General features: G+C 38.0%; 4 protein-coding genes across 4 annotated transcripts; all 4 read left to right on the top strand.

Annotated features, from left to right (window-relative positions):
• The first annotated feature begins 1,080 nt into the window (after nucleotides 1-1,080).
• LOC129681966 (olfactory receptor 5B2-like) lies at nucleotides 1,081-2,025 on the top strand. Its single transcript, XM_055614186.1, has one exon. The coding sequence runs from the start codon at nucleotides 1,081-1,083 to the stop codon at nucleotides 2,023-2,025; it is 945 nt and encodes a 314-aa protein (XP_055470161.1).
• A 23,430-nt stretch (nucleotides 2,026-25,455) lies between these two features.
• LOC129681665 (olfactory receptor 10W1) lies at nucleotides 25,456-26,403 on the top strand. Its single transcript, XM_055613709.1, has one exon. It carries the CDS (start codon nucleotides 25,456-25,458, stop codon nucleotides 26,401-26,403), a length of 948 nt encoding a protein of 315 aa, XP_055469684.1.
• Nucleotides 26,404-46,195: 19,792 nt separating this feature from the next.
• On the top strand, nucleotides 46,196-47,143 carry LOC129681917 (olfactory receptor 10Q1-like). Its single transcript, XM_055614149.1, has one exon. It carries the CDS (start codon nucleotides 46,196-46,198, stop codon nucleotides 47,141-47,143), a length of 948 nt encoding a protein of 315 aa, XP_055470124.1.
• Nucleotides 47,144-65,917: 18,774 nt separating this feature from the next.
• On the top strand, nucleotides 65,918-66,875 carry LOC129681964 (olfactory receptor 10Q1-like). The gene is given in 2 exon segments (XM_055614185.1): nucleotides 65,918-66,189; nucleotides 66,191-66,875. Coding segments are annotated over 2 exon segments (957 nt in total).
• Nucleotides 66,876-72,089: the final 5,214 nt, after the last annotated feature.

Here is a 72,089-nt window from a genome sequence, read left to right as displayed (position 1 = left end):
GACAGAACAAAAGTAACTGTTCACTTTACCCTGTTCTCTCTCAAATAGAAATAAAACAGGTATGTGTGATGCTAATAGAATACTATGGATATAACCTAGAACTTCTGCTCGGATGTGGCCCGTGGTAGCTCAGTAACCAAGTAGTTTTCCAAAGTAAGGGGAACAAGGACTATTTCTAACAGGATCTCAAGGGCAGGCTCTTTGACCTCCCCACTGCCCCGGGGAGGAGCAGTCCTGCTAGGCCCCAGAGGAGGACTTTGCAGCCACCCGCGGAAGATACCTGATAAAACAGGGTCAAATGAAGGGGGAGGAGGTCCTCCCCTATCAGTGGAATTGGAAAGGGGCAGGGAGGAGACCAGGGTGGGAGTGTGGGGTGGGGGAGGGAATGAGGGAGCTGGATACAGCTGGGACACAGATTTAACAAAATGTAACTAATAAGAAAAACAAAATAAAAAGTTAAGTACTTAAAGTGGGTTAACAGTCTAAATCCATGGCAAGGTACAAATGTAATAATACTTCGTATCCAGCTTTAATAGGAAGCAGCTTTATTTCAAAATATTCACGAATAAAAATACTTATGTGACTATAAAAAAAGAATATACCTTCTAGTTACAATTAATATGTGTATCTTTGGTACAATGGACCAGAGATGAGAAATACAGTAGATAAGTTCTGTTACTAACATATAGCAAAGTTGATTGTATATTCCTATTGCTTTTGCTACCGAGTAACTTTTGATGCACATTTGTGTTTGTAAAATATTATAAATAACAAATCAGTCTTTTGTGGCTTGTGAAATAAATATTATCATATACAAGAAAACAGAAAACAATACTCTAGATTTATAATAGGGAATCCTATTGGCAGCAAAGAAATGGCCATCTCGACTTGCACTATTCCCAGAAAAATTATTTTATTCAGCCGGTTTCTACCCAGCTTATGCACTTTGACACTGTATGATGATAAAAGTTGAGTTAGATAACTTGATCATACCTAAAATCTCACAGTGAGTTCTATACAGAATAATTTTTATTGCCTCATTTTCCCCTAGAATTCCATCATAATTCCCACAAAACACAGATGAATAATATTTCAGAGGTGACTGAATTTATTCTTGTGGGGTTAACAGATGCCCCAGAGCTGCAAGTCCCTTTATTTATCATCTTCACTCTTATTTATTTGACCACATTGTTTGGGAACCTTGGGATGATTGTGTTGATTCTCTTGGACTCTCGACTCCACACTCCCATGTATTTTTTCCTCAGTAACCTCGCCCTGGTCGACTGTGTTTATGCCTCAGCTGTCACTCCAAAGGTAATAGAAGGGTTTCTCACAGAACACAAGATCATATCCTTCAATGCATGTGCTGCCCAAATGTTCTTCTTAATAGCGTTTGCAATTATTGAAGGTTTTCTCTTGGCCTCAATGGCCTTTGACCGTCATGCAGCAGTGTGCAAACCCTTGCATTACTCCACCACCATGACAGCTACAATGTGTGCCCTACTTACTGCTGGTTCTTACACCACTGGACTCTTGCAATCTTCTATACATGTTGCCTTCACTTTTCACCTCTCCTTCTGCCATTCCAATGTAGTGAATCACTTTTTTTGTGACATTCCTCCATTACTGTCCCTTTCTTGTTCTGATATCTACACAAATGAAATTGTACTGCTCTTTTTGGCAGCATTCAATATTGCTTTAACTGTATTAGTTATCTTGAGTTCTTACATACTTATCTTTATTGCAATCTTGAGGATGCATTCTGCCGAGGGACAGAAGAAGGCCATTTCCACCTGCACATCCCACCTAACCACTGTTTCCATCTTCTATGGCACAATCATCTTCATGTACTTACAACCCAGCTCCAGTCACTCCATGGACACTGACAAGGTAGCATCTGTGTTCTACACCATGATCATTCCCATGTTGAACCCTCTTGTTTACAGCCTGAGGAACAAAGAGGTCAAGAATGCATTCAAGAAGGTTGCTGGAAAAGTATTGTTTTCACTGGGATTAGTCAAATAACTGTAACATGTTTGAAAATGATGTACAACTATAAGGTATAGTGCCTTTAAATATTTTAGATATAATTGTTTCTTGACTTTAATTCCTCTGAGTAGATATTTCATAGGTAAAGCCTCTTCTGTTCATTTCTTTTGGATTCTGACGAGCTACAGATAATTTGGGTATTTTTTTTTCACAGAAATAATATATCTTAATTTTTAAAATGAAAATTGTATTCCTAGATACTATAGTACCCCACATTGTACCACATACTGCTTGTCTTTGTGTAACTATTCTTAATGAAAACTATGTTTCCTTGAGAAGGAGGAAGCTTATAAGACTCAGGAAATAAATAAAAATTAAAATTAAAAGTTCAGATGTCTCACAAAATTTAAAAGATTCAGGATGTCAAGGAAATTTACTAGGCTTCAGATCTCATAAGGTTACAAAATTCACAAAGGTGGGTTTAAGAACTGTAAGAGCAAAAGTAATGCTAGAGAAAAGAGACTAAATTCAAGCTCTTTTGAGTTATTTGTTAATCTCTAGGAGTTGAGATTTTTCTCATGAGTGGTCACCGTTGATGAATGGGCTTTCTGAGGATGAATTTTCTTAGAGACACACATGTTCCTGTAGGCAGTTACCTTATTATACTTATGTAAGTCACAGCCACTGCTAAACTCATTGATTCAGCAAGACAGACTTGGTTGGAATTGGTTCTTCGGTCTGTTATGGGGACAGGCCCTGTCTATGTTGAATAAACATTTGTTCACATCTTAGGACAGTCACGCAACAGATACATTGACGGCAAAATATTAGCTGATAGATTGATAGACAGACAGACAGATGCATACATAGATATGTAGGTCCATAGATACATAGATACCAGAGTTACATTCTCAAATAATTTTGAATTTTTTATTAGTTGCTTTAGTGTTCCATTCAATGTGCTCTGATCATATTCACTTGATCTCTTTCAACTTCCCCCTACCCTAAACATCCAATTTTGTGTAATTTTTTCTTTTTACTTCAAGACCAAATTTGTGCTTTCTAAATAATCACAAATATACAGCTTCCAGTGGAGTGTGGCCAACTTACAAGTGACTGCAGTTTTATGGAGAACTGTATCTCTCTTCCACCATCAATTGCAAATCGCTACTTGTGGGATTGTGCACCCAACTCTCCTCTAAGTTTTCCAGCTGGTTTATTGAGTTTTTCAATTCCATCTTCATTTCAGCTCCCATTATCTTCAATAGTTTGATCTCTTAATGAAGTCAATTTTCAAATCTGAAGTCATCTTTGTCATCTTATTCAAGTATATGTTTATGATTTCTTGGACAACACTGAGGAATTTATTGTAATCCTTGTTTAGTTCATTGAGCTATTTCTTCATGTTCTATTTAAAAACCTTGGGTTTTTTTTTCACAAAGTTTATGATTTTTAAAAACAAAATGATGGAAAAATGGAATCGAATAGAAAACCCAGAAGGAAAAAAAAAAAAAACCCACACCTACAGGTAATTGATTCTTGACAAAGAAACCAAAACAACACAATGGGAAAAAAAAAGATAGCATCTTCAACAAATGGTGAGGTCTAACTGGATGTCTACATATAGAAAATGCAAATAGATCTATACTTATCACCCTGCACAAAACTAAAGTCCAAGTGGATCAAAGACTCCAATATGAAACCAGACACGCTAAGAAGAAAAAGTGGGGAAGTGCCTTGGACTCATTGGCACAAGAGACAACTTCCTGAACAGAACACCAACAGCACAGGCTTTAAGATCAAAAATCCATAAGTGGGACTTTATGAAACCGAAAAACTCTGTAAAGCAAAGTACACTGTCGTCAGAACAAAACAGCCTACAGATTGGGGGGAGATCTTCACCGACCCTAATCTGACAGAGGGCTAATATCCAGAATATATAAAGAATTTAAGAAGTTAAACACCAACAAACTAAGTAATCTAGTTAAAAGTGGAGTAGAGATTGATTTCCAAAGTGGTTATATAAATTTACATTCACATCAGCAATGGAAGAGGATTTCCCTTTTCCACATCCTCTCCAGCGTGTGTTGTCACTTGTGTTTTTTATTTTAGCCATTCTGTTGGGTATAAGGTTAAATCTCAGGGTCCTTTTGATTTTCATTTTATTGATAGCTAAGGACGTTCAGCATTTCTTTAAGTGTTTCTCTGCCAATTGATATTTCTCTATTGAGAATTCTCTGTTTAGCTCTGTACCTCATTTTTTAATTGGATTACTTGGTTTGTTGCTTTTTAACTTCTTCAGTTCGTTTTTTGTTTGAAATTAATAAAGTATAAATTTAATAAACTAAATGAAAAATGTTTTCAAAATCTTCAAAGCTCCCATCTTAAAGAAAATAAAAATGTTATAATCACACTTTGTTTATTGTAGATAAAAACATCTTCAAGATGGATTAAATGCTTAAATAAAACAAATACATTGAACATCTTGCTAGAAGTAAGATGGTTAGATTAGACCTTCTTAACCAAAATTGGGCTGAAGTAACTTTATTAATAAAAACATAAACATCTATAAAGTTAATATACAAACAGCATATTTTGAAAACATTAGCAACAGTAGATAAATATAATATCTTGAAAAGCCTTTATAACTCAATCTAAAAATGGGTAAAAGATTAAGGGGTCAATTATTTCAAAATTCACTCTTGAAAAAAGTTTATTAGATTTTGAAGGGACAGATGCTTTTACTGGACAAATGAAAAATATTTTAAAATGTAAATCAGCTTATACTTTGTATGTTTAAATGATGTTCTTTGTAGAATAGGTATTTGGAAAATAAGTATAAAAAGTACAATCACATGTCCTAAGCTTTCTATATTTCTAGTTTACACATGTAATTTATCTGCAAACAGAAAAAAAAAAAAAAAAAAACAGACCAAGGTCAAGGACAGACTTTCCAAGACTGTTTAACTCCTTGCTGTGTTTCAGCACAAGCAGAGATGAGCCCAGGGCAGGAAGGGGAGAAAATCTAATCCTTCCAGGCTAGCCCTGCTTACACTGATGACTAGGGATATCTATAGCTGTGATGATACTCCTTATGAGTCACTGGCTGAGTTACAGAACAAAACAGAAAAGGAAATTATTGCACCTTCGCTGTTAATCTTCCCTTCTGAGATATAAGCTTTTTGAGGCAGGAGGTATTTTTATTTACTGATTTTTTTCCTGCTCTAGTCAAATATTTGGTGATAGAGAATAAAGATTTAATTATCTCAAGTTCATATAACTACCCAACTACACTACTAACAAATAGTGGAGACAAGAATCAAATCTAGGCTCATCTAAATGCAGAGTGCTAAGGAGGACCCTGGGTAAGATGATCAATCCTCAAACAGGACAGACCTCTGAAGAGGGAGAAAACAGGGAAGAGGACAGGAGCCTACCACAGAGGGCCTCTGAAAGGCTCTACCCAGCAGGTATCAAAGCAGATGCTGAGACTCATAGCCAAACTTTGAGCAGAGTGCATGGAATTTAATGAAAGAAGGGGGAGATAGAAAGACCTGGAAGGGACAGAGCTCTAAAAGGAGGCCAACAGAGCCAAACAAACAAACAAACAAACAAACAAAGGCAACAAAAACCAGGGGATCCTATCCCCAGGCCCTTACCCCTCAGATAAGGGAAGCCCCCATACGGACCCAACTCTAACCAACACATCAATTCACATCAGGAATTAGCGCATGTTCTTCCCCTGTGGCCTGGCAATGCAGCCCTGTTATGGGGAAGTGTTTGTAAAGTGAGCAACAGAGTCCTTGTCAGAGACAGCCCCCTTTCCACTTTCTAGGGAACCCACATATTGCCAAGTTACCCATCATTTACATATGCGCAAAGGGCCTAAGTCAAGTCCATACTTGTTCCTTGATGCTTCTTCATAAGACCTCCTGGGTCCAGGTTAGTTGGCTGTGTTGGTCATCTTGTAGAGCTCCTGTCAACACTAGGGCCTTCTTTCCCCATTCTTCCATAAGATTCCCTGTTCTTGGTCTAAGGTCTGGCTTTGAGTCTCAGCATCTGTTTCGATCCACCTTTAAGAGTAGTTTGACACTGAAATGATAAATTCAGTGCTAGTCAGTAGCCAGAAAGAAATGCGATAGTATGTCGATAATAATGGCACTAGTAGGTTTAGTTTGAATTCTAGCATTTCTTATAGTTTTCAATAGCATTCTATTATTATTATTATTTGCAACTTATTCACTTTGTATCCCAATTATAGCCCCCCTCCCTCATCTCCTTCCGGTCTTACACTCTCTCCCTCTTTCTCCCTTATCCACATTCCCTAGTCCCCTGATAGGGGAAGCCCTTTTCCCCTACTATCTGACCCTAGCATATCAGGTCTCATCAAGACTGATGGATTCTCTTTCTCTGTGGACTGGCAAGGTTGCCCAACCAAGGAGAAGTGATCAAGAAACAGGCAACTGAGCTCATATCAGAGACTGCCTCTTTTCCTCTTACTAGAGAATGCACATGAAGACTGGGCTGTCTATGGGTTGCATCTGAGCAGGGAATCTAGGTCCCCTCTCTGTATGGTCTTTGTTTGATGCATCAGTCTCTGCAGTCTCCCTTGGACATGCTTTTTTTTTTGGCTTTGTTGGTCTCCTTATTTGGCTCCTGTCCCCTCCAGGTCCTTTTATATCCCCCTTCTTCCATAAGACTCCCCGTGTTATATCCGAAAGATGCTCAACTATACAAGGACATTTTGCTCAACCATGCTCATAGCAGCTGTATGTATAATAGGCAGAATCTGGAAACAACTTAGATGTCCCTCAACCAAAGAGTGGATACAGAAATTATGGTATATTTACACAATGGAATACTACTCAGCAATTAAAAACAAGGAAATCATGAAATTTGCAGGCAAATGGTGGGAACTAGGAAAGATCATCCTGAGTGAGTTATCTCAGAAGCAGAGAGGTGCATATGGTATATACTTACTTACAAGTGGATATTACCCATATTATTTAGGATAAACATACTAAAATCTACTGACCTAAAGAAGTTAAATGACAAGGAAGACACTAGGGAAGATGCTTAATTCTCCTTCAGAAGGGAAAACAAGATAGACACCAGAAACCATAGAAGAAAGGATCCTACCACAGTGGTCTTCTGAAAGACTCCAACTTGCAGTGGATCGAAGCAGAAGCAGATCCTCACATTCGAAAGGCTTTCTTATTTATGGCCATATTTGAATAGAAATAAGCTAATAAGGGAGAGGATGAATTCAACCTTAGATATTGATTAAGATAAGGAATGAATTTGAAAAGAGTGTAGTTCAAAGAAACTAGTATTTCCATATGAAATTGAGAATTATTCTTTCAATATCTATAAAGAATTGTTTTGGTAGTTTGATGAGAATTGCATTGAATCTATAGATTGCTTTTGGTATGATGGCCAGTTTTACTATATTAATCTTATTGATCCATGAGCATGGGAGATCTTTCTATCTTCTGATATCTTCTTCATTTTTTTCTTCAGAGACTTAAAGTTTTTTGTTTGTTTGTTTTTCATAGAAGTCTTTCACTTGCTTGTTTATAGTTACACCAAGGTACTTTATGTTATTTGTGACTATTGTGAAGGGAGTTGTTTCCATAATTTCTTTCTCAGCCCTTTTGTCTTTTGTATACAGGATGACTACTGATTTATTTTTTTTTTCAAGTTAAATTTTTATCCAGCCACTTTGCTGAAGGTGTTTATCAGCTGAAGGAGTTCTCTGGTCGAATTTTTAGGTTGCTCATGTATACTATCATGTCATCTGCGAATAGTGACACTTTGACCTCTTCCTTTCCGATTTGTATCCCTTTGACCTCCTTTAGTTGTCTTATTGCTCTAGCTAGGACTTCAAGGACTATGTTGAAGAGATACAGAGAGAGTGGGCAGCCTTGCCTTGTTCCTGATTTCAGTGGAATTGATTTTGAGTTTAGTTTGATGTTGGCTATAGGCTTGCTGTATAGTCCCTTTACTATGTTTAGGTATGTGCCTTGTATCCCTGATATCCCTAAGACTTTAAATATGAACTGGTGTTGGATTTTGTCAAATTTTCGGCATCTAAGGAAATGATCATTTTTTTTTCTTTCAGTCTATACAGTGGATTACATTGATGATTTCCATATATTGAACCACCCATGCATGCCTAGGATGAAGCCTACTTAGCCATGGTGGATGATATCTTCAATGTGTTCGTTTTTTTAAATTTTTTATTAAACTTTTATTAATTACACTTTATTCATTTTGTATCCCCCCATAAGCCCCACCCTCTTCCCCTCCCGGTCCCATCCTCTCCCTCTTTCTGCATGCATGCCCCTCCCCGAGTCCACTGATAGGGGAGGTCCTCCTCTCCTTCTTTCTGATCTTAGTCTATCAGTTCTCATCAGAAGTGGCTGCATTGTCAGGGTTCTAGGTTATCTCCACGGATAGTCCTTGGTTGGAGTATGAGTCTCTGGGAAGTTCCCTGTGTTCAAATTATCTTGTTCTGTTGCTCTCCTTGTGGAGTTCCTGTCCTCTCCAGCCCTTACTATTTCCCACTTGTTACATAAAATTCCATTCACTCTGCCCATCAGGTGGCCATCAGGCTCAGCATCTGCTTTGACAGTCTGCACTGCAGAGGCTTTCAGAGGCCCTCTGTGGCAGGTTTCAAGGTTGTTTCCTGTTTTCTTCTGGCTTTCAGAGGCCCTCTGTAGCAGGTTCTTAGGTTGTTTCCTGTTTTATTTTTCTTCTGATGTCCATCCTCTTTGCCTTTCAGGATGGGGATTGAACATTTTAGTTAGGGTCCTCTCTTTTGCTTAGTTTGTTTAGATGTACAGATTTTAGTGGGTTTATTCTATGTTGTATGTTTATATGAGTGAGTATATACCATGTGTGTCTTTTTGCTTCTGGGACAACTCACTCAGGATGATCCTTTCCAGGTCCCACCATTTACCTGCAAATTTCATTATTTCCTTATTTTTCATTGCTGAATAATACTCCATTGTATAGATGTACCACAGTTTCTGCATCCATTCTTCGGTTGAGGGGCATCTGGGCTATTTCCAGCTTCTGGCTATTACAAATAAAGCTGCTACAAACATGGTTGAGCAAATGTCCTTTTTGTGTACTTGAGCCTCTTTTGGGTATATGCCTAGGAGTGGTATGGCTGGATCTTGAGGAAGCGCTATTCCTAGTTGTCTGAAAAAGCGCCAGATTGATTTCCAGAGTGGTTGTACCAGTTTACATTCCCACCAGCAGTGAAGAAGGGTTCCCCTTTCTCCACAACCTCTCCAGCATATGTTGTCCCTTGAGTTTTTCATCTTGGCCATTCTGATGGGTGTAAGGTGAAATCTCAGGGTTGTTTTGATTTGCATTTCCCTAATGGCTAATGAGGGTGAACATTTCTTTAAGTGCTTCTCTGCCATTCGATATTCCTCTACAGAGAATTCTCTCTTTAGCTCTGTTTCCCATTTTTTAAGTGGATTACTTGGTTTATTGCTTTTCAGCTTGTTTAGTTCTTTATATATATTGGATATGAGTCCTCTGTCAAATAAAGGGTTGGTGATGATTCTTTCCCAAATTGTGGGCAGTCGCTTTGTTTTGATGACAGTGTCCTTTGCTTTGCAGAAGCTTTTCAGTTTCATGAGGTCCCACTTATTGATTGTTGCTCTTAGAGCCTGTGCTGTTGGTGTTCTGTTCAGGAAGTTTTCTCCTGTACCAATGAGTTCTAGGGTATTCCCCACTTTTTTTTCTAGCCGATTTAATGTGTCTGGTTTTATGTTGAGGTCTTTGATCCACTTGGACTTCAGTTTTGTGCAGGGTGATAAGTATGGATCTATTTTCATTTTTCTACATGTGGACATCCAGTTGGACCAGCACCATTTTTTGATGTGTTCTTTTTTTAACTTTTAAAATTTTGTATTATTATCATTTATTACACTTCATTCAATTTGTATCCCTGCTGTGGCCCCCTCCCTGTCTCCTTCCAAGAGGAGCCTCCTTCCTCCTCTCCCCCTCATCCACTTATAGGGGAGGTCCCCCTCTCCTTCTATTTGACCCTAGCCTATCATGTCTCATCAGGACTGGTAGTATTGTTTTTCTCTGTGGCCTTGCAAGGCTACACCCCACAAAGGAATGTCTCAGAGACCCTGTCACTGAGTTCATGCCAGAGAAAGTCCTTTCTCCCCATACTAAGGACCCTACTTGGAGACTGAGTCTATGGGCTACATCTGAACCAGGTTTTAGGTCCTCTCCATGAATTGTCATTGATGGGTGTATCATTCTCTTCATGTCCCCTAGCATTCAGTTTTTTGCCTCTGCTGGTATCATGGATTCAGTTTGTAAGTATTTTATTGAGTATTTTGCATCAATGTTCATAAGAGAGATTGGTATGAAATTCTTTTTTTTTTTTTTTTTTTTTTTTTGGTTGGATGTTTGTGTGGTTTAGATGTCGAGGTGACTGTGGCCTCATAGAATGAGTATGGTAATAGTCCTTTTTCTATTTTGTGAAATAGTTTGACCAGTATTAGAATTTGCTATTCTTTGAAGGTCTCCGTCGAATTTGGCACTGAAAACAGGTGGCCCTAAGCTGTTTGTTTGTTTGTTTGTTTGTTTTGTTTGTTCGTTTGTTTGTTTGTTTGTTTGTTTGTTTTGGATGGGAGACTTTTGATGATAGCTTCTATTTCCTTAGAGGATGTGTGAAGTGGAAATTTCTGGTTTACTTGAAGACTCGATTTTGTCATATGATGCAAGCTGGCAAATGATGTTTTTCTGTGAGCGCTCATGTGTGAGGCATGTGACTTTGACCAGCTGAGAACATCCTTGGTTGTATTCTGAGGAAAGAAAATATATAGAGGCCTATACACATCAGTTTTTGGATCAACATTGCTAAACTGATATTCGTGCTTTGCCTTTTGACTTTGCTGAGAGAAGTGCTCTGGAGAACTTCTCAGGGCAATCCAATGAGTCATGTGGCTTTTGCTGACTTAGTGTCACTGCTTGGTGTTGGCCTTTGGCCTGGACTGCAGGTATCCTGACAATTGAGTTTGGTAATCCCCTAAAGGCCCATTAACCCTAATCAGCAGGAAGTCGATAAAAGAATTCTATAGCCATTTTCCCTATTAATCTTCTACCTAAGGTGGGGGATTAGAAGGGAGATAAAGGTGTTTAAGAATCCTAAATAAAGTAGGTTTGGTAAACAAACTTACTATACAGATATAGGACTATTTAATTTATTTACCTGCTCTTGATTCAATTTTGGTAAATGGAATCTAGCAAGAAAATTATCCATTTCATTTAAATATTCGAATTTTGTGGTACATTGGCTATAGAAGTAGGACCTAGTGACTCTTTGGATTTCCTCAATGTCTGTTGTTATGTCTACCTTTTCATTTCTGGTTTTGTTGATTTGAATAGTGTCTCTCTGTCTTTTAGTTAGATTGGCTAAGGGTTTATCTATCTTGTTGACTTTCTCAAAGAACCAGCTCTTTGTTTCATTGATTCTTTGAATTGTCTTCTTTGTTTCTAACTTATGGATCTTAGCTCCAAGTTTGATTGTTTCCAGCAGTCTACTCCTCTTCAGGGTGTCTTCTTCTTCTTGAGTACTTTCAAGTGTGCCTTTAAATTGCTTACATGAGATTCTTGAATTTCTTGATGAAGACACTTAGTGTTATGAACTTTCCTCTTAGCATTGCTCTCATTGTGTCACATAAGTTTGAATAAGTTGTGTCTTAATTTTTAGTGAATTCTAGGAAGTCTTTAATTTCTCTATTTCTTCCCTGATTCAGGTGTCATTGAGTAGAGAGTTGTCCAGTTTCCATGCATGTGTAGGCTTCTTGCTATTTTAGTTATTGCTGAGGTCTGCTTTTAGACCATGGTGGTCTGATATGATATAAGGGATTATTTCTTTTTTTTATTTTACTTTTGTATTTTAATTTTGCTTTATTATTATTATTATTATTATTAATTACAATTTATTCACTTTTTTTCCCGGTTGTATCTCCTCCCTTATCTCCTTCCATTTCCAGCCTTCCTCCCTCTTCTCCTGCTATGTCTCTCCCCTAGTCCACTGATTTACTTTGTATTTTTATATTTTTACATCATGGATCACCTTTAACACTATCAAGATTACTTTTATGAAAAAGTAGAAGAGTTCCAATCTTCTTGTATCTGTTGAGGCTTGTGCTCGACTATATTGTCAATTTTGAAGAAAGTTCTATGAGGTGCTATGAAGAAGGTAGACTTTTTGTGTTTGGGTGAAAAGTTCTATAGACATCTGTAAGGTCTATTTGATTTAAGACCTCTGTAAGTGTCATTTCTCTATTTACCTTCTGTCTCAATGATCTGTCATCCTTGGTGAGATTGGGGTGTTGAAGCCTCCCACTACCAATGTGTTGGGATTCATGTGTGATTTAAGCTTTAAAAAAGGTTTCTTTTATAACTGCAGAAGAACTTGTATTTGGATCATGGATGTTCAGGATTATGCTGTCCTCCTGGAGAATTTTTTCTTTGAAGATAATGAAGTGATCCTCCCCATCTCTTTTGATTGATTCATGTTGAAAGTCTGTTTTATTAGATATTAGAATGACTACTCCAGCTTGCTTCTAGGGTCCATTTGATTGGAAAACCTATCTCTTCAACTCCTACCTTGTTCTCAAAGGATCTGAAATGGACTTCCCCATTTTTAATGCATGAAAGTCTGTTTACGTAATTAAAACTGTCCTTTGGATGGTTTACTGTGATTCACTGTCTCAGAGGCTCCTGCATCATTCCTTGATCTGGGCTTCAGGCTCTTGCTGCTCTGAGGTCTCCTGAGTCTCTCTGGGAATCCAGCCAAAGTCAAAAAAATCAATATTCCTATGGAGATGATCTTAGGCAAATTTCATCTCTGTGGCTTTCTGTGAGATATCTCCTATGCCCTGTGATCTTTCTTTTAAACATCCTCTGCTTCTGCAATATTTATGGGATTTCTTTTTCAATCATGTTGGGTTTTCTTAACAACCATGTTGAGAGCCATATGTGAAAGGAACTTTTATGCTCCTGCTTCAGCTGTTGTCTTGGAGGATTTTGGACTTATGAACTGATCAACAAGAATGAAATGATGCCTGGTACTAGAAACCTAGTGAAGTCATCACCCTTAGAAGAGAATCTAAACTGCAGTGTTGCTAAAACATAATAATCCCTAACCTTGTTCTGAATATGCATACTTAGACCCACAGATAAATGCAGTCCATAATCTTCATTGGGGGAACTTCTTTTTGCAACAAATGGAGATCATTATAGAAAAACAACAACCAATTAAAATACAAAAATGTGGAGCCCAGTTCAAATGGATGTATCTACAATACAACTCGCACCTGTAAGGTCTAGAGATTAATGCAGATGGATGGGTGGAAAAATTGTAGGAGCTAGAGGATCAAGGGGTTTGTTGTGAGATTGTGTCTCCTAGGAATATCAAGAGATAGACACAGAAATCCTTAAAATATGACTGCCTAAATATGAGATGAACAAGGACAATGATGCACATGCCAAAGTAGGTGGGAAAAAGCTCTAGGGACCTCAAACCTGCAAAAGAAATTTCAAACAATTAAGGAATGGTGAGAGCTGAGAAATAATAGTCTTCTCCAAGAAAGAGCATACTCATTGATTAATAAAAAATTCTCAGCCCTGAAAACACATACACACATAAGTAATATCATACAGACTAAGCAGTTTGTACATACGTATTTATGAACACACATACAGACACACATAATTATATATATATATATATATATATATATACATACACACAGACATCATATACATGTGCATAATTGTAACAACATTTAATATGAAATATGAAAAAGCCAGAATGGCTATTTTGGAGTGTTTGAAGGGAAGAAAAGTAGATGGAATATGATGTGATCATATTTAATATAATGAAATAAAGAAAAATAAAAAAATGTGATATGAACAGAGGTTTGAATGTGATATAAGTATCAACAAAAATCTTGGCTATGAGAAAAGGTGTTTGAAGCACAAATGAAGTTCTGAAAGGAGCGCTCAGATTTATGAAGTGAAGGACTGTTAAGCTGTGTATAAGTCACTAAGATGAAAATGTAGTGGGAAGATGAGTTGTCACTGCCTGTTCTAGGACTGGGTTGTAGAAAGGGAGACTAAGGAAATAAGTAAGGGAGACCCCCATAGGTATTCCTGCCACTGAGGAGTCAGAGTAACATCCTGGTTTAATTGTGCTACCATGGACAGATTTTTGTTTTTTATTAAAGGGATGGTACACAATCAACTTAAAGTCTTTAAAATGTCACGGCTTTAATCTTTCTTTGACTTCAAAGAACCAGCAATAGTTGGTAAGATGCTAATTAGATACGGGAGTGAGCAAGAGCAGTCAGTTCCATGGCTTTGGATTTAACCCAGACAAGAGATGACGAGGATGGAACTAATGGAGGAGCTGTGACTATCGAGGAAGAAGGCAGGGTCCTAAAATGGCCAGCTGCATGATAGGAATATGACCACACACCAGCTATAAGGGTTCTGGTTGTCTGACATCAGGGATCACACAGCTAACTCTCAATGCAAATGGGTTTACATGTACACTGGTTCTTTACATCTTCCCCTGTTTTGCCCCCTCAATATGCAAAGGTGACTATCACAGAAGTCCTTTGACAGCACAGGAAATGATCTGTTGTCTTTGCAGTCTCCTGTCTAGTATCTGAGTACTTTCATATGATCTGTGATCGTATGATCATTGATCTCACTCTCAATGCGTGTGCATCCAGTGCGCTCCCAACATGCTTCTCCCAAGCTGTCAGGTACCACTGCCTTCATGGCCAAGGGAAGAGTTACCTTGGTGACAGAGATTCTCAGTATATCATTTACAGAACCGTCAGATCAGATACTCCCTCTGTTCCTAGTCATCTATCCCTTCACTGTTCTCTTAAACTTGCGCATAATTGTTCTGATTCACATGGGTTGCAGGCTTCTCTCTTTCATGGGCTTCTACTCCTCTGTCACTGTTCCTCAAACAATGGCCATTTGTTGGAGCATGGGGGAGCTTTTCACATATACCCAGTGTTGCTCAGTTTTTTCTCTTTATTTCCTTTAGCTTCATCAATTGCTACTTCTTGGCCCTCATGGTCTCTGACCAGTATGTGGCCATGTTCTTATCTAGCCTTTATGACAGCATTATTACACAGAAAGCCTTTCTAGGGTTTGTGGCTTAGGGTCATATTACTGTTCTTCATGCTTTGACGTGAATAATCTCGACATTCATCCTCTCATTTTGTGTAAACAATGAGATTGACTTCATTTCTGTGACAGCCCCTCCTCTGTAAAATTGTCATGTGAGGAAAGCTACCCCCAGAAATTGGTAATTATTGTATCTATCATTTTCAACATCCCTTCTTGTATGGTTGTAATTGTGCTTTTCTAAATGATCACCATCATGGCTAGTCTGAGGATCCCTTAAGCAGGAGGCTGGGCCAAGATCTTCACAACCATCTCACTGAAATGTGGCTCTTCTTCATTACCCCATATTTTTGTAACTTAGAGATATCTGTGAACAGGCCTCAGAAAAGAGTTAGGTGGTATTTGTGTTCTACACAACTGTAATCCTATGTTGAATCCCTTATCTACAGGTAAGGAAATTCTTCAATAAAGTCAAGCTTTCCTAACATCTTCTCACCTTGGGATATATTCTTTAATGCCAGCATTTTAGAACTTTGATATTCGTAATATGCTCATTATTTAAATTCATATATCATGATACTGGTTTGCAAAAGAGTAAGAATGTTTAGCTTCATGGAGAGGCAAGAAGAATTGTAAAGGTTGGCTGGAGATACGTTTGAGTGTGGACTATAGCTCTAAGATACAATTTATTCAATTTGTATCCCAGCTGTGGAACTCTCCCTCAACTCCTCCCAATCCCACTAGCCCTCCCTCTTCACCCTTTATGCCCCTCCCCTAGTCCACTGATATGGGATATCCTCCTCCTCTTCTAGCCTATCAGGTCTTATCAGGACTGATTGCATTGTCTTCCTCTGTGGCATGGCAAGGCTGTACCCCCCATGGGGAGGTGATCAGAGAGCTTGTCACTGAGTTCATGCCAGAGAAAGCCCATGTTCCCCTTATTAGAGACCCCACTTGGATACCAAGCCTATGGACTATATCTGAGCCAGGGTTTTAGGTCATCTCCATGCATTGTCCTTTGATTGGAGTATCAGTCTCTGCAGGGCCCCAGAGATCAGTTTGTTGTTGTTGTTGTTGTTGTTGTTGTTGTTGTTGTGTTTTTTTTTTTCTCTGTTGGTCTCCTTTTGGAGTCTTGTCCCCTCCAGGTCTGAGACAGCATCAGATTTAATTTCAAAAGTGGTTGTATAAGTTTACATTCCCACCAGCAACTGAGAAGGATTCTCCTTTCTCCACATCCTCTATAGCATATGTTGTCATTTGAGTTTTTTATTTTAGCCATTCTGATGGATATAAGGTGAAAGGGTAGTTTTGATTTGCATTTTCCTAATGACTAAGGATGTTGAACATTTCTCTAAGTGTTTCTCTGCCATTCAATATTCCTCTATTGAAAATTCTTTGTTTAGCTCTGTACATTTTCAATTGGATTACTTGATTTGTTGGGGTTTAACTTCTTAAGTTCTTTATATATTCTTGATATTAGCCTTCTGTCAGATATAGGGTTTGGTGAAGGTCCTTTCCCAATCTGTAGGTTATTTCATGAGTCCTCATTTATGGATTGTTGATTTTAGAGCCTGTGCTGTTGGTGTTCTGTTCAGGAAGTTGTCTGTTGTACCAATGAGGTCAAGGCTCTTTCCCAATTTTTCTTGTAATAGATTTAGTGTGCCTGGTTTTATGTTGAGGTCTTTGATCCACTAAGACTTTAGTTTTGTGCAGGGTGATAAATATGGATCTATTTGCATTTTTTTTCTACATGTAGGCATTCAATTAGACAAGCACCATTTTGTGAATATGCTATGTTTTTTCTATTTTATTGTTATGGCTTCTTTGTCAAAAATCAAGTATCTGTAGGTGTGTGGGTTTATTTCTGGGTCTTCTATTTGATTCCATTTATCCACTATTCTGTTTCTATGCCAGTACCATGCAGTTTTTATTACTGTTGTTCTATAGTACAGTTGGAGACTCGGGATGGAGATACCTCCAGAAGATCTGTTATTATACAGGATTGTTTCAGCAATTCTGCATTTTTTTTTTGTTTTTCCATATGAAATTGAGAATTGTTCCTTTAAATTCTGTGAAGAATTATGTTGGTATTTTGATGGGAATTGCATTGAATCTGTAGGTTGCTTTTGGTAGGATGGCCATTTTCACTATGTTAACCCTACAGATCCATGAGCATGGAAGATCTTTCCATCTTCTTCAATTTCTTTCTTCAAAAACTTGAAGGTTTGTTTTTTTTCTGTTCATACAGGTCTTTTACATGTTTGGTTAGAGTCACACCAAGGTACTTTATGTTATGTGTGGCTATTGTAAAGGGTGTTGTTTCTCTAATTTTTTTCTCAGCCCTTTTGTATTTTGTATACAGGAGGACTACTGAATTTTTTTTTGAGTTAATTTTGTATTCAGCCACTTTGCTGAAGGCATTTATCAGCTGAAGGAGTTCTCTGGTAGAATTTTTGGAGTCACTCAAGTATACTATCAGATCTTCTGTGAATAGTGATACTTTGACTTCTTCCTTTCCAATGTTTATTTCCTTTATCTCCTTTAGTTGTCTTATTGCTCTAGCAAAAGTATATTTTTTAATTAATTTATATTTTATTAATTACAGCTTATTCACTTTGTATCTCAGCGTTAGCTCCCTCCCTTGTCCCCTCCCACCCTCCTTCTAGCTTCCCCTTCCATGCTCCTCCCCCAGTCCACTGATAGTGGAGGTCCTCCTCCCCTTCCATCTGACCTTAGTCTATCAGGTCGCATGAGGATTGGCTGAATTGTCTGAAAGGTCATTCTGAGTGATATATCACAGAAGCAGAAAGACACACATGGTATATACTCTCCTATAAGTGGATATTAAACATATAATATAAGATAATCATACTAAAATCTATATACCTGAAGAAGCAAATCAAGAAGAGGGACCCTGGGTAAGAATATCAATCCTCATTCAGAAAGGTAAAGGGGATGGACATTGGAGAGGGAGAAAACAGGGAACAGGACAGGAGCTTACCACAGGGGGCCTCTAAAAGACTCTACCCTGTAGAGTATCAAAGTAGATTATAAGATTCATAGTCTAACTTTGGGCAGAGTACAGGAAATTTGATGAAAGAAGAAGGAGATAGAAAGAACTGGAGTGGACTGGAGATCCACAAGAAGAGCAACAGAACAAAACAATATGGGCACAGGGGTCTTTTCTGAGTCTGATACTCCAACCAAGGACCATGCATGGAGATAACCTAGAACCCATGCATAGATGTATCTCATGGCAGCTCAGTGTCCAAGTGGGTGTTGTAATAATAGGAACAGAAACTGTCTTTGACAAGAACTCAGTGGCTGGCTCTTTCATCGCCTTCCTCTGAGGGAGAAACAGACTTACCAGGCCACAGAGGACAATATTATTTTTTTTAAGAAAGCAAATTTAAGAAATCTATATCAATACAGTTTATTACTCTGCTCTTCAAAATCATGTTTCAAATTGAGCCTCAAAATTGTGACTTAAACTATATATTTGAATAAGAGTCTCATACTTCCTGTCTTAAAACTTTTTTATATAAGTGAGTGTGATGATGGACACATATTTCCTCCTGATTCTGCCTCCCAAGTGCTGGTATTACAACTTGTACCACCATCCCTGGCTTTGGCTCTTTTAGTACAAGGCATCAAGTTCAGGCTTATGTGCACTCTATGTAACTGCTGTTACCCAGTTGATCTGTATCTGGAACCCTAGATGATATTTTTAAAGACATATTATTTACTTATTCATACTTCTCTTGTATGTGCATGTGTGTGTAGGTGCACTCACCTGCATATTTGCAGAGGCCAGAATAGAACACAGCATCAGCTAAATTCCTCTATTATGCTCTGCTTATTTTTGTAAGGAAGAATCTTGCCCTGGACTTGGTGCTTCAGTTTTCAGCGTAAGGTTGGAGGCCATTAAACCCCAGTGAGTAATCTAGTGTGCTGAACTCAAAGCTAGGGTTACAGGATTTTGTAAGACACCCAGAATGTTATGTGAATATTGAGTTGCTAACTCTAATCCTTATGATTGCATAGATTTCCAAACCTGGCAATTATTTTTAGTGCTGAACTTAATTGTACAACCACTTTGGAAATCAATCTGGTGCTTCCTCAGAAAATTGGAAATAGTGCTACCTCAAGATCCAGCTATACCGCTCCTAGGCTTATATCCAAAATTTGCTCAACTCTAGAACAAGGACATTTGCTCAACCATGTTTGCAACAGCTCTATTAATAATAGCCAGAATCTGGATACAACCCAGATATCCCTCAACAGAGGAAAGGATACAAAAATCATGGTACATTTACATAATGGAATACTACTCCACAATTAAAAAACAAGGAATTAATGAAATTTTCAGACAAATGGTGGGAACTAGAAAAGATATCTTGAGAGAGGTAACCCAGAAGCAGAAAGACACACAAGGTATATACTCACTCATAAGTGGATACTAGCTATATAATAGAAGCAGAAAGACATACAAGGTATACACTCACACATAAGTGGATACTAGCTATATAATATCGGATAGACATACTAAAATCTATACTCCTAAAAAAACTAAACAACAAGGAATACCCTAGGGAAAATGCTCAATCCTCATTCAAAAGGACAAATGTGATAGACATTAGAAGCAGGAGAAGACAGGGAACAGGACAGAAGCTTACCACAGACAGCCTCTGAAAGACTCTATTGATGAGGCATTGAAGCAGAGGCTGAGACTCATAGCCAAACTTTGGATAGAATGCAGGTAATCTTATGCATTTTTATGAATAGTTTATTTTGAGGATTCTTCCCACTTCCCTTGTTATCCCCACCTCTTTTCACTACCATGAGCTTTTATATTTCCATATGAGTCTTAGAGTTGATTTTCTTCTATAGTCATTGAAGATTTGTGAGATTGCATTGAATCGATAGACTTCCTTTGACAACATGCACAAGAAATAAATCTCTGTTCTTTCAAGTGTCTATGATTTCATATAATTTAATGTCAAAAACTAAATCTAGCATAACTTAACTTAAACTTTGGGCTCCTGGGAGATGTAAGAAAAATGAGAGCCATGATAGATAATTTCAGAGCCTGCTGTTGATGTATGTGAGACATATTATCTTATCTGTGTTTCCTAATTTTAGATAGCTTTTTACATATGTAAACAAATAAACATACATGTCAAACACTTAATCTCATGTACTTGATTTTTTAGGTTTAGGAAATACATTTCCCTAAATAAAAATCATACCCCTAGACCAAGGAAAAATAAACATGCTAGTGAGGACAGGGGAAAGCCCAAACAGTCTCAATCCTATACCTCAAAGAACTACAGGCAACTAAGGAATGTTGAGACTGAGGGAAATCATATTCCCCAAGGAAGAGCACACAACTTGGTTATCCAATACCAAATGATCATCCCCAAAACATTCACACAAGTAGCATTAAAACTGAGAAGGTCCTGTGGTACATCTATACAATGGAGTTTACTCAGCAATGAAAAATAAGGAAATCATGAAATTTGCAGGTAAATGGTGGGACCTGGAAAGGATCATCCTGAGTGAGTTGTCCCAGAAGCAAAAAGACATGCATGGTATATACTCACTCATATAAACATACAATATAAATTAACCCACTAAAATCTGTACATCTAAACAAACTAAGCAAAAGAGAGGACCCTAACTAAAATGTTCAATCCCCACCCTGAAAGGCAAAGAGGATGGACATCAGAAGAAAAAGAAAATAGGAAACAACCTCGGAACCTGCTACAGAGGGCCTCTGAAAGCCAGAAGAAAACAGGAAACAACCTTGAAACCTGCCACAGAGGGCCTCTGAAAGCTTCTGCAGTATAGACTGTCAAAGCAGATGCTGAGCCTGATGGCCAACTGATGGGCAGAGTGAATGGAATTTTATGTAAGAAGTGGGAAATAGTAAGAGCTGGAGGGGACAGGAACTCCACAAGGAGAGCAACAGAACAAGATAATTTGAACACAGGGAACTTCCCAGAGACTCATACTCCAACCAAGGACTATTCGTGGAGATGACCTGGAACCCCTGCACAGGTGTAGCCCATGGCAGTTCAGTGTCCAAGTGGTTTACATAGTAATGGGAAGAGGGACTGCCTCTGACATAATCTGATTGGCCTGCTCGTTGATCACTTCCCCCTGAGGGGGGAGCAGCCTTACCAGGCCACAGTAGAGGACAATGCAGCCACTTTTGATGAGAACTGATAGACTAAGATCAGAAAGAAGAGGAGAACCTCCCCTATCAGTGGACTTGGGGAGTGACATGCTTGCAGAAAGGGGAGGGAGGGTGGGATCGGGAGGGGAGGAGGGAGGGGCTTATGGGGGGATACAAAATGAATAAAGTGTAATTAATAAAAAATTTAAAAAAAATGTAACTAATAAGAAATATATATAATCAATTATTTAAAAAAAAAGATTCCCAGACTCACTCTAATGCAAAAAAAAAAACAAAAAACTGAGAAGGTCATGCATTTGAAAGCGAGCAAGGGGGAGTATATGGGAGAACTTGGAAAAATGAAAGGAAAGGGGAAAATATTAATTATGTTATAATCTCAAAAATAAAAATTCATTTTAAAAATGGAATATATATCCCACCATGTGCTGAGGAAGAAACCAATGGTTTTCTTGGATAGATCATGGCATTGGGTATAAAGTAACTGCTTTGTGAATTATAAGATACGGTTTACATTTCTCAACTCCACAAATTCAATTGTTCTACCATCAGAAGTTGTGTTTCCTTTTTAAACATACATAAGTTATCAGCTTCATTATAGATTTGTTTCTCACACACACTGTGATGTGTCTTCCAGCTTTGTGATTTGTTCTAGTTATATGTCTTCGATTTCTTTGAAAATACACTTTCATTTATTTAAAATTTATACTAAGCTTTCATACCAGCATAGTCTGTTTCATGTCATTTTTTATTTTTCCAGGTTTTCATTGGTAACTCTTATTTTACTATTTCCTATGGGAATACTTAATTTCTGATAGTATGTCATTTTTGGAACAAATCTTCATGCAATTAATGAAAACTGTGCCCTTTGCAATGCTGGTACCCATTTGACAGTTCATTATAAATTCTCATATATACTTCCGTGCCTATTTAAATAGGTTAATCAGTAATAATAATTCTCAGAATTATTTAGCAATAAGGGGATAGATTGGCAGTCACTGAGCTACCTTCTTCTGGGAAATGGAACCTGTTAATCAAGACTCTGGGTGGCAAAGCAATTTGCTTCTTCTGTGGCTTTTGCTTGGGATGGTCTACCAAGGTTCAATCCCAGAGGACCCTTATATTCCCAAGATCACTGTCTTCACAAGATGTTCGCAAGTGTAATCGGCCAACATATTCTAAGTCCTGTCTTTTGCAGGTGCACCAGAGGAGACAGAACTATTATATCCCTTTTCTCTTCACATTGAAGGTAAGAGAAGTCTTTTTTTTTTCTATCCCTTGATTCGCAAACTACCGATACTGTTAGAAAATTGATGGCCTTATAAATAGACTAGAACATTTCAGAAATACTTTAGCTCAGAACTCGATGTTCCTCTGAACTCACTTCAAAGTTCAGTTACTTTGACTAAAATATTAATAACCAATCTTTAATAAATGTTAATGTATGAAATATTTAAATTTTATAAGTTTACTGTTTAATAGAAGCTTTGTCCTCATGTGGAGCTCATCTAAGCCTCTTCTGTGAAGTGGATAGTGATTGTTAATTTCTGTATCTAAAGCAGATATAGAAAAATTAGAGAAGGGAATGCATCATCTACCTGCATAGGTTTCATGCATCAAGCCAAGCATTTACACTATTAGGTCACTATTAGTTTTACATCTTTAAACACACAGGAAAGGAAATTTATGTGAGATGACCTTTTTTATAAGGGATTATACTCTTATTAGGAGATTAGGAGTCTAACTGAGGTTTTCTGAATATCAAATCCATAACCCCGTCTTATGTAACACAACTAGACATGAGCAGTACTGTTCTAACTTAGAATATTTGGGTCTTAATAATGTGCAGGGTAATCATTCTCACATCATTCTTGCTTAGTGATTATGTGCTTTTTAAAGATGTGAAATGGAGAGGAACAAGCTTAAATTGTGACACACATCCAAACCATGGTGTTAAAAGAACAAAGAATAAGCGAGAAAGAATATTTAGGGCTAACGGGATCATTATTCAGTGTCTCAAGTGCTTTTGTGGAGAAAATGTGCCACTGTTTAGGCACATTTAGATGAGAGTTTCAGTAAATCACAAAATGAAATTTCAGAGAATCTTATCTTCTAATGCTGATGCAAGAATTAGAAATTTCATGGATTAATTGTACATTGATGATGTCCTGATGTCCAGTATCATTCTTAAAAATTAAATGTTTCATAACTACACTAATCTGATCATTAGTTTGCTGGATTAAAATAAAATTATCATGATCAGACAAGTAGTAGAATAGTCCTTAGATGTCTGGACACCCACACACCATGTTCTTAAGTAATTAACTGTTTTCCAAAGTACAGTTATTTTTCATAAGGCTTCTGAAAAAGTATTTTGTTATGAAATAATCTTAAAAGTTAAAATAAGTCAACATTTTAAAGAATGTTTATCTATTTCATGTGCAATTCAATTATTGTATATAATATCATTTATCATTTAGCACTGTGTTAATGAAAGCCAAGTATTTGGTTTTCCTTAAACTTACAGGTGATCATATGGTCATGTTTTAGTAAGTTTTTCTTAATATGGATTCTGATAGACATTTTACATCATGATACCATTTAAATTCATAATAATACTTTGAATAAAGTGTAATTATCATCCCCATTTTCCAAGTAAAAAAAACATGAGATTAGAGAAGTTCCATATTCCCCAGGATCATAGAGTGCCTGGTAGAATTATGGTAGTTATTTTCACAGTCAACATTAGTTTCATATCACACAGTACCCTTCTTTTCTGGTACAGTAGTGGCAAAGTGTTAATTACCACGAGAAATAATTTAAAGTATTTTTGAAATTCAAGGAAGAGAAAATGAGTGAACCAGAGACTATTTCTTAGCTATGAAAATAACAGAGGTCCATCTATGCTAAGATGCATGTGATATTGACATGGTTTTCTGTTAACAATATTTGGGGTCAGGAGGAGTCATTGGAAACAGATTTTAGTTAAAATGAATATATTGACTAAAGGTTAATATTTAAATTTGGTGGTTTAAAAGCCCTGCTAGGCCACAGAGGAGGACTTTGCAGCCAGTCCTGAAAATCCCTGATAAAACAGGGTCAGATGGAAGGGGAGGAGGTCCTTCCCAATCAGTGGACTTGGAAATGGGCAGGAAGGAGATGAGGAAGGGAGGTTTTGGGAGGGAATGAGGGAGAGAGATACAGCTGGGATACAGAGCTAATAAAATGTAACTAATAAAAAAATAATAAAAAAAGAAGGCTACAGAGCACCTTTCTGGAGCTTCTTAAATGTTGGTTTACTAAAAAAAATAAAATAAAATAAAAGTGTAAAGTGCATTTTTTTATGAGTTGTGCCTGTTCGTTGATATTTTGGAGTGATTTTATACTGTTTTGTTTTTTTCTTTTTTTTGGCTTTTCCTTTTGAGGAAAGTACCTTTTCCCTTTAGATTTGACATTTTATCTGCAAAAATAAAGGAAAATATAGGAAAAAGTTTTGGATTGTTCTGCTGCAGTCCTGTGAAAAGTCACAAAAAGTTTTTGGGGTGTCTTTCGTCGTTTTGTTCATGTCTTTAATATGTTAAAATAAAACCTAGGGTAAAATACAAATTTGTCGGAGTCATATCTCATTAACTTGATGCTATCTATCTATCTATCTATCTATCTATCTATCTATCTATCTATCCATCCATCCATCTATATTCAGGAGGGATAAATGAATGGAATTCTTTCTACCAGTTCTGAACAGTTCTTGACTCAAGACTTCCTTGAAGCTTGCTAGTGAGGCCGTCACTGAGGAACCTGATGTTGCTGCACGCCTGCTAAAAACACCTATTGCTGACCCACTTCCTGTGATGCTTTTGGTTAAAAGTCTTTCATTACTAAACTGTAAGCAGAAATTAACATGCAGGTTTATAGGTGAACACATTTCATAAAAATAAAAAGGATCCAGGTCTTTGTTCCTTTTGCATGTAAATCTAGATTTGATTGGTGAAGTAAAATAATTGCCTATAAGGTAACTATATCACCTGTCTAATGCATATTTTTTTTCCCACTGTAAAGAGAACACTGTGGATCCAATGACCTGGGAGAATCACTCTGTATTGATGGAGTTTGTATTTCTTGCCTATCCCAACGACCTAGAGCTACGTTTGCTCTGCTTTCTTGGTGTCAGCCTGGCTTATGCTTTGATCATCTCTGGGAACATCCTCATTGTAGTCTCCATCCAGACAGAAACCCGCCTACACACACCCATGTACTATTTTCTGGGTAGCCTATCAGGAATAGAACTGTGCTACACTGCAGTGGTGGTACCCCACATCCTGGCCAACACCCTACAGTCAGAGAAGAGCATCACTCTGCTAAGCTGCGCCACTCAAATGGTCTTCTTCATTGGACTTGGTAGTGCTGATTGCTTCCTCTTAGCGTCCATGGCCTATGACAGATATGTCGCCATCTGTCATCCCTTGCAGTACCCTCTTATCATGACTGTAACTCTTTGTGTTCGCTTGGTTGTGGCTTCTGTGATCATTGGCTTGTTCCTGTCTTTACAGCTTGTGGTTTTCATATTCTGTCTGCCATTCTGCCAGGACAGGGGAATAGAGCACTTCTTTTGTGATGTGCCACCAGTAATGCGTCTTGTGTGTGCCACAAGCCATATCCATGAGCTCTCTGTGCTTGTAGCAGCCACGTTAGCCATTGCTGTGCCTTTCTTTTTCATTGCTTTTACCTATGCCTTGATAGTGGCTGCTGTGTTCAAGCTCCGCTCAGCAGCTGGTCGTCACAGGGCTTTCAACACCTGCTCCTCCCACCTCACTGTGGTGTTGCTACAATATGGCTGCTGTGCCTTCATGTATCTACGTCCCAACTCCAGCTACCATCCCAAGCAAGATCAGTTCATCTCCCTAGTGTACACACTGGGAACCCCATTCCTCAACCCCCTCATCTACACTCTGAGGAACAATGAGATGAAAGGTGCTATAGGAAAAGTTCTTACTAGAAATTATCTCACCCAGAAAATTATATGATAGGAAAAATCCAATATAATAAGCACACCCCTGTCCTCCTAAAAAGTATTGCCTCTGCTGATGTAGAAATGATGTGCACAGTAACAATAAACATAAGGTAACTGAATGTTTACCTATGTGTGCTGACAATCTTTACAAAGTGCTATTTTTAGAGTGGGTGATTAGTCTTGTTAGAAAGATATAAGCAAATACATGAGCAGAAAGTAAGGGTGAGTGGCAAATATATGGCTTTGGAAAGGTAAATATTGGGGAAAAATAGTTTATTCCATAAGTTTCAAATAAAAAATATGAAATAACAAGATTGTCTGCAACTCTTGAGAACTAGGGAATGTAAAACACTTAAGCATCTTAACTGTAGGTGGCCATTCTCATTAAGACCCCTAAAAATTAAGAAGAGGTACAGTGTTAACATAAGCCAAGGTGAACAGGATTCAGGATAGAATCTATTTAAGGAATGGTATCTTTGATTGGAATAAGAAACTTTTAACCAATAAGATCACACAAAGAGGAGTTGACACTTGCTTATCACCTGTGCAGGACATGTGACTTTACAGTGTTCCCTCAACCTCCTTCTTAATTATGAACTGGCATAATTTCCCACTTCCTAACAAAAACAGAAGGTGGAGGTAAAAGATTGTTGGAAAATTACATTGTGAAGAAGCTAGAATTAAAGTAATTCTTTACGGAAAAAAAAGGAAGCGTGGATGGCAGTGCTACAATTCTTGCATCTTTTGCTCAGCCGTGTACTGTGGGACCCAGCTAGATGCAAGAGTACCTGGTATCTGTGTGATTCTATCATGAGGTCAGTCTACTGAGATAAAAGCTTTGTAGCGAGGGACATTGAGGGCTAGTAACACAGAGAATGACTCAGGGACTGGTGCTAATTACAAGGTCCTATATTTTGAGCACAGTTTGCAGTTTGTAGCATTGAGACTGTTTCATGATGCAATAGCTGATCAACTGGATGTTCCACATGTATTTAGAAAGAATATCATAGTATTTTATGTAAAAGTAAAAGTACATTTTCTTCAACAAATGGTTCTGGTCCAGCTGGATGTCTACATGTAGAAAAATGCAAATAGATCCATATTTATCACCCTGCATAAAACTAAATTCCAAGTGGATCAAAGACCTCAATATAAAACCAGACACAGTAAACCTGTTAGAAGAAAAAGTGAGAAAGAACCTTAAACTCATTGACGTAGCAGACAACTTCCTGAACAGAACACCAACAGCACAAGCTTTAAGATCAACGCTCAATAAATGTGACCTCATGAAACTGAAAAGCTTCTGTAAAGCAAAAGACACTGTCGTCAGAACAAAACGACTGCCTACAGATTGGGAAAGGATCTTCATCAAACCTGTATCTGACCAAGTGCTAATATCAAGAACATATAAAGAACTCAAGAAGTTAAACAGCAACAAATCAAGTAATCCAATTAAAAAAAAATGGGGTACTGAGCTAAACAGAATTCTTAATAGAGGAATAGCGAATGGCAGAGAAACAAAGAAATGCTCAACATTCTTAGTCATCAGGGAAATGCAAGTCAAAATGACTCTGAAATTTCACCTTACACCCATCAGAATGGCTAAGATCAGAAACTCAAATGACAACACATTCTGGAGAGGCTGTGGAGAAAGGGGAACCCTCCTCTACTGCTGGTGGGAATGTAAACTTGTACATCCACTTTGAAAATCAATCTGGCACTTTCTCAGAAAATTAGTAATAGTGCCTCCTCAAGATCCAGCTATACCACTGCTAGGCATATATCCAAAATATGCTTAAGCACACATTTTCTAATAACATGTATTTAAAATGATTTTTGAATGAAGGAACGTAAGCTTATATTTGTCTTAAAATGCTAGCTATTAGTAGTGTTATCATTATGTGCCCACAGTGTTTAAGAAGTATAAATAATGCATATAGCATAAAATATACATGTCCATAAACATATAGTTGGAGTCTTTAAAAATACTTTCTTTTATAATAATGGAATATTTAAGTAGAAAGATTTACTATGGCCAATATTTTCACATAACTAAGATTACTAAACAAGTACTAGAGAGTGTGATTTCTTAATAAAGGGCTGTAGTTTCCTGCCAGGTCTAAGAGGCTGGCAAAGTCTCCAGTTAAATCCAATATTGTACACATGAAGATTCCAGAGTGACTCCTCTTTCTTTATCTTCTATGTCTACTGTCTATAAAATTTAGATGGGGGAACTGGTGTTCATTACAAGGTCCTGCATTTGGAGCACAGTTTGCAGTTTGTAGCACTAAGACTGTTTCATGACACAATAGCTGATCAACTGAAATGTTCCACACGTATTTAGAAAGAACATTCATCCAGTAGATCACAAAAAATGTCTATAATTTTAAGTTAGCTAATAGTATATAGTTTGGAGTTTGAATATATTTGGTTTTGGATGATGGCAGGGTCTCACTATGTAACTCTCATTGGCTTTAAGCTTTCGATCTTTCTGCTTCAGCCTCCCAAAAACTGGAGCTATAAACACAAGCTACCACTCTTAATAGTACAGACCATAATGGAAACTACATAAAGCTGGAATAATTTAGTCTAGAGAAAGCCTTCCTTGTGACAGGAATAGATTGTAAGGAATGGGTTTTTACAAATAGTGTTCAGTTGCAAAAGAAAATAGACCTTCCAAAGAATTATCCTTGATTTCTGAAATAAACATGACGTAATAAAAAGAAAAAAATTCTTCTGCTTTGTTTTAATTCTTTTTAATTTAATTTAATTTTTTAAAGTTTAAATATTTTTTTCTTGTTGCAGAAGGAAGGGGAGTACATCCCATACTAAGTGATTTTTAGCAGCATCTAAAGGATGTAGGACTCGATGACTAATTGTGAAGGGATATTATGTGCAATGAGCAGAGGTTGTTTAAACCTCAATGAAAATATGAAATAACCCATATAAAAATATGGATTGAGTGAGCTTATGTAAACTAGATATGCAATTCATTAATTATAGTTGTATTTATTTATTGGAGGTAAAAATTGAAATGGATGCAAGAATAAATTTTAAAAAATTGACAGAACTTTAAATTGTTCTTCACAAAATGTCCCTTCTAAGGTATTTGTGTATTAATGTCTGTATACTCACAACACTGGCACCCTGAATTACATCCAATATAGATTTAAGCTATAAACAAGGAATAGCAAAATAAGAGATGGTACACAGTAAAAATAATATCGCAGAAAATAGAAACTGAATCTTTTTCCCACATATTTCCTTTTTGAGCAGAGGGAGATAGATCTGTGCAGAAAGAAACTAGAAATTCTTGAGCCTTCACTGAAACTAAGCAAAGAAAAAAATCCTGGTTGAATTAAGCAGTGCATGGGACACAGAGGTAAACAACACAGATTTCACAGAATATATGGCAAAGCAACTCTGACTGACAAATACACTAACAGAGTAAGGAAAGAGTAGAGATGTGGAATCGCTGTAGTTTCATCGTGGCCACCTTGTTTATAATTGGTAGAATACATAAGTTAAAGGACCCGACTGATCTCCCTGAGGTGTACCTGCAAAGGCTCTTTTTAATTTTAAAATTTATTTATTATTACAATTTATTCATTTTGAATCCTGGATCTAGCCCCCTTCCTCATCTCCTCCTAGGCCCACCATCTCTCCCTCTTAAATCCTGAGGTGACTATGGGCAATATCTGAGCAGAGGGTCTAGGTCCTCTCCATACATGATCCTTGGTTGGAGTATTGGTCTCGGCTAGTCAACCTGGGCCCAGATTTTTTTGGCTCTAATGGTCTTCTTGTGAAACTCCTGTCCCCTCCAGGTCTTTCTATCTCCCCCTTATTCCATAAGATTTCCTGTATTCTGCCCAATGTTTATACGTGAGACACTATCCAAATCAACTAAATCAGAAATGAAAGTGGGACATAATGACAGACCCTGGGGGAATACAAAGAATCATTTAGGTCTTACTTCAAAAGCCTGTACGCCATTAGATATTCCTCTATTGAGAATGCTCTATTTAGTTTTATTTAGTACACCATTTTTAATTCGATTATTTGGTTTGTTGGTGTTTAATTTCTTGAGTTCTTTATATATTCTGGATATTAGCCCCTCTCAGATGTAAGGTTGATGAAGGTCTTTTCCCAGTCCATAGGCTGTCATTTTGTTCTGTTGACTGTGTTTTTTGCTTTACAGAAGTTTTTCAGTTTCATTTGTTGATTGCTTAGAGCCTGAGATCTTAGTGTTTTGTTCAGGAAGTTGTCCCCTGTGTCAATGAGTTCAAGGTTTTTCCCCACTTTTTCTTCTAGCAGATTTAGTGTATCTAGTTTTATGTTGAGGTCTTTGATCCACTTGGACTTTACTTTTTTACAGGGTGATAGGTATGGGTTTATTTGTTTATTTGCATTTTTCTACATGTAGACATTCTATTAGACCAGTACCATTTGTTGAAGATGCTATCTTTTTTCCATTGTTTGGTTTTGGCTTCTTTGTCAATAATCAGGTGTCCTTGCATGGGTTTATTACTGGATTTTTGATTCAATTCCATTCATCCTCCAGTCTGTTTCTTTGACAGTACGTTGCCATTTTTATTACTGTTGCTCTATAGTACATCTTGAGCTCAGAGATGAAGATACATACAGAAATTCTTTTATTGTACAGTATGGTTTTGGTTATTCTGGGATTTGTTTTCCATATGAAGTTGAGAATTGTGCTTTCAAGGTCTATAAAAAATTGTGTTGGTATTTTGATGAGAATTGCACTGAATCTGTAGATTGCATTTGTTATGATGGTAATTTTTACTATGTTAATCCTGCCAAATATGAGCATGGGAGATCTTTCCATCTTCTAGTACCTTCTATAATTTCTTTCTTCAGAAACTTAAAGTCATTTTTTTTTTGTACAAGTTTATCACTTGCTTGGTTAGAGTTACACAAAGGAACTTCATGTTATTAGAGGCTATTGTGAAGGATGTTGTTTCTCTAAAATCTTTCTCAGTCCTTTTGTTTTTTGTGTACAGGATGACTACTGATATTTTTGAGTTAATTTTGTGTTTATCCTCTTTGCTAAAGGTTTTTTTTTCAACTGTAGGAGTTCTCTGTTAGAATTTTGGAGGTCACTCATGTATACTATCATGTCATTTGTGAATACTGATATTTGAACTTCTTCCTTTCCAATTTGTATCCTCTTTATCTCCTTAGTTGTCTTAGTACTTAAGCTAAGACTTTCAAATTGCTCAACATCCTTAATTATCAGGGAAATACAAATCAAAACAACTCTTAGATTGCACCTCACACCCATCAGAATGGCTGAGATCAAAAACTAAAATGAAAACATATACCAGACAGAATGTGGAGAAAGGGGAACCTCCTCCATTGCTGGTGGGAGTGTAAACTTGTACAGCCACTTTGAAAATCAATCTGATGCTTTCTCAGTCAATTAGGAATAGTACTACCACATGATCCAGCAATACCACTCCTGGGCATATATCCAAAAGATGCCCCACCATAAAACAAGAAAGTTTTCTCAGTTATGTTCATAGCAGCTTTATTCATAAAAGCCAGAATCTGGAAACAACCTAGATGTCCCTCAACTGAAAAATTGATACAGGAATTATGGTACACTTACACAATGGAATACTCCTCAGCAAATAAAAATAAAGAAATCATGAAATTTACAGGCAAATAGATGGAACTAGAAAAGATCATTCTGAGTGAGGTAGCTCAAAAGCAGAAACACATGCATGGTATATACTCACTTATAATTTGATATTAGGCATATAATATAGGATAAAGATACAGAAAGATATAAACCTAAAGAAGCTAAACAATAAGAAGGAGCCTAGGGAAGTACCTTCATTCTCATTCATAAGGGAAAACAGGATAGACACCAGAAGTGGTAGAAGAGAGGGAACAGGATGGGAGCCTACTACAGATGTCCTCTTTAAAAGACTCCACCTTGCAAAGGATCAAAACAGATGCAGAGACTCACAACAAAACTTTGGACAGAGCACAGGAAGTCTTTTGGAAGAAGAGGTGTATAGAAGGACCTGGAAGGGACAGGAACCCCACGAGAAGACCAACAAAACAAACAAACAAACAAACAAACAAACAAACAAAAATTGGCCCAGTGGGTACTGCAGAGACTGATTCATCAACCAAAAACCATGCACAGAAAGGACCTATACCCTCTGCTTAGCTGTAGCCCAAAGACATCTCATTCTCCATGTGGGTCTTCTAGTAAGGGGAAAAGAGAGAGTCTCTGACATGAATTTAGTTGTGGCTACCTAGCCAGCCTTAAGAGGAAGAGGATCCAGGCAATACTGATGGAACCTGATAAGCGAGGGCCAGACAGTAAGGAAGGAGGACTTCCCCTATCAGTGGACTAGGAGAGAGGGATTGGGAAGGAAGAGGGAGGGAGGGAAAGTGGAACAGAGAGGAGAAAGGGCAACGGTTACAACTGGGATACAAAGTGAGTAAATTGCAAATATAATAATAATAATAATAATAATAATAATAATAATAATAATAACAATAATACAAGGGACACGGGCTTAATATTTTGTATGTGTTGTGTTTGAAACCTTTGGAATACCTAAGATAATTGATGGCCATAAAAATCATTTGTACACTACTACTATTTAAGTATACCCCTTCACATAATATAAATAATATAATAGTATAATATTGGGTTTTTCTACCAAATAACTAGATCTTGACTGTTCTTGCCACCTAACAGCTAGGGCAGAGTAACTGTGTGAGGTGGATATTAATTTGTCTTGTAGGAATACAATTTTGCAACTTATATTCATCCTAAATATTTATGATGTGTACTTTAAATGTGCCAACTAAAATTTCTTTTTAATAATCAAATGTTTCCGGCTATTAAGCTCAGAAAAATTTTTCCTTTCAATTTGCTGTGTAATGTGCTTCATTACATATTTGAACTCAGCTTGACTACTTCTAGAGAATTCAAGATACTGAGAGATTACCAGGGAACCTATGTAACTAAAATGAAAATAAGTCTGAGCACAGTTTCCGTGTACAATTGTGCAGGCTCTGAGCACCAGTGTGGATGCTGGGTTGAACATCACCAGGGATATAAAAAGTAAAAGAGGGACTGCCTCTGACATAATCTGATTGGTCTGTTCTTTGATCTCCTCCCCCTGAGGAGGGAGCAGCCTTACCAGGCCACAGAAGAGGACAATGCAGCCACTCCTGATGAGACCTGATAGACTAAGAGCAGAAGGAAGGAGAGGAGGACCTCCCCTATCAGTAGACGTGGGGAGGAGCATGCCTAAGAAGAAGGAGGAGGAAGGGTGGGACTAGGAGGGGAGGAGGGGGGCTTATGGGGGATACAAAGTGAATAAAGTGTAATTAATAAAAAATAAAAATAGAAAAAAAGAAAAAAATTCATATTCAATTCACTTAAGCTTCAAATATACAACTTAAGTTGGTCTGATGAATGCTACAGTACTGTAACAACTCAGGAAGATATTGGTACACAAATCTAGTTTACTATCTGTGTTTGTGAATAAAATTGTATTAAAACACAGCTATGTCCGTTCGTTCCTATATTGCTGTGATTGTTTTCACATTACAACTGAATTGAGTAGCTTTGTTAGTGAGTGGTAGACCTCACAGCACAGAATTATTCCTGTTTGACCTTATGAAGAACAATCAGAACAAATCCTTTTCTGGACTATTCAGATCCATATGAAATTTCTTTTCAGGCAGGATCTCATTGGCTTGAATCTCTTCAAGGGCAAAGCTCAAATGTTTTCCTTGTTCTGGAGATGGGAGTTGCTGATTAATAATATTAAAAATAAGAACTTAGAAGTTCGGTGGTGTGTAATGCTTTGGGAATGACTCCAGAGCATGGGAAGCCAGGGTCATTATAGATTGGCCACCATAAATTTGGAGATGGTTTTTTAAAATGATGTGCCCTAAATATGTCTCTGTAAAGTTAAGAATAATGACTTTTCATTTTAGGAGGAGAGAGAAACTGAATGTTTCTCTGAATAAAAACATATTGGGGTTTGGTTATTGACCAATATCTTTGAGTTATCACTTCAGTTACCATTGACTCCCCTATCACCTTCTGCTGCCATCAAATTTGGAGGGAACAGTTCTGAAATAAAAGTCTTAGACTTTCTGAACCATTTTGCCAATTAGTTTTCAACACACTGTCTAAATGTTATCTAGGTAGACATCAGAGGCAAAGAGTCCTCATCGTTCTCTGACTTGGATAAAATTGCTTCTCTCCTCAATTTTATTTTCAGGATTCAGTTGTTTCAGGAGAAATTGGATTTCAGTTGAAGGTAGATGACATTATATCTTTGATGAAACTTGGTCTGCAAGGCTAAGATAGTATAACAACTGAGTTTCTTATCATAAACTGAGACCAAATAAATTAGCAATAGCTTTCAGTCTTTTAACTTCACAAATGCATAGTCTTAAAGTGACACGACAATAATAATATTTCTGTCAGGCCATAGTGATGATGTGGTTTTCATTGCTTTATGTCAGTGTGTACATATGGGATGTATGTACGTGTATGTATGCAAGTACATGTGTCTGTCAAAAAAAAAAGTATAATGTCCTTTTTTTGGCATGGATTTCAGAGACCTGATCATTTGGCATATGTTTGAAATACTGGCATTAGTTTGACCAAGGAGTTTTTGCCTTGCTGTTGCTCTGTCTTAAACCACTTTACATTCACCTATCATCTGGATAGCAAATCTCTCACCTCAAAGTGTATTCCCTCTTAGGCCTTTCTGAGCATCTTTCCTAAAGTTGTCCCTTCTACCTATGTATGCTACTGTCACCTCACTCTGGTTCCCTTCCTCCTGGGTATCTTGCCCTGGAGTACTTCTTGTATTTGAGTTTCACTCGTCCTGAAATATTATTAATCATGTCTATTCTTCCTTTTTGTTTCTTATATGTTTTCTTCCTTCACTGGAATCTCTATGCATAATCTATGCATAATCTCTATTTTCATTGGTATATTGAAAATCTTGGTAGCCAAACCTGCCCATAGTATAATAAAAATATTTGTGACATAATGAAAAGAGATCTGAATTATGGATCATGGATATAAAGCATGTTAGCTACACATACATAAAATTGGTAACATCAATAATAAACTATATGAATTTAAGCATGAGAGATGGGGTGAATTCAAAAGAAAAAAATGAATAATCAAAGAACAGGTTAAGAGCTGGGGTATAGCCTATCAGTTCTAAAAATTGCTTTGAAGACTAGATAATTCTTTCTGTACAGATGACTTAGGGGAGTAATACTTTCCTTGCTGTGATAGGATGAGGAATTGTGTTCAAATCCCTAGAACTTATGTGAGAAGCTGGGCCTTCTTGTGTTTGTGTGCGCATGTGTGTGTGTGTGTGTGTGTGTGTGTGTGTGTATGCCGTGTTTGTTTCTTTCTTCAGAATTAACTTTTTAAACTTTTCTTTTTATATTTTTCTTCACAATTTTTTTTCACAATTCTTCACTATTATATATCCTGATTGAAGCCGCCTCCCACAGTTCCCTCCATTTCCACCCTCCCTCCCTCTTTCCCCCTATCCACTTCCATCTAGGGGCAAGTGATCAACAAGCAGTAAGCCAAGTTCATGATAGAAGCAGCTCCTGCTCCCCTTACTTGAGAACCCACATGGAGACTGAGCTGCCAGTCGGCTACATCTGAGCAGGGGTAATAGGTCCTCTCCATGCATGGTCCTCCGTTGGTGCATCAGTCTCTGCAGGACCCCTTGGGCTCAGATCCTTTAACATCTTTGGTACCCTTGTGGGGCTCCTGTCCACTTCATGTCCCTCTGTACCTACCCTTCCCTTCTTCCATAGGACTCCCTGCACTCTGCCCAAAGTCTGGCTGTAAGTCTCAGCATCTGCTTCCATCCCCTGTTGGTTGGATCTGAACTCTGATTGGCTGGTTTAACTCAGCTATTCTGGCTGAACTCCAAGCTGACTGATTCAATTTGGTTTCTCTCAGCTTCTGACTGAATTGTTCTGTTTGGCCTCGTATTAACTTTGGCAATATGTTCTAATCTTCTGGCTTCTTATCCTCTGGCTTGTTCTGTTTTCATCTGTCTAGCTTGTTCTGTCTTCATCCTGTCTTTGTAAAACTGTTGCAGTAAAACTGCCTCCTTTGTCCCTCCCTCTGTGCTGCTGTGTCTTAAGTAGCTTCTTTTTCCTCTCTGTTCTCATGAGAATTGGGCATATCCTATTATTTCAAGCTTTTCTCTGGTTTATCCCTTTGCCTCTCAATTAGACATTACATTGAAACATGGGTGCTTTATTCTACAAACTAACTTTACCTTCATTGTTTGGGATTAAAGGTGTGTACTAAGGGCGTGTCTGCATTCCAGCCAGATCACACAGACCTAGAGGGTCTTTGGATGTGATCAGAGCAGCCGTGTTGCTGGATTAAAATTCCTCTACAAGTTTGTTTTGTAGTGTCTTTCCATTTTTACAGTATGATGTTTGAATTTGTATATCATTTGGAATGGGGTTGTGTGTTTATTTTTACTTAGTTTGCATTTTTGTCAAGTTATGGTCTTGAAGGTCCATTTGGAACTGACTGTTATTTTCTAACAGGGTTGCCCTTGTCCAGTGTTTATTTATCTGCTGTTTACTTTTCAAGCTGATGATAAAAAAACATTGTCTCAATTTTAAATTTCACTTGTGCCCATTAGTGATGTCTTCAGTAGACGAGAAGAAAAGGAAGATACGCCTAACCGTGTGAGTTCCCCAAAGGCACTGTCCTCCCTGTGGGCGCGCTCCGCAGCACTATAGCAGGGGTTCTCTCAGTGACGTGGCCGCAGTCCCACTGCCCACTCTGCTGTCCTCTTTCGGAGCTGGGCATTTCTATAATATACGTATAGTTTCAGGTTCTTCTTAAGAGAATGCAGTGGAATAGAACATCCCCTATCTTTCTCTGATCTCCATGGAGTCGTTGGGATGGAGAGAGAAATCAAAGCAATAAAAAACAACAGAAGAAAACTTGATTAAGAAATTAAAAGATTTAAAAAGTAGAATAAGGAAAAATTATACCAAAGAGCCAGCTTTTTATCACTTTCCCCTGGGGGACTGCCTTGCCAGGCCACAGGGGAAGAGGACAGCTCATTCCTGATGCAACGTGATGATCTGGGGTGGATGGGAAAGGGAGAGGAGGATGGAGAAGAGAAGGAGGATGGGACTGGAAGGGGAGGAGGGATGGGGCTACAACAAGGATGTAAAGTGAATAAAAAAAATTCAAAAAATACTTTTAACAGTAAAAAAAAATAAATGAATGATGCTGAATTATGTATACATATATGCATATATGTGTATTTAATCTTTATATCAATAGGATATTTTATTAAATAATATATGTTTAGTGGCAAATAAAAGTACTTCACATACTCTGCTTTTGAAAAAAAAATCACAATTCATTACACTTTAACTAACATACTTAAAGAGTCAACAGAGCCCAATGTCTTCCATCACAGATGAGAACACTCTCTTATGAACTTCCCATGTGGCCTGAAGATGATAATCACCAGATGTTAGAGCCACAAATTGTACCATGGATCTCCATATGGCTGGTGCAGTGTTGGCTAAGGGTATTACACTTGCTTCAGTGTCTGAAGCTGGAATGAGTATCCGCCTTTAGAACTCTCTTGAGATATCCTAACTGGAATGCAACACCATCAATTCCATGTTGGGTGTCAGATAGGAATTACTGATACCTGCCTGGAATCCCCAGGGATCAATTGTTATAGTGACCACACAGAGAAGTTAGCTTACGGGGTCCCTATAGGGATTTGCTTCCCCTTGAGGGACTCATTAATTTTATATAGATTCTATAAAGGACATTCAGATATCTAACTAGATCAGCCAAGAATGGGCTCAGTAATTGAATCAGAATCTATTGTATGTTATTGAGGAGGACATAAGTCTTTCTAGTCAGGACTTAAATTTGGTTTATTCCATAATGTTATGGCTCTTATTGATGTCCTTCTCACCCAGTCATTCTACCCTAGTCATTGATTTCTTTTTTTTAATTTTTTATTTAACTTTTATTAATTACACTTTATTCATTTTGTATCCCCCACATTAGTCCCTCCCTCCTCCCCTCCCGATCCCAACCTCCCTCCCCTTTCTGCATGCATGCCCCTCCCCAAGTCCACTGATAGGGGAGGTCCTCCTCTCCTTCTTTCTGATCTTAGTCTACCAGTTCTCATCAGAAGCGGTTGATTTCTAAGGAGCCTCTCTTTCTCCTGAATGTCAGCATTTAAAAATAATTTCCTACTGTATATGTGGACCTTAGAAAGGCATCATATACTTAATTCTTTTCCTTCTGCAAGATGCTGATCAGAAACCTCATGGACCCTCATTCTTTTTTCACCTGTAAGAAGACTGGCAAAGTCTCCCTGGGGGCTTCCTCAGTCATCTGTGGCAGCGACATCTTAGCAGCAGAGTTAGCTTCCTCTTTGGTGAGTTTCCTTAGGTGGCTAATGGAATGAAATGGATTTGAAATTGGTGAAGAAGTATGTTAAAATGATCCTATTTCCTTGATGTTTATTTTCTTTCCACAAGTAATAAAAAACAAAATTTCTATAATGCTTTATAATTGAAAGTGAATAATCATGAATATTAACATTAAGTATGGACCAGAAGTGAGTTGTTAAAGTATATATTTTATTTGCTTTTACAGACGTAGAAAACATAGCTGTGATACATGGTTGAATTGTCTAGCATTACATATGTAATAAAGTCATATTAAAATTCAGCTCATCTACATTTTCTGCATGTCATTGAAACATAAAAAGTCATATGTGAAAATTATATATACCATATTAAAACTTTATGTAAAATTAACTGTATCAGTTCCTCATAAAATATTATCATCCTAATATGTACTATAAATCTCAGAATATAATAGAATGTTATCAAATTTACCATTATACTTTTCATTTGTAAAAAAAGAGAGAAGAACCAAGTTTAGGAATTAGTTCTTCAGATCTTTAAATTCCTCTATTATATTTTGTATTATCTTATAAAGCTAAAGTTGGAAATCATGACTCCTTATTTCTCCCTATTGTGTCCAAGACTTCAGTTAATAGTTTTATACTCAACTAATGGCTGCCTAGCTGTTTTATTTGCAAATAAGCTGCAATGGCTTGATATATGAAGTAAGGAGAATCTTGTAAGAAAGTTCACACCAGAGGTGAGCAAACACAGTGATCAGGAAAAAGTTTACAATGCCCAGTGCTTATCTATTAAAATGCATGTCTATGCCAGGTTACTGTGATGACATTCAGGCATACAGGCATAACTGCTACACTGCCGAGCATCTCAGCACTACAGAACTGATTGATGTAAAAGATACCTCAAAATTGTATTTTCGTGCTTTCCACTATCCATTGAACAATGACTAATCAATTATCGCCCATGAGTTTAAGATTATTATCCGTATCCGACAAACATAAACAAATGACCATTGGAAAGAGGGAAGTCAGAGTCTGTATGGTCTAAAGTAATTATAGCATAATTGGTTGTAGAAAGAGCCACTGAATATTTGCCTTGAAAGCTGGGATTTGAGATTAATAAATTAATATAATTTAGGTCAAACCAAACCAAATAAAGGATCAGGAATTTAGAAATAAATGGAACAACTATCCTGTGGCCTTGTGGAATTTAACATAATGGTAAATGAAATCTTTTATCAAACTGGCTTTAACAAAAATTGATTGCTTTAAGCATAAGGCTCCCATTGATATCAATATCAATGCTCATACATACATGTACTCTTCACATGAAGGTGATGGCAAGGTTGGAGTGGTCTCCAAAAATGGTCTTGGGTGAAGCCATAGAATATTAATGATGAAATTAGTGGGTTTGCAGAGACTGTTTTAATGGAAAGAATTGGTGTTTGAGTGTCACACAGAGACACATGTGCACACCAAAGTTGTGTTAAAAGCCTTTAGTAGTGACCTTTGGAAATATCAATATCAAATTTTCAAGTATAACTTTGGATTTTAAGAATCCGTAGCCTGACTTTGTGCATATGTGCTCTTTTTATTGACATAACTGTATTGGAATTTGTACTGGCAGACATCAGAATCCAAACATCTATGTCTTACTTGGTCCACAAAAAGAATATGTCGTGAATCAGATCACAACCACCTCCTTATGTGAGCACCATTCCTACCTTAGTTTTCATGCTTTAAGAAGACAACCATTCTTGAAAGCTTCCTGGAACCAAGTTTTACCTTATTTGGTTTTGTTGATGTGTACGTGTAATTCTCCTGCTGAAATCCTTCCTATGTTTTGTTTTCATGTTTCTTTATCTTTTACTCATTTTCTTATTACTAAAAGTTGAGTAGAGCAACACAAGACCTGAGAAGATGCAGCACTAAAGAACCTCACAATTCATTACAGAAAAGATGAAATGAAAGAGTAAGTATCCAAGGAGATCGCCATCATGATGAGAGAGCTGAGAGGAGGCACTCTCTAGACCCTGCTAACACCAGGAATGTTATACATTTAAATCATTTGATATTTGTAAATTGATTCAGAGCCCATATACTTGTACGTCCTGTCACACGTTAGAGAGCAAAGTAATGTCATGCGATGTGATCAGTGTGAAAATTAATAAGTAAGAGCATTGAGCTTCAAATTCATATCTGATCAAAAGTCTAATCAGTCAGCACTCTACCATCCTGTCTCCTCACATTTTCTGAAATGCCACGCAAAAAACAAGATTCTTCAGTCATAACATAACTGGAGAACTGTGCATGGTCATTATAATATGTTTACACAGAGAAAGACAAAGCCATAAACAGAAAGACAACCCCATCAATCTCACAATGCTAATACTTAATATTTCCAGGTATATGCATTCATTGTATGTGTATATATAATTACTTGTATGTGGTATGTTGCTTTAAAACTCATTTTCAAAAGCTTTCCTGATCTTGTTAGATTTTTCCACAATGTCATTTTAAATTGTGTCAGAGACTTGCAACATAGGAATAAATATTTTTCTCACATTGATACTTTGATGTTTATAATTTTGCTCCATTCCACTGAAAATTATAGCAAACGTCCCTGACTATATTTTATACACAGGTAGTATATAAAACCAAATTTCTGAAAGCAATATTCCTGATAAAAGCATATGCTTTTCTTCCAGTCCTTCATTGTACATTACCAAGTTGTACTACTAAAAAAGAATATAGCAATTACACTCAGTTTGGATATCTGAGATTACACTTGTCTCTCAAATTTGAATGCCACAGGCAGTTATCATTCATCTATTGTAGTCATTCTGGACTCAAAAAATTTGTTTTCCATTTGTCTGTTTATTTGAGTACTAATGAAATTTTGATTTTTACGTGTCTATTTCCTAAATTTTTTCAATATTTTTTTCTAATGGGAAGCTTATCTTGCTAATTATAAACCTCCACTTGGGCTAGAGAGATGGCTAGGCTCACAACCGTAAATATAATCCTTCACTTGTTACTAAATTTACTTAATGAACTCTCCACTCAAATAATTAAGTTTTTGTGGTGCCAAAAAAGTAAATTTTGCTCTTTGATCATTTGATTAAATATATTTATGCGCCTTGAGATTTTTAAAAAAATGTGAACTAGATTTTAGCTTTTCATTATTATTATTGTTATTATTATTATTATTATTATTATTATTATTATTATTATTATTATTTACAATTTATTCACTTTCTCTCCTGGCTCTACCCCCTCCCTCATCTCCTCTCAGTACCACCCTCATTTTCCCCCCCCATGCCCTTCCCCTAGTCCACTGATAGAGGAGGTCCTTCTCACCTACTATCTGGCCCTAGCCTATCAGGTCTCATCAGGACTGCCTGGATCCTCTTTTTCTGTGGCCTAGTAAGGCCACCAGGCCAGGGGAAGGTGATCAAAGAAAAAGCAACCAAGTGCTTTCCAGAGACAGCCCCTGCTCCCTTACTAAGGAATCCTATATGGAGACAGAGTTGCCCATAGGCTGCTTCTGAACAGGGGGGTCTAGATCCTCTCCATACACTGTCCTTGGTTGATTCATCAGTCTCTGCAGGGACCCCTAGCCTCAGATATTTTGTCTCTGTTGGTCTCCTTGTGAAGCTCCTTTCCCCTCAAGGTCTGTCTATCTCCCCCCTTTTCCTTAAGATTCCCTGCACTCTGCCCAAAGTTTGGCTCTGAGTCTCAGCATCTGCTTCTATATCCTGTTGGGTAGAGTCCTCAACATACTTAAATTCTCCTCATAGGGATGAATTTTCATGCATACGTTTTGAGAAGCAACTACAAAAAGGATTATTCCTTCGCTATGTTAGGATGTCAAGATTTTGTAGATGTGTTGAAATGGTAATGACTGGTAATTGATATACACACTGGGTACTCTGCAGTTCTGTGCTAAGTTCTTTCATTCATGTCTCTAAGAGTCTCAAATGAGAGAAGAGCCTCTTCTCAGATCTATTTCACAGATAATGAAACTAATGAGAATGGTACTGGAGGTCAAGAAAAAAAAATTATTAAGGCAAGAGACTTAGCAGTAGTGTGCCTATGTTTAAATTTCCACTGCAGTATACAAGATTGTAAAGGTGGACAAAGCCAAATTTACTCCTGAGTAAATTAATATTAAAGCATTGAAGTTTTTACACAATCATGGATATGCAAATGTGAAAAACTAGTTTTCCTCAAAAGTGTAGCTTTTAGCTTTACTTTAATTGAAAGGTAATAACGTTCTTTGTTTTTAGTTATAACAGAATTCGTCAACATGTGTACACTTATTTTTTATTTAAGTGTATTCACGGACATGCTATTTACTATTATTATTCATTTATTTGATTGTTCTTTAATTTTGGTTGGTTGAGAAGAAGGAGCTCATCAACCTTTGAACAAAATGTCAAGGGTTTTACTTTTACTGTAAAAATTACTTAAAACCAAAGCCTTTCTTCAGTTCATTCCGTATTAATTTAACATAATGTGAGAAACCATCCTCATGTCAAAAGTGAGTATAAATTTATAAAAAAGTATCTTCTGATTTTTTCATTTTTGTAATTTCTAGTGATTATGGTTTATGTGCAACACTGGCACACATAATTATCAAATATTTCTAAAATGTAACATTGCTAGCTTTAATCAAATAGATTTATAGTCACTGTCACATCTTGTTAGATATAATTACATGCATATAAATTTATCACTGATGATATAAGCCGTTTTGAGGGGAAGTGGAATGAATTATAAGGAAACAAGACACTGTGGAGGTTAGGAACACTCAAAACTCATGGAAGGCAAACAACGAGGAGTTCACAGACAAGCAGTCATCATATAGAATGTTGTACAGAATGTGGAATGCTGGGATGTCACACCAGTTTGGTGGCTGCTGGTTAGGAAGTCCCCACTCCAGTTCCATTCAGGGTGCTCATGATTATGGATCTCTCACTGACCTTACTTGTTTTTCTTTCTTTTTTAGTGTATTCTGTTTCTTCAGCAAATCGTTTTTCTGTGTTGATTCAGTTTCATTGTGTTTAAGATAGATAAAGCACAATTTTTATTATTGAAAACAGATTCTTCTCTCACACAGTATACCCCTACCACAGTTTTGACTACCTCCTCTCCTCCCAGACCCCACCACCTCTTTTATTTCCCTTTGCAAACTAGCAGGCCTCCTAGAGATCACCCAACACGACAAAAAGAAAGATACAATAAAGCAAGGCAAACATGGGTGTGACCAGCCAGTGTCTGGTTTAACTTGAAGCCCACGCCGTGAGAGGAAACCCATGCCCACCACTCTACCACTGCCTGGATGGCCAGGAACTGGAGACTGAGTGGGACACAATTCTAAAAGTGATATTAGCCTTTCTGTTATTACACATTCCACTGGATGACAACTGCTTTTATACACATGGTGTTTCTTAGCGAACATAAACCTAATTTGAACTTATTTTCATCAGTGAAATACTCACATTTCTTGATTTATTTGCAGCATTTTTATCTTATATTTGATCATATTTTTCTTCATTTTCATCCATTTGTACTCCACTATATTTTTAATATAGCTTTTAAAAATTAATAGTCTGAGTCTCAAACTATCTAATTATTTTGAAATACATGTCCCCTAGTTGTAGTAGTCCTAGATGTAGTCCCCTACATCTTAATAATGTATCTTCTAAATCTTCTTTATTTAGTTTGAGGTTTGCATAATTTCTTTTCTTATGGCATGCCTAATTACATAAATTATGGGTTAAATATATATAGTTATTTTACATTTGTAGAGTATATTATTATATTATGTATATCTTTTGTTATGCCCCTGTATTCCATACTAGATATGTTTTGTTATTTCTGATGACCAAATTTTTTTCATAATCTTTATATTAATGATTCAGTTTTAATTTAATCACAATTTTATGTGTACTTATTCAAAACACATTACTTTACATTGTTTCCTAGTCTATAGTGATAAATTTTAATTAATAGCCCAGGAACATAGAGTCCTTATTGAAAAGTTGTTTTGAATACAGTTAGCAAGATAAATTCCCATTTCATTGTAAATCTCTGACAGTTTTTTTTATTTTTATTTTTTTATAAATGCTTTAGAATACAATTCACTATGGCTGGGTATAGAAATTTTTTTACAGTTTCTTACTTTAAAATATAAAATATTGTACTGTTTTCTTATTTTTAAATACAATTGCAGTCAAAACTAAAAATGCATATTTTATAATTATTACCCATCCTTAATGCATATTATGCTGTAATTAATTCACCCTATCATTTTCATGTATAATTCAGTTTTACTGCTCCATGTTTTGTTGTTGTTTCTTTGTCATTGATTCATAGCTCAGGTAGCACTCTCCTAACCTTAACACAATTCTGTTTAATTCAATTGTCATTTAAAATTTTTTCTGAGTTGGAAAGCTTTGGGGCACAGTATGAAAAAAATATCAATTAAGGGGAAATATATAAAAAGTGTGTGCCATAAAAGATCAAATTAGAGTACAGTCACAGCATAGTCCATAATAAGGCTATGAGAATAACGACGTTTTATTAGTATGCAGAACTGCAAAAACAACCTCAGCAACCCTTGCAAGGATGATATAGAAGGTGTGTACAATAAAGTACTTTATCACTACATACAGGATTCTAAACATAGTTAGCTAATTGGCAGCGATGGAGGCCAAAAGAGTTACAGTTCTGATACATAAAGACAAAGGGATAGAAGAGGTGTCTGTATACTTATTATTGTGTATCTTCATCTTGGTAGTAATTTAAATTTATTGCAAAAAATAATTAATATCTTGGGTTTTACATACTAATACGTGCTTGTGGTCTATCTGAGTAAGAATGTATTTTGAAAATCTGAACAGTGCACCCATTTATTTAACTTCAAACATGCCTACAATATATCTTTGTAGTGTTTAAAGATATGTACAAAATATACTGTTTCACATACAAACACCATGTTAGTACTGCTCAGTTAGGACAAAATGCTGAAGTAAATGGATAAATGTATTTGACTAGAAGCATCTACCTGTTTTGTCTGGGAATTTGCCCATAGGTAAACATCTTCATTGCTAATGAAGATTTCTTAGGAAAAATATGCCAGACTTTTATTGTGAATTTATTTCCCGACATTGGGATTGAAACTAATTTTTAAGAAAGAAATCACAGAGCTAAACTCAGTTTCGGCCTCCCTGCGTTTCCTTGGGATTAGGGAAACTCAGTAAATGAGAGATCCCATTTCTCACTTTTCTTTTTTTTCCTCCCTCCACACAAGACATGCTGCCCGGGAAATCTGTCCTCAACCAAACTGGGACCCCAGAGTTCGTGTTCCGGGTCTTCACCAATGTCCCTGAATTCCAGGCTCTCCTCTTCCTCCTCTTCCTCCTTCTCTATCTGATGATCCTCTGTGGCAACGCTGCTATCATCTGCGTGGTGTGCACCCACAGCTCCCTGCGCACACCCATGTACTTCTTCCTGGGCAGTTTGTCCCTCCTGGAAATCTGCTACACCACAGATGTGGTGCCCTTGATGCTCTCCAACATCTTTGGGGCCCGGAAGCCCATATCACTGGCTGGCTGTGGGACACAAATGTTCTTCTTTGTCACTCTGGGAAGCACTGACTGCTTTCTCCTTGCAGTCATGGCCTACGACCGGTATGTGGCCATCTGTCACCCTCTGCACTACAGCCTCATCATGACCCAGAAGCTGTGTGTCCAAATGGTACTGGGCTCTTTGAGCTTGGCGCTTTTCCTCTCCCTGCAGCTCACTGCCTTAATTTTCACCTTGCCCTTCTGTGGACATCACCGGGAAATCAATCATTTCCTTTGCGATGTGCCCCCAGTCCTGCGCCTGGCCTGTGCTGACATCCATGTGCACCAGGCAGTCCTCTATGTAGTGGGCATCCTGGTGCTGACCGTCCCATTCCTGCTGATTTGCATCTCCTACGTGTTCATTGCGTCCACTATCCTGCGCATGCGCTCTGCAGAGGGCCGCCAAAGGGCCTTTTCCACCTGCTCTTCCCACCTCACTGTGGTCCTGCTGCAGTATGGCTGCTGTAGCCTGGTGTACCTGAGGCCCCGCTCCAGCACCTCAGAGGATGAGGACCGCCAAATCGCCCTGGTCTACACCTTTGTCACCCCGTTACTCAACCCCCTGATTTACACCCTTCGGAATAAAGATGTGAAAGGTGCGCTGAAGAACTCCATATTCCATAAAGCAGTCTGAGAGTAGGTAAATATGTCAGGTGATAACAAGGGACTTGGGTGTGTGACTGTCAGTTAAGTCAACTGAAAAGGAGAAACAGAATTTACTGTTTTCAACACTACTTTGTGAATTTTTTTAAATCATGTGTTCCCCAGGATAGCCACACTCACTTTCTTGAACTCATAGAATTATTTTAAAACTTGAATACAGCTTCCAATATGGAAGCGTCATTCTACTTGACTCAATTTTAAGGATCCTCAGTTCACACAAGACCGTTGCTTCCTTGGGAAACCTCACATATGTACTACATTTGGATAAAAGCTACTGTTTGTTCACATGCTCCCTCCTGAGGAGGAAGAAAAACTCATCCTATGGTAGGACGTTACTTGTATTCTTAAAAGGGGGAATATTTTCCAAAATAAATGTTTTTCTGGGTTTGATGTGAAGATACAGTCTGCAATTGCCTGTTAAATAGATGGGTTTCCTTCATGTCAGATGTTTCCACTGGAGACTTCATGAGCTACTGCTCATAAGGAAACAAGGATTAGCTTCCACCTTCCACCAGCCAAGCACCTATGGAAGACTAGAAGACTATCCCAAGACCTAACCCTTGTGGCTCCAGCACAAAGCCTCTCTGCTAGAAATTCTGGGAACCAAGTTTGCTCTTTCACCCTCCTCTCCACTTCCTTTCTTGATGAGTCCTGGTCCTGCATCTGCTCAGTCTCCTTCTGTACCAGCAAGAACAGAGCCAATCAATATTTATCTTCTCCCAGAACATCTGTGTGTAGGAGGGGCATGAGGGGTGTGTGTGTGTGTGTGTGTGTGTGTGTGTGTGAGAGCATGCTAAGTCTGGACCATAAAGCCCACGTACTTTTGAGCTGGCCTAAGAAATTGGCATTAATTTCCTGAATATGAATCTGTGTATACTAAGTCCTGAGATATTTCTGGTCTTTAAGCCTATAATTTACTCTCGTATTCCAGCAACGTCTCAATGAAACCAAATTTAATCCGCTAAGGTACAGTAGTACACTAATGACCACTGAATTAGTTCTTAACCATACAGTTCATGTGATTGACAGTATGATGCAATGGCATAATGAAAAATATATGTTCTGATGAACCGGACAACTTGGATCAGAAATTGAAATCAGTACATCAGTCTTGACACCAGATACCATTACCAATTGACTCATCTCACTAGCTGACCACCTCATTCTATGTAATTACCTCACACTTCACAGCCTTTCTTGTTACATTCCATGTTGTGTGAGCTGATAGTGGACCATTGTGCCAATACTTCCCACACAAAATATTGCCCATCTTATGGACTCAGAAGAAAAGCCTTAGTGAAAAATACAGTTTTTGATTTCCCATGTGGCCACAAGAAGCCAAGTACAGACACAACTTTAAAGTTCAAGAATGGTTTCTATGTTGAACCTGGGCTAAAGGAAAACATAAAATACGAAGGGACAAGAAAATAAACACACATTTTTATCTCTGCTCCATGAAATTCAACTGCAAATTTCCCTTCTATTTATGTAACATGACTTCATGTTACATAAGTAGGTCTGAGGAATAAATTGCTCTCACTGTTAAGTGTTTGTTGTGAACAATTATTCTTGCAGTAACACACTGTGTTACAGTGATACACAATTACCTCAGGCTGTTTCTTGTAATCTTTGTACTTTCTTCTTTGAACCTTTCTTTATCCAAAGAAAACATGACTCTGCTTTCTAGAAAACTCCTCATTAGAACTATAATAAAATAATTACTCAAAAATATCTGTCATAGGCAAATCATGAAAAGAAAGATTCTAGGCAAATCCACATTCATTTTTATTTAGTTAGAGATAGGTAGATAGCTGAATGATAGAGAGAGAGAATGATATGATAGGTAGACAGGTGATGGAGATATAGAGTAGATGAATAGATGATAAATAGATATAGATGATAGATCGATGATAGGTAGACAAATGATAGATTATAAATAGATAAATGATAGATGACAGATAAATACAGACAGATAATTATAGATAAATGATACATAGATAGACTGATAGATGATAAATGATGGATAGATACACAAATAGATAAATAAATGGCCATTCCTTTGCATTACTTCTTTGTTTTAAATATTAGTCATGAATAAATGCAACATGAATGTTATGATATCAGTTAATGGTGCACATTTTTGTTGCTCCCTTTTGAGTACATAATGGATGTTTTTATTTTAATGACAAGCACATTTTGTTAGGAGGTACATGAAAGTGTTGTAAGGGAAGAAATAGGAATTTGGCGGTGTATCTGACTGTGCAACCTACTTTTTCCTCATGCATTTTGGAGTATATTTCAGACTTCCCAGTATGCTAGGAACCATTCTATTCTCCCCTTCAATATCAAAAATCCATATTTTAATTATATTCTTTGATATTAACAACACAGCTGCTCCATGGATTTCTCAGCCTTAAATAGGATATCTATGTTATATCTGCTCTCTACCTGGTGCAAGAAACATTTCGGGACAGGTACCGATTGTAAGAGCCATAGGTTGTGTAAGGTTGCTGAAAACTTGTCCTTTGAACACAACTTAGTGTTGTCCTCAGGAATTCAAAGTGTCCTTGACTTACTGCAGAAAAATGAGCCATGCAGAACTCCAACATAGATAAGGGAAGGGCTAGTGAAATCCCATTCCTGCCTGAGGTGCTTTGGCAGGTGAAGGAAAAATCAGCTTGATGTCTTCAGGATTTGTCCATGACCCACTGAATGTTTTTCAACATGTACATATGGACAGTACTGATGGATCCCAGTAAATACCCCAAATCTGTATTTCTGGGACATGCTTACTAATATTTGTCACCAGAATAAGCTATTTTGTCTACTTTGAGGGAAAAGCCCCCTAGTGACTAAATCATTAGTATTTACAAACTGGGTTTAATTAATCTACAGATAAAAAGGCTGTTGACTATATCATCCCTCTATCAATGACATCTTGGTGTATCACAATCTCTGGCAGAGGATGCCAGCTCAACTCAGAATATTTACTCAGTATTCTCCTCTGCTAAATACTAGGGGAGTGGGGACAGAGAAGGAATGTTCAAAATGCTTCCATCTTCCTGGAAACGTAAGACACCCGCAGGCTACAGTTTATTTGCTCTGAACAGCACTAACTAACTAAATCACCAGGAGAAAATCATAGCACAATAACGGTGCTGAGGGAAAAGGCAATGCTACCTGTCAGTTGCCCGTTTGCTTCTTCCAGACTACAGTGTGAAAATTACTGTTCATCTTGAGGAAAACCTTCTAGAATATTGTCCCTAAGGATTTGGGAGAAGTTGAATGTCCCATGCGGGACAAAAAACCGAGCTCAGTTCTCTCTGTGGCTTAAGGAAGGTCTGACAAATTCAAGATGGCTTCCGTTTTTTAGCTACTCTGGTTGAGCCCAAGAAAGCTCTGGAGTGTGGGTTCCAGCAATGTTCCGAGATTTTTTTAAATTTTTTATTTAACTTTTATTAATTACACTTTATTCACTTTGTATCCCGCCCATAAGCCCCTCCCTCCTCCCCTCCCGATCCCACCCTCCCTTCCCCTTCTTCATGCATGCCCCTCCCCAAGTCCACTGATAGGGGAGGTCTTCCTCTCCTTCTTTCTGATCTTAGTCTATCAGGTCTCATCAGAAGTGGCTGCATTGTCATCTTCTGTGGCCTGGTAAGGCTGCTCCCGCCTCAGGGGGAGGTGATCAAAGAGCAGGCCAATCAGTTCATGTCAGAGGCAGTCCCTCTTCCCATTACTATGGAACCCACTTTGACACTGAACTGCCATGAGCTACATCTGTGCAGGGGTTCTAGGTTATCTCCATGAATAATCCTTGGTTGGAGTATGGAAGTCTCTGGGAAGTTCCCTGTGTTCAAATTTTCTTGATCTGTTGCTCTCCTTGTGGAGTTCCTGTCCTCTCCAGCTCTTACTATTTCCCACTTCTTACATCACCATGGACAGATGAGCTTCTGAGAGTTTACCACTCTTTTGCCCCTCCCATAAGAGCTTAACTCAAACACTTTGTATAACATTCCTGGTGGATGAGAAAAATAGAGCAGGAAGGTAAAGCTATAAATGGTAATAAAAAGTCAAAAATATACTAGTCCTGACTCTAGTCAATGCCAGTCCAGCCCAGGACTTAGTAACTGCACGTACTCTCAGGCTACTTTGTGAAGATCACTGCCTACTCTTTATCAGATCTTACCTTCAGCATGGAGTGACTCTTCTACATATGGCTCATTTACTGTCATGTAAGCTAAGCATCTCAGGAGAGTTCGGAGCTGCTGTTCCATTCTCAGCAGCTTATTTTTGAAAGAATCCCAGTGGTGGTGTTTTATTCTTTTCTGGCCATTTCATGGAGAGAAACAGCAAAGAGACAGCAACTTGAGCGACTGGAGAAATGAGAAGTGAGGTGGACCAACACCTCTTCCCTCATAAGTTGATTTTCCCAGTATGTTTCAAGGATGCTCAAGCTCATCAAACCTCCCTTTCTTGTTCTTATGGGATAACTCATGAGGTTACAATGGTTTCAGGCCAACTATTCTTTCATAAAACCCTTTTTACTGTACTAAAGACCCATTCCCAGGTGTTAAACATACAAGGCTAAGGCCAATTCACACCTTTCTTTTCATATCCAGTTCAAAGCTCAGTTCTCCATGCAGGGGTTCATGCTCTTCATCACCCCCCTCCCCCCCCCCCCCGCACGGTGAGGTCATTATAGCCATTCACTGGTTCCAGTTCCTAGACTGATCAATTAGAAAGTTCCCACAAAGGTAACATTCTTGAAAATACCTCATTTATAAAAGAGTCACTGGCTGACTTCTAGCTATGCCAGCTTCCTTTTCCCTCAGCAGGGAGGAGTCTTAGTCACGGCTGGAGTCCCCATACTTGGCTGAAACTTGGGCATTGGCTTCCATTGTACTACTAGAATTATATTAATGCATCTTTTCCTTTTGTCTCTGGGAACTCGCTTCTCCGGAAGAACTGTATGTATGTGGAGAAACTGAAATAACCAGCTGGAAAGAGTTTAATCTCTTGTCTCGATTATTGGCAAAATGTGATAGTTTGAGAAAAAAAAAAAAACTTTCTGGATATTACTGCATCTACAAGCAAATAATGATGAGATGAGTAAATACCTTTCGAATGAAGATTTACCTTATGTGTATTCTATAAACATGTAAGCATTTTACCTATGAATGTCATATTCCATGATCCATATTTTAAGAGAATTTTAGTATTTTAAAACGGTTTATTTTACATGTAAATAGTCTCAATATACTTCAGCAGTTCATCTCAACTTCTATAACTTTCTCTTTTCTTTTACTGAAAATAGATTTATTTCCATACAATATATTCTTCTTATGGTTTTCCTTCCTGAATTCCTTCCTACCTCCTCTTTCATGTGGCTCTATTCCCTTTCTACTCCCTTTCTGCCTCTTGTTAGAAAACAGACATCTATACAATAATAATAAAATATAATAATATTTTAAAAAACAAATAAATAAAAAAAACAAAAGAAAAATAGCCCAGGAAAAGGACCAAGAAACAGACACAGGTACAGAGACTGACTAATTCACATATTCAAAAATTACATAAAAAGACAGAATCGAAGCCATAATTTATACACAAAATCCATGGGGCAAAATAATAAACAAACAAAAAATAAAAGCAACAAACAAACAAAAAGGATCTTACATAACATCATGAGACAAGCAACCTCCAAAGATGCCACTGAGTTCATTTCCTATTGGCCATGTACTGCTACTGCTACAGCCTACCCTAGCTTGTTTCCACAGTGAGACTTCACAGGAATTTTTTGTTGTTCTGCAAGTAGTTATTAATTGAAGACAGCTTCTTGGTTGGGTATGAGTATGTGTGTGCACTTCTCCTTTCAGGTCAACGACATTATCTAGTGCAGAGCTGAGAGGGCCCTGTGCATGAAACCTCAGTCTGTAGGTCCATCTGTGTATTAGCAATGCCACATTCAGTTGGGCCTGTATCCTTGGTGTTCTCTATCCCATTCTTTTCTATCACTCTATCTGCCAGCTCTTTATGATTCCCTCAGCCCTTACAGGAAGAATTTGATGGAAACATACAATTTAGAGCTGAGCGGTTCATAGGAGCCTCACTCTCTGAATATTGTGTGTGGATCTCTGTATTTGTTCCACTCTGCTGTAGGAGAAAGCTTCTCTGATGATGGCTGAGGAAGGCACTGATCTATGAGTACAGCAGAATGTCATCAGGTGTCATTTCATTGCCTATATTACTAGCATATTGTTCACTGTTTTTCTTTGCCAGTGAGTTCAAGGCTATAGGAACTTTCTCACCTATTGGATTCAATGTATCTGATTTCATGTTGAGGTCTTTGACGCATTTGGAGTTGATTTTTGTTCAGGGAGGTAAGTATAGATCTATTTGAATGCTTCTACAAATGGTTATTTAATTTAACCAACATGATTTGTTAAACATGTCTATTTTCTAGTCTGTATTTTTGGTATCTTTATCAAAAATCAGTTGTCCAGTGCCAATGAGTTCAATGGTATTCCCCACTTTTTCTTCTAAGCGGTCTAGTGTGTCTGGTTTTATGTTGAGGTCTTTGATCCACTTGGACTTTAGTTTTGTGCAGAGTGATAAGTATGGATCTATTTGCATTTTTCTACATGTAGACTTCCAGTTAGACCAGCACCATTTGTTGAAGATGCTGTCTTTTTCCCATTGAATGGATTTGGCATCTTTGTCAAAAATCAGGTGTTCATAAGTGTGTGGGTTTATGTCAGGGTCTTCTATTCGATTACATTGATCCACCAGTCTGTTTCTATGCCAGTATCATGCAGTTTTTAGTATTGTTGCTCTATAGTACAGCTTGAGATCAGGGATGGAGATACCTCCTGAAGATCTTTTATTGTAGAGGATTGTTTTAGCAATTCTCGGTTTCTTGTTATTCCATACGAAGTTGAGAATTTTTCTTTCAAGGTCTGTAAAGAATTGTGTTGGTAATTTGATGGGAACTGCAATGAATCTGTAGATTGCTTTTGGTAAGATGACCATTTTTACTATATTAATCCTGCCAAGCCATGAGCATGGGAAATCTTTCTATATTCTGATATCTTGTAATTCTTTCTTCAGAAACTGGAATTTTTTTTATACAAGTCTTTGACTTGCTTGGCTAGGTTCACACCAAGGTACTTTAGGTCATTTGTGGCTATTTTGAAGGTTGTTGTTTCCCTAATTTCTTTCTCGGCCCTTTTGTCTTCTGTATACAGGAAAGCTACTGATTTTTTTGAGTTAATTTTGTATCCAGCCACTTTGCTGAAGCTGTTAATCAGCTGAAGGAGTTCTCTGGTAGGATTTTTGGGGTCACTCAGGTATACTATCATATCATCTGCAAACAGTGATCCTTTGACTTCTTCCTTTCCAATTTCCTTGATCTTCTTCAATTTTCTTATTGCTTATTTTTGATACTTTGACTTCTTCCTTTCCAATTTCCTTGATCTTCTTCAATTTTCTTATTGCTCTAGCTAGGACTTCAAGAACAATGTTGAAGAGATATGGAAAGAGTGGACAGCCTTGCCTTGTCCCTGATTTCAGTGAGAATGATTTAAGTTTCTCTGCATTGAGTTCCAACAGCCCAGGCTCTAAAAGCAACAATCAATAAATGGGACCTCATAAAACTGAAAAGCTACTGTAAAGCAAAGGACACTGTCCTCAGAACAAAACGACAGCCTAAAGATTTGGAAAAGGATCTTCACCAACCCTATATCTGACAGAGGGCTAATATCCAGTATATATAAAGAACTAAAAAAGTTAAACAACAAAAAATCAAGTAACCCAATTAAAAAATGGGGTATAGAACTAAAGAGAATTCTCTGCAGAGGAATACCAAATGGCAGAGAAACACTTAAAGAAATGTTCAGCCTCATTAGCAATCAAGGAAATGCAAATCAAAACGACCCTGAGATTTCACCTTACACCCATCACAATGGCTAAGATCAAAAACTCAAGAGACAACACATGCTGGAGAGGTTGTGGAGAAAGGGGTACCCTCCTCCACTGCTGGTGGGAATGTAAACTTGTACAACCACTCTAGAAAGCAATCTGGCACTTTCTCAGACAACTAGGAATAGCGCTTCCTCAAGATCCAGCCATACCACTCCTAGGCATATATCCAAAAGATTCTCAAGTACACAATAAGGACATTTGCTCAACCATATTTGTAGCAGCCTTATTTGTAATAGCCAGAAGCTGGAAACAGCCCAGATGCCCCTCAGTGGAGGAATGGATGTACAAATTGTGGTATATTTACACAATGGAATATTACTCAGCAATAAAAAACAAGGAAATCATGAAATTTGCAGGTAAATCATGGGATCTGGAAAAGATCATCCTGAGTGAGCTATCCCAGAAGCAGAAAGATGCACACGGTATATACTCACTTATATAGACATATAGTATAGGATAAACCTACTAAAATCTGTACACCTAAAGAAACTAATCAAGAGGGAGGACTCTTGCTAAAATGCTCAATTCCTATCCAGAAAGGCAAAGAGGCTGGACATCAGAAGAAGGCAAAAAGAGTGACAAGTCAGGAGCCTGACACAGAGGACCTCTGAAAAGCACTGCCCTGCAGACTATCAATGTAGATGCTGAGACTTATGGGCAACTTTTGGGCAGAGTGCGGGGAATCTTAGGAAAGAAGTGGGAAACAGAAAGATCTGGAGAGGATAGGAACTCCACAAGGAGAGCAACAGAACCAAAAAATCTGAGCACAGGGGTCTTTCCTGAGACTGCTATTCCAACCAAGGACTATGCATGGAGATAACCTAAGACCTCTGCACAGATGTAGCTCATGGCAGTTCAGTATCCAAGTGGGTGGTTCCATTGTAATAGGAACAGGGACTGTCTGACATGAACTGATTGGCCTGCTTTTTAATTACCTCCCCCTGAGGGGGAAGCAGCATTACCAGGCCACAGAAGAAGACACTGCAGCCACTCCTGATGAGACCTAATTTACTAGGATCAGAAGGAAGGAAAAGAAGTCCTCCCCTATCAGTGGACTTGGGGAGGAGCATGCATGCAGAGGGTGGAGGAAGGGAGGGATTGGGATGGGAGGAGGGAGAGAACCACAGGGGGGATACAAAGTGAATAAAGTGTAATTAATAAAGAAAAATTAAAATTAAAAAATTCAGTTTTCATGCATGCAGAAAGGGAAGGGAGGGTGGGATTGGGAGGGGAGGAGGGAGGGGCTTATGGGGGAATACAAAATGAATAAAGTGTAATTAATAAAAAAAAAGTAAAATGAGGTTAGAAAAGTTGGGACTCAGGTGTGGGAAGAGTGTGAATGGGAGGTGAGAAGGCTGAGAAAGAAGGGAAATTGATGGGTATAGAGGGGCATCTCTGGGCCAAGCTGGTGACCTAGGACAGGGTAGGCCCCCAGGAGAATATGAGGGTGACTCTAGCACAGACTCCTGGCTGCAGTGGGGGTGGAGTACATGGAGACTGAAGCGGCCACCTCCTAGCCAGGCAGGACTTCTAATGGAGAGAGGGGGACACCAACCCACCCATAAAGCCTTGGATTAAAAATTCACCTTGCCTACCAGATGTGTAGGGATAAAGATGGAGCAGAGATTGAGGGAATTGCCAATTAATGATTGGCCGAAACTTGAAACCCACTCCATGAGAGAGAGCCAACCCCTGACACTATTATTGATACTCTGCTACGCCTGCAGATAAGAGACTAGCATAACTGTCCCCTGAGTGGCTCCACCCAGCAGCTGATGGAAACAGATGTTGAAAACCACAGCGAAACATTTGGCAGAGCTTGGGGATCATGTGGAAGAGTAGAGGAAAGTTAGAGGAAGGACTTGGAGGAGACAAGGACCCCACAAGAAGACAAACAAAATAAATTAACCTAGGCACATGGGGTCTCACAGAGACTGAAGCACCAACCAAAGAGCAAGCACGGACTGGAAATATGCCCTGTACATATTTGTAGCTGACCAGCAGCTTGGTGTTCATGTGGGTTCCCTAGCAAGTGGAGCAAGGGCTGTCTCTGACATGGACTCTATTGCATGATTTGAATCACTCTCCCCTAACTGGGCTGTTTTGTCTGGCCTCAGTGAAAGAGGATGCACTTAGTCCTGATGTAATTTGATGTGCTGGGAGGTGGGGGTTGAATGGGGAAGAGCTCTCCTTTTCTTCGGAGAAGGGGAGGGGCAAACGGGAAAAGAGGGAGAGAGGGTGGGACTGGGAGGAGAGGAGGGACGATATAAAGTGAATGAATGAATGAATAAATAAATAAATAAATAAATAAATAAATAAATAAATGTTTTTTTTAAATAAATGTTTTTAAAAAAGAAAAAAAAAATTCAGTTGTCCATAAGTGTGTGAATTTATAACTGGCTCTTCAGATTGATTCTTTTGATCAATCAATCTGTTTTGTGCCAATAGCTTTTTGATTTTTATTACTATTGGTCTGTTGTACTTAGCTCATTTTACCAGTTATCATCTCCCTCTTGTTTAGCAGGGAAAGTTATTTTCTTTCTGAACTTATAAGACATCATTTCATTACTACCTGTACTTTAAAGTGTCTGCTGAAAATCTACTATTATTTGATGGGTCTACTTCTAATAATAATAATAATAATGATGATAATAATAGTAAAATTATCAATTAAGAGCATCTTAACCAGAAAAGTTTCAAATTAACAGAGAAATAAAAGTCTCTCAAAAAAGACTGATACTCCAAACAAGGACTATGCATGGAGATAACCTAAGACCTCTGCACAGATGTAGCACATGGCAGCTCAGTCTCCAAGTGGGTTCCCTAGTAATGGGAATAGGGACTGTCTCTGACATGAATGCAGTGGTTGGCTCTTTGATCACCGCCCCCCCCTCCACTTGAGGGAGGAACAGCCTTACCAGGCCACAGAGGAAGACAATGCAGCCAGTACTGATGAGACCTGATAGACTAGAGTCAGATGGAAGGGGAGAAAAAAGGTCCTCCTCTATAAGTGGACCTGGGGAGGGGCATGGGAGGAGATAACAGAAAGAAGGTGGGATTAGGAGGGAATGAGAGAGGAAGCTACAGCTGGGATACAAAGTGAATTAACTGCAATTAATATAAAAAAATTAAAAGAAAACTCTCTCAAAAGAAGAAAAACAAATAAATTACTAACAACTGAGTCATCACTGCAGAAAGCACTTAAACCACCTTAAAAATAACAATGTAATTTGTCTTAGTAAAACTCAGTGGTTCTCTCCAATAGCTTTCAATATTCTTTCTTTTGTCTGTAATCTTATAAATCACAGACACTGAGTATGGGAAAGTTTTACTCTGGCCATGTCATTTTGAGACTCTAAATACATTCTGTATCTGTACATTAATTCACTAATTGGGTTTTTATACTATTTTTATTTTTAAGATTATAATTGTCACATTAATACTTTCTATTTTTTCCTTTAAGAAGTCTCTTATATATTTCTCCTTGTTGTCTTTCAAATTTATGACCTTTTTAATTAATCACTGCTTATACATATGTACGTACAAACATATATGTTCTTAAATATAGCTTGATCCGTCTGCATAATGTTACTTTTATGTAAATAGTTTTATGCCTTTAACCTTCTATGTTCTGCTCTTTTCTAGAGTTCATCTTATATTTGTTTTGCATTGAAAGGGAGAATAGAGAGATCCTATCCTCAGTGAAATCTTACACTTATTTCTGAACATGCCTATCAGAGTTTAGATTAGGTAAAGCGGGGTGGGAAGGTTGGCCCAACATGTGGGCAACATTACACCAGGGGTTTGTGGTTCTGGGCTGAATATAAAAGAGAAAGAACACTGAACATAAAAATTCATCTCTACCTGCTTCCTAACTCTGACTGTAAAGTGAAAAGTAGCTTCCTCAAGCTCCTATCATCAAGAGAGTATCTCCTTAAACTGTGATCTGAAAGAACCCTTCCTTACATTGTCCTCAAAACTTTTTTATTTTTGAGATTATAACACAATTACATAATTTTTCCCTCCTTCTCCTCATTCCAAACTGTCCCATATACCCCCTAAATACTCAAATTTATGGCATCTTTTTTCACTAACTGTCATCAAAAACATATGTATATACATATCAATAATATACATCTATTCTATATATTATATATTAGCATGAACAATTTTTGTCAGATATTTTGTCCCAGCAACTATTATCTAATAAATAAAATATTTTATAACTCTACACCAAAATTCTTTCTGTTTCTCTAGTTTAGTGGCTAAGATCAAAAACTCGTGTGTTAGATTTAAAAAATATATTTTTCTTTGCCTTCTTTTGTTATGTTCATCTCCCTAACATTCTTGACATTTTTCTTTCTATATAAAGTACCAAAACTTAATTTTTCCTTTGGGCTATGATCCCCAGAAGGTTCATCTTAAAAGTGTAACAGAAATAACGATTCAGAATTATCCTTTATGGATAAATCAGGAAGTTAAGGGTTCTGGCTCTACCGTATTCATTTCTTAGATCAGACTAGATAGAGAAACAAATAAAGGAATAGAGGTGGAAATACAGATCACACACACACACACACACACACACAAGACAGAGACAGAAAGAGGGCAGATATATGGTAGATGATAGATACTACAGAGCATAAAGATGATTGAGAGATAATCAATAGCAGATAAAAATAGACAAACACTGAGAGAAGATAATAGATGATAGCTAATACAGGTAAAATTAATGATTGATAGATAATAGTCAGATAGTAGATGACAGGAGGGTAGATGACAGAGAGATACTATATAGGTAGATGATAGATAGGTGGATAGATAGATAGATAGATAGATGAAAGATAGACAGATAGCTAGATAATAGAATAACATTATTGTTCACCAGCACATAATTGCTGTCTGCAGTAGCCATGAACACCTGTGATTGAATACCCATCATGCTTCTGTTAAACCATAGGTTTGCTATACTTCTTGAAAAATAGAATGATTATTCTTGACAGGTGAGAAATAACTCTAAATTTTTATGAGGGATGTTAGAAGGAAAGGCATGTTAATGTGTGTCTGTCTATACAGTTTCTCTTTTTTTGTCCATTTTGGGGTCTGTTATTCCATATTTACAGTTGATCAAAAAATTCAATATTATTTAAAGATTATTTCTCAATATTATAAGAGCAGATATTTTTGTTTTACATTTCAAAGCCATGGGCATTGAATCACTGGTTTTACAGTGTACTTGCTACCGTGGTGTCCGACGGCCTCTGTGTTCTTCTAGAGATGGGATATCTTTCAGTCAGTGGCAGAGAATTCCATCTCAATATTCTAAGCATTTCCTAAATATTCCTCTTTAGTTGGCATAAGAAGTAAGAACAGAAGAAACTCTCAATGTTTCTTGACTTCACAGCCTACAATACACCTTCTCTGAACAGCAATAACCAATAAAGTCGCAAGGAAGAAGAAATGCAGTGTAGAAACAGCACTGAAGAAAGAGCAAGGAAAAACAGTTACCTGCCTATTCCCCATTGCCTCTTCCTGACAACAATGTAAAAATAATTGTTTATCTTGAGAAAAGCACGGTAGGGATGTCCCTAAGGAGCTGGGAGGAATCAAATGTCCCATGTGAGTCACTGTGAGTTCATGGCTACCTACATTAACTCTAGGACTCAGACGAAGAGTTTAGTTCTGAGAAGTTCAGGAGAGGTGCTTTCATATCTATCTCTGCCCTGGTAAGTGCAAAAAGCTTTAAGGTCTAGATTCCCCCTAACTTTTATGATTTTATCATCAGTCAGAGCTGTGGCTTTTGGAATTTGACCCTTGATTTTAACCAGATAAAAACTCACCTTAAAAACTCAAAACAATTTGCACAACAGTAGTGTGCAGTAGAACAGGAAAGCTGGATTTGATATCATCAATTGAAAATACACAAGTCTGGAAATTTCATGATATTTTTAAAAAAATTCATTTCCTTTATTTTCTTATTCTTTTCTTTCTTCTTCTTAAATTTACTATTTATTCAATTTGTATTCCAGTTGTATCTGCCTCCCTCATCTCCTCCCAGTCCCGCCCTTTCTCCCTCTTTCTCCCCTATCCTTCTTCCCTAGTCCACTGATAGAGGAAGTCCTCTTCCCCTACTGTATGACCCCCTAGCCTATTAGGTCCCATCAGGACTACCTGGATCCTCTTCCTCTGTGGGCTGGCTATGTTGCCCCACCAGAGAGAAATGACCAAGGAGCAGGCAACCAAATTCATGCCAGAGACTGTCTCTTTTCCTCTTCCTAGGGAACCCACATGGAGACTGAGACGTCTATGGGCTACATCTGAGCTTAAGAGTTTGGCAATACTCAATGGTATAAATGTACCACGATTTATTTATCTGTTCTTTGGTTGAGGGACGTCTAAGTTGAAGGTTCCTAGTCTTACTGTAACTTGATATGTCATGTTTGCTTGATAACCATGGGAAGCCTACCTCTTTCTGTTTGTTTTGTTTTTATTCCCAGACAGGGGTTTTCTGTTTAGCCTTGGCTGTCCTGGACTCACTTTGTAAGTAAGGCTGGCCTTGAACTCACAGATATCTCCCTGTCTCTACCTCTCTGAGTGCTGGAACTACATATGTGCACCCCTGAAAGCACACATTTCTGAAGAAGTGAATGGGGAAGGCAGAGGCAGGGTGATGTGGAGGGCCTGGGAGAGAGGAGGGAGGATAAACTGCCCTCTGGGTGCAAAAAAGAAAATACAAAGGAAAAAGAAATTTAAAAAGAAAGAAAATAGTCTCCATTGTGGCCAATCCTGAAACAGTCTAGAACTTAATCACCAAAAGGCCTTGGTGTAAATCCTTGCCCATTTGTTATCTGTTTTAGTTTTGTCTTGAAGTCACATTTCAGCATATACTTCCCTCTCAAATTTGTAAGCCAAGCTTCTCAGGAGAGACACCTGAACTCTAGCAAAGCCAGGCCTTCATAAACTCTTTTAGAGACAGTGACTTGGGCAATGATACAATAGAGAGAGGGGTAAAAAGAGAGACTCCAAATACCACTTTACTCTCCAACTGGTATTTCTTCAGTAAATCTCAATGAAAATCAACTTAGTGCGATATCCTTCCCAATCTGTAGGTGATGAATCAGTAGAATTATGGCCATCTGCACTGTCAGAATCATCCCAATGTTTTATTTATTTGATGTCTATGTTCTGTTAACTATGTTTCAAAATCCCGAGTGTAAATGAGGAGAGAAATATATTTGAGGCAATGTATGTGGGCCCATCTCTAAACTAATTTAGTAGGATGTAAATTCTGGCATTGGGCATTCTAATAACCACCACATTCATTTGCAGTGGACTTAATCTCTGAAGACCTTAGTTGTGGTAGACAGTCTACAAAAAGGTAGGATCACATGTCTCTTAAATTCCTTAGACATTCAATTTTATGTGCATTTTATAAGTAACCTATGTCTTTTATATATGACCTATACCTGCAGAATTCTGTGGTCTCATGATTCTCTGTTATTTTGAAGAGCATTTTCATTTTCTAAATACAGTATTTGTGGATTGGCACTATCAATCAGCCACGAAGGGGTAAGTATAAAACAAATGAGTTTCTTATCATTAGCCCAACAGGTCAGTTCAATAAGGACATCAACAGTTTAATTGTTTGCTTTCCGCTATGTATTGATCAGCCAAATCTGTCTCAACAAAGTTCTCCAGTGTTGTACGTTGTACATGAAAAAAAAAAAAAATATATATATATATATATATCCATTAGGCAGAGAAAAGGCACAGTGTGGATGAGTTTTAAGTGAAGAACACTGGCTGACACATCCAGTAGGTGAAATCAGGTAAGAAATTATCTACTACATTACTTCTGGGAGTAACAACCGTTGTGAGTTTCTTACTGAGCCTTACATGTGCTGTTGATCCTCTTGTATTTTTATTCGGATGATCTAGTCATTGGTATCTCTGTTCACTGTATCGAACAACCATGGAGGAAGGAAAAATCAAAGCGGTGGTGAACACCTGTTTCACTGTATTTGACTTTGCTCAGACACTTTGACTTGTGTGCATGAAATTTTTATCTTTAAGGAAAATAAAAAAAAAAATACCTGCTTGGGCTTATTTTCACTAGCAAAACACTTTTCTCAGCTCATTTTAAACTCTCTTTATCACCTTCTCTTTGTCTTCAGCCCTTTTTACTCTACAGTATTTTAGTTTCAGAACATTGTTTGCTTATTTGGAATGAATATTCTTTGTTTATACTATGCATGATTTCCCGGACATATTAATTTGGTAAACATGTATCTCACAGCTATAAAAGTACCTCTTGCCAGGTATGGGGTCACACAGCCATAATCAGTAATCAGGAAGTGGGCTTGGTCTAAATAGTGAGCTCCAAGTCATACAGTAATACCATTTCTCAAAAAAAAAAAAAAAAAAAAAAAGAACTTAGCAAATAAATAAGACATCAAAAGTGGTGTCTTATTCTCTTCAAACAGGACTTTAGTATGTTATACTTTCTCCTATCTCTTTTTTGTAAGTTTGACAACTATATAAATTTTAGTTTAAATTTTCATGTTTTGACTTTTTACAATTCATATTATTTTCTTATTTTGCATGTTTTATTAATTATTATTATTATTTATTACAGTTTATTCACTTTGTTTCCTGGCTGTGGGTCTCTCCCCTGACTCCTCCCAATCCCATCCTCCCTCCTTCTTCTCCTCCCATACCCCTCTCCTAGTCTACTAATAGGGGAGGATCTCTTCTCCTTCTATATGACCCTAGACTGTCAGGTCTCATCAGGACTGGCTGGATTGTCTTCCTCTGTAAGGCTGCACTGCCCAGGCAGAGGTGATCAGAGACCCTGCTACTGAGTTCATGCCAGAGACAGCCCCTGCTCCCCTTACTTGGAGACTGATTCTGGGCTACATTTGAGCAGGGGTTTTAGGTCCTCTCCATGCATGGTCCTTGGTTGGGGTATCAATCTCTGCAGGAGCCCCAGAGCCCAGTTTTGTTTGTTTGTTTTGGAGGGGGGAGGCTTTATTGGTTTTCTTTTGGAGTTCCTGTCCTCTCCAGGTCTTTCTATCTCCCCGTTCTTTCATAAAATTCCATGCATTCTCCCAAAGTTTGGCTATGAGTCTCAGCCTTTGCCCTTTGCTTCAATACCTTGATCAGTGGAGTCTTTCAGAGGCCCTCTATGGTAGGCTTCTGTCCTGTTCCCTGTCTTCTCCTGCTTCTGATGTCTATCACATTTGCCCTTCTGAATGAGGATTGAGCATCTTCCCTAAGGTCTTCCTTGTTGTGTAGCTTCTTTAGGAGTATAGATTTTAGTATGCTTATTCTATATTATATATCTAATAACCATTTATAAGTGAGTATATACCTTGTGTGTCTTTCTAAAGGCAAATGGTGGGAACTAGAAAAGATCATCTTGAGTGAGGTAACCTAGAAGCAGAAAGACACACATGGCATATGATATTATATTTTCAAAAATTATTTATAATTATTTTAATCTTAAGATTTGAATTTACTGATTAATATTAAACATGTTTTATTATTGATTTGTTCGAAACGTCTTATTTTACCTTACAACGTTTCTTCTGTGTGTCACACATTCTGATCAGTCATTTAGGAACCCAGGACCTTTGTTCAAAAGTTGTCTTAATTGCATTTAGTCATGAACAATAAACTACATGCCTTATAATTACATACAGAAATTGAAACACAGTTAACCTAATCTGCAGTGGTAAAGGTCAAGAATGGTTACTTATGAAGAGTAAAGCCTGAGGGAAATATGGATGTTGTTTTTAGGTTGTTGAAATTGTTCCGTTTCTTTTATTTCCCATTTATCTATCTATCTATCTATCTATCTATCTATCTATCTATCTATCTATCTATTTAATTCACTTACAGCTTGATCCCCCAGCCCCCTCTATTCTCGATTTTTATTCCCACTCTCCTGCCCTTTCCCCTCCAAATTTTCCCTCTCCTTCTTAGTTGGTTAAACTGCCTGTCTTCTTCCATTTCTTTTTTTTTATTGATTACAGTTTATTCACTTTGTAGCTCCTTCCTTCTTCCCCTCCTAATCACACCCTCCCTCCTTCTTCTTCACTCATGTCCTTCCCCAAGTCCACTGATAGGGGAGGTCCTCCTCTCCTTCCTTCTGATCCTAGTCTGTTAGGTCTCTTCAGGAGTGGCTGCATTGTCTTCCTCTGTGGCCTGGTAAGGCTGACCCCTAGCTGGAGAGATGGCTCAGCAATTAAGAGCACTGTCTGCTCTTCCAGAGGTCCTGAGTTCAATTCCCAGCAACCACATGGTAGCTTATAACCATCTGTGTTGGGGTCTGATGCCCTCCTTTTCGAGAATGCAGGTATTCATACAGATAGAGCACTCATAATCATTAAATGAATAAATAAATCTAAAATAATGCAACTTTTTGCCACAGCATATGATACATTAGTAAAATGTTTACTGTATGATTACTCTTCTAGAAGACCATGGTTCCATTCCCACAAGGTAGCTCACAGTCCTGGGTAACTCCAATTACAGAGTATATTTTGCCCTCTTCTGGCCTCTATGGGCACTGCAAGCATGCGCTGCACGGATAGACATGAAGGAAAATTACACAGAAAATAAAAATAAAGGTTTTAAACGTGAAACAAAGCAAAACAGAAACAGAATACTACACAGGTGATCCTCATCAAAACTCACACTCAGCCTCCCTGCCCTTTATCTAGGCCAGCAATCACTCTTTTGTTTTTTTTATTTTTCAGAAGATATGGTGGCTGGTAAGCCTTTCTTCAACAAATCTGATGCACCAGAGTTCGTGTTCCGCGTCTTCACCAATGTCCCTGAATTCCAGGCTCTCCTCTTCCTCCTTTTCCTTCTCCTCTATCTGATGATCGTCTGTGGCAACGCTGCTATCATCTGCGTGGTGTGCACGCACAGCTCCCTGCGCACACCCATGTGCTTTTTCCTGGGTAGTCTGTCATTTGTGGAAATCTGCTACACCACAGATGTGGTGCCCTTGATGCTCTCCAACATCTCGGGCTCAGAAGCCCATATCACTGGCTGGCTGTGGAGTACAAATGTTCTTTTTTTCTACCTTTGGCTGCACTGACTGTTTTCTCCTGACAGTCATGGCTTATGACAGATATGTGGCCATCTGCCATCCACTACACTACGGTCTCATCATGACCCAGAAGTTGTGTGTCCAGATGGTGCTGGGGTCCTTGGGCCTGGCACTCCTTCTCTCCTTGCAGCTTACTGCCTTCACCTTCACGTTGCCCTTCTGTAGACACCACCTGGAAATCAACCACTTCCTCTGCGATGTGGCTCCTCTCATGCGCCTGGCCTGTGCTGATATCCGTGTGAACCAGGCAGTCCTCTATGTAGTGAGCATCCTAGTGCTGACACTCCCATTCCTGCTGATCTTTATTTCCTACATATTTATTGCCAATACCATTTTGCGCATGCGCTCTGCAGAGGGTCGCCAGAAGACCTTCTCCACTTGCTCCTCCCACCTCACTGTGGGTTTGCTGCAATATGGCTGCTGTAGCTTGGTGTACCTGAGGCCTCGCTCCAGCATCTCAGATGATGAGGACCGCCAAATTGCCCTGGTTTATACCTTTGGTACCCCGTTACTCAACCCTCTGATTTACACCCTCAGGAACAAGGATGTCAAAGATGCTCAGAGGAACTGCATCTTCCATGCAGCAGCTCTTGACAGGAGTTGACAGCTTGGGTGGGGAGACACTGAACAGAGTATCTGTCAGTTTACTCAATCAGTTCTGAAGGACAAACAATTAAAAGATTCATATTTCTTTTACATTTGGCTCTGAAGCTTTTTTCTTCGTGTGCCATGTCTTCATCCGCATTCATTTCCCAATTTGCCATGAATACAATTGCCTTTGAGTTTAAATTTTCTGTGTTCTTCTATAGCAATTGCTCCCTCAAAGACAACTAACATGCTTTTGATGACAAGCTGATGGCTTTGGACCTGCTACATGAATTACTAGGAGTCCTCCCTAGGGTCACCCTCATAGAATCCTGGGACTTTCTACCGCTCTAGGTTTCCACATTGCCACCAAAATGCAGCTGTCCCTTCCCATGCTCTCTCCCTTCCTCCCTCCACTTTTTCCACCTGTTCCCGTTCTCATGTGCACCCATTGTACCCACAACAGCTATTCTATTACCCCTATCCAAGGAGATTCATGCACACTCCCCCGCCCCAGAGTCCTCCTTGCTATTTAACCTTTCTGTAGGTTTTCACCTACAGCTAATACACACTTATAAGTAAGTCCATAGCATGTTTGTCTTCTGGGTCTGGGTGACTTCAGACAGGATGATTTTTTTTTTTTAGTTTCATTCATTTGCCTGAAAAATTCATGATGTCTTTTTTTTTTTAAAGACCTAAGTAGTATTCCATTGTGTAAATGCACCATTTTTTAAAAATCCATTCTTCAATTGAGGGACATCTAAATTGTTTCTGGTTATTGTGAATAAAGTCACTAAGAATACAGTTGAGCAAGTGTTTCTGTGGCAGCATGGAACATCTTTTGGGTATATGTACAAGAGTGGCATAGCTGGTGACTATTATGCCTCCTGTTCCTTTTCGTTTTCTTTTTTCTTTTCTTTTCTGGAAAACTGGAGGAGTAAAAGGCACCAACTTCTTGTCATCTGATTTATGAGGGATTTTTTGTTGTTGTTAATATGTTTTTTTTTGCCACTTAAACCTAGGACCTTCTAACCCTACCGCTTTCACCCATTCTGGATATGTGCTGTCACTCAACACGTCCTGGAGTGTGTAGGATAGAAGCACAGGAGAGCGGGGACTTCCTAGGGCCACTCGGACACTTCAACTCTCTCCCTCACCTGTGAGGGCACAATGTGAGACATCTTAAGAAAAATGGCTTCTGCCACACTTCTGTCCTAAGAGTTTTCTGTAAGTTATCTTAGCTAATCTAGTTCTGAAATTTATGAGCAAAAGGATTACTGGGAAAATTAGCTCCATGCTTTACAAAGTTCATATAGACCGTCAGCAGGGATAAATATTAACAATCCATCCTTCTCTGCAGGATTGTAGAAGCATCATTCAATGATTCAGAAAACCTTAACTCTCACCATCAAAACATGCTGGGAAAATTGCATGGCACTAGAGGGGCCATTTTAAGATAAATAAGGTAAAATATTGTGCCGATTGAAATTGAATTCATTCTTTTACCACATTTTGTAAATGATTGATGTGATAACCTAGCAAGGCATAATGTTGCAAGTGAAGAAAAAAAAAACATCTTGGAACTAGAGTACTGTTCTCTGGATTATTTTTATTCACTGAATGAATTTCTGAGAAGTACAGTAAATCTCCTCAGGCAAAATGAATATATTTATGAGCCAGTGGGTTACAGTGGGATTGGTTCACCTCACTGTAATACAAAGGCCAGTTCATGCAATTGAGGCTTTTTGGTCTTTAGATCCTAAAACAGAGTAAGTCTACACTGTTATATGACATTTTAATAAGTAATTGCCACAACAATCCAGCAATAAGAATTTGTATCCCTCAGGAGAAAGTTCCACATCTCAAAGATAACCCAGGTCAGCCAATGAGTGTGCTAAGTTATGATAAAACCTAAAACTTCTGGAAAGGGAGAAAATAGAATTGATGGAATAGAAAACGTCAGAAGTCAGAGACAGCTGCCAAAGTGAGGACTATATGTAACATACTTGACTAACATTGTAACCTTATCATTGTAGACCAAGCCTAGGCGCCACCTTGAAGGAGCCTGCAGAGAGTATAGTATAAACAAAGCACTCTCAACAGAATGTTGTTCTCAATGTCCAAAGCTAGTTTCCTGGGGGTGGAAGGGACTTAAGATACTGTATTGCTTTCTATAGCTCAAATCCATTTTATTTCAAACTATCTAATTTTATACTGGTGATGGAAAGGATTGAGGATAAAAAGACACAAAAAGTTTCTTGATAATATGTAAGTATAGAAAGAGATAAAAAAAAATCTTAAATTATGTATCTCCAAACCGGCTTTATGTTTCCTGTTCAGAGTGAGTTCATTCTCAAAGGGAAAGTCAATCCACTACTACCCTGGACTCTGCAGTCTATTAAAAACAGTTGCCAGTGGGAAGATGAGAGTGTCTACTCACGTGTCATGGCCTACGTAGGGCCCATACGGCCTCTTTCACTCAGATGACACACCCTTCACTTCTCCAACTCTGCTACTGCTTCACAAGTTTTATGAGCCAGCCTATAGCAAACCTAGGTTCCCAAACTAAAATATTCTACCCTGCTAAAATTCACAGTAAGATCCATAACTGGGTGCCAGAGGAGGCAACCTGAAAATTCAAAGAAATCCCCACAGAGTGGGGCTTTGATTTATCATCCACTCAGTGGACTGCTTGAGGCACAATTTCTCTTTCCACAGTAACTGCATGCAGAGCAAATGAGTCAAACGATACCTTGAGGTGATGCAGGATAGTATATTGTTTTTTGTTTGTTTGTTTGTTTGTTTGTGTTAGTTTTCTTACTTCCCTATAATTTTTTTCTCTATGTGAAACATCAAGAATTAAATTATGATAAAGTCTGTTGTCTAAAAGACCAATCTTAAGAAGATTAGAAGAGGGGTGAACAAATTATCAAAAAATGAATTTGGGTCTACTCACATTTCCCTTTTCTGTGGCTGATAGAGAAAGCACAGTAATAGACTGACATATTTTATTTTCTACCATCTCATTGTTTCAAATATTAGCCATGAATTCGTGTGTCTGGTTACACACCATGCCCACAGTTAACCCGCAGACTGAGCTGTGTCCAGGTTGAAAGGGGATAACTCTTCATTATTGGGATGATAAATGCCTGCACTGTGTTATAAAGCATATGGAAGCATTAAGAATTTCCTGATTTTAAGCATTTTCTGATTTTGCCAGTGTCTCTGGCTGATATGTAGCTTCATATTTCTCACCTCATCACAGTCTACTATTCTAGGCTTCTCAGTATATTGGGAGATATTCAATATTATTTCAATATTTGTTTTAGTATAATATACAAAGGCTTCATTTATTTTTCTTTAAGTGTAAGAGTTTAATGGTCTGAATAACTTAGTCTTCAGACTCTCTTCTAATGCTGATATTCTTTCACTGATACAGGGATTATGGCTTTCTACTGCTACAGATATCATCTCATTGGAGCTATAACCACTGCAAAGGAATGCAGCTCAATTCTCAGGGCACTCACTAAGTGTTCTTATTTACCAAGCAATATTAAGGAACTAAAAAGGGAATCTCAAAATTCTCCTATATTAATGAAAACAGTAACAAACTACAACAATCAATTCATCTACTCTAAATAGTAATGACTTACTTCTCCAAATTAAAAAAAAAAAAAGCCTTGAAAACAAAACAAAAAAAAAAGCAAAGAGCCTGTCTGTTCTCTTATTTACCTATTCCACTATTTACCTATGCACACTATTATGTCAAAATTACTGTTTGTCTTGAGGAAAGTACTTCAGAAGACATTGTCCCTGAGGAGTTCGGAGGAGCTGAATGTCCCATGTGAGTCCATCATCATGAAAGCATCAGCAGAGAAGCCCAGAAGGACTATTTTCAGTATCCACCTCTACAATCACAACAACAACAAAATTTTTGGAATTTTTTTAAAAACCATCATTCCGAGGTGAGCATTTTAGAATTCAACTTGGCTCTTAACCATCTAATCAGCTACCTCCGGGATGCAGAGCAGTTTGGGAAGATTGCTGGTAATTGGGAGAGGTAGAATAAAAAGTCGAGGTTAAAATCAGATGCTCAAAAGGTGTGTAAATTCCCTTTCTAGGCAAACTGAAGCCACCCCGGGAAGCATAACCACAGCATCGTTTCAGGATTGTCTGTATGGTAGGTGCAGATCCCTGTCAGCTTTTCATCCCATTCAAGCTTTCTCAAGGAGTCTCCATTTTGCATGTTTTCCCCTCTGATTTGCAAGCTGAGTGTCTCCAAAGTAAGGTGTCCTCAGACCTTCTCCTCTTCTCACTACCCTTCAGGTTTCCAGGATCCCATTGGTGATCTGTCTCCTCTCCATGGAAAGAACCATTTGAGAGTCAGTGGTTTAAAGAGGGACAAGAAAGGGAAAGAGGAGAAAAGACAGAAAGAGAAAATATAGGGTGATACTCAAATGCTAGAAGTAGAGAAGAAAGTGAGAGACCAACATCTTAAGAAAAATCACCTGGCCTAATTTCCCCTGTCTCTAGGTGACAACTTGCAAGCTGAAAATAGATTTTTGAACATTTGTAGTCTAAAAATTGTTGACAGAAAAGACCTATTTCTGGATTTTTAAGGTCCGATTTAAAATTTTCATTTCATTTTAGTTCAAAGTATGCATCTTCTTTTGTGATCTCGAATCCTACATGTACTGGGAGGATATGGTTAGGGATCATGCAACGAGTGTTTGTACAGGGTATGGTTAGGGGATGTGTGGTGGGTGATCAGTGGCTGTGCCACAGCTGGTAGGGAGCTGTGTACGTAGTCATGGAGTGTGCAGTGAGCATTCAGGGGCTAGGGAGTAAGCAGCCAGAGGTTATACCTTGGGTAGTCAGTGGCTGTACTCTAGTTAGAGATTTTTCAGTGGGTTTCAGGGGCTGTGCAGTGGGCAGTAGGTCTTTTCTCTCATTCTTTAACCCACTCTCCCCCAGAACACACACATTATTGTCATTTTCGTTGCTGTTTTATTAAGCATCCTTCATTTCTGTTTTATAGAGTCCAAGAGCTTTAAGAAAACAGAAGAGGAAACAGTAATGAACCCAGTTGTCAGGAAGCACTGGCAGTGGGTTCTTTTTATATGATAGTCCTGAGAACCTTTAGGGCTTCTTCTGACCAGTTATGCAATTTCTTGACAAGTGTAATTTTTTTTCTTTTTTCATTATACCTTTCATAAGAGATCCACCCACGTTA

This window comes from Psammomys obesus, unplaced genomic scaffold (assembly GCF_907164565.1).
Source record: "Psammomys obesus unplaced genomic scaffold, mPsaObe1.curated_primary_1811, whole genome shotgun sequence".
In the NCBI taxonomy this organism is placed as follows: Eukaryota; Metazoa; Chordata; class Mammalia; order Rodentia; family Muridae; genus Psammomys; species Psammomys obesus.
The sequence above is the reverse complement of the archived record's forward strand: the minus strand, read 5'-3'. Positions and strand labels throughout refer to the sequence as shown.

Excerpts from the sequence above, each read along its gene's own strand:
- LOC129681966 (XM_055614186.1), top strand. The coding sequence starts at position 1,081 with ATGAATAATATTTCAGAGGTGACTGAATTTATTCTTGTGGGGTTAACA.
- LOC129681665 (XM_055613709.1), top strand. The coding sequence starts at position 25,456 with ATGACCTGGGAGAATCACTCTGTATTGATGGAGTTTGTATTTCTTGCC.
- LOC129681917 (XM_055614149.1), top strand. The coding sequence starts at position 46,196 with ATGCTGCCCGGGAAATCTGTCCTCAACCAAACTGGGACCCCAGAGTTC.